Raw genomic sequence first — 72,089 nt, 5'->3', positions numbered from 1 at the left:
ATCTACTTGCACTTTGAGGTGCTTTCAAACTGCTAGGTTGACAGGAGCAGGGACCGAACAATGGGAGCTCACCCCGTTGCGGGGATTCGAACTGCTGACCTTCTGATTGGCAAGCCCAAGAGGCTCAGTGGTTTAACCCACAGCGCCACCCGTGTCCCTTATGGGCTGGCAAAATACCCTGGATTAGTCTTGGTTTGCTATTTGCCCAGTGGCTCAATGAATCCCTTGCTTGGTTTTTCCCCATTTGATTCACCTTACTGTTTTTTGCCTTTATGGTTCCCAAGTGGAAGACACATAGGCATGAAGAAGGTTATGAGAACTGGAGAGTGGCATGCAGCACTGTAGCTCCCTACAAAGTGCCCACCTGATCAGCTGCTCACAGTTGCCTACAGCCACTCTAGACTCTAGGCAATTTCCTATTACCCTGAGGGTATCTTTCTTCACTCTTTGACCTCAAGGCAGGATGGGAGAGCTGGTTCTCCAGAGTGCCCATTGAAGCACTCTGCTTCCAGAAGCTCTGAAGCACTTAACCCCCGCCCCACACTAAGGCTACTGTCATAAGCACACACTTTGGAACAAGTCCCAATGAAATAAGAGGAATTTCTTTATGCTAAGTGTTGTGGCCCACAGAGAAGTGCTTCATTAGTGCTTTGTAAATGTATTTCAACTGGCTTAGTGTTAGGTTAGCTGGGAAATTTGACATCCCTCAAACAGAAGAGCTGTGTTGGATCAGATTAATGGACCATGCAGCCCAGTGTCTTGTTTCCAGCAGTGGACAGGCCGTTGTGGAAGTCACAATCAGGTAACAATTGGCTTTCAGCCAGAGAATGGCTAGAAGTCATTGCAGGTTCTAGAGTCCAGGAGTCATTGACAGTTGCTGAGCTACATTATTAGGTAACTTCCACACAGTAAGAGAATTATTATAATTGGAATCTGTGGAGTTTCTGTTGAATTGATGAATAGCTGAATAGACCTAAGGACAGAATGATGTTCTTCCTGCCTTCCTGGTATCTAGAGATAATGGTTGGGGAGCATTGAGAAATCTCTGTGTTGCTTCCTCTCTGCTTTTCTATAGACCAGTCTCAAGTCTCCAAAACCACTCAGAAATTCATGTATTATAAACATTCTAACAATATTCTTTGAAAATGATTGCTTTAAGCTTCGAAGATCCATTGAGAAGCTCTTATCTTGCCACTTTTATGGCTCATATATACATCTTTTGCCAAATGATGATTTGTTTTGATTTTTGTGTGCTGTTCTTCCAAGAAGAAAGTTGAGTTCAAAGCAGGTCACAACAATAATAAAGCACAAGAGAGGTAAATGACAGGTTAGTCAATATATATCTATATGAACATATCAAATGAACAAGAACATAGTGAAACAGCGACAGGCAATTTAAATACAAAAAAGGATGATCTCCAACATTAGTCATATTCAGAGTAAACCCAAGTTATTCAAGCTCATTGATTTCGCTGGGTTTTACTCTGTGATTAACATCATCATCATCAATAATAGTAGTAATAATGAAAATTGGATGCATCATGAAATCAATATTATAATTTCTAATCAAAGAAGCTTAAAAAATAAATAATTAACAGAACTGTAGAAATAATATAAAGTGGGGAAGCTAATGTGGTACCATTCAGATGCTGCTGGAGACTAATAACTACAATTATCACCTACTAGCATGGCTATTGGGACACGGGTGGCCCTGTGGGTTAAACCACAGAGCCTAGGGCTTGCTGATTAGAAGGTTGGCGGTTCGAATCCCCGCGACAGGGTGAGCTCCCGTTGCTCGGTCCCTGCTCCTGCCAACCTAGCAGTTCGAGAGCACGTCAAAGTGCAAGTAGATAAATAGGTACCGATCCAGCGGGGAGGTAAATAACGTTTCTGTGCGCTGCTCTGGTTCGTCAGAAGCGGCTTAGTCATGCTGGCCACATGACCCGGAAGCTGTATGCTGGCTCCCTCGGCCAATAAAGCGAGATGAGCGCCACAACCCCAGAGTCAGTCACGACTGGACCTAATGGTCAGGGGTCCCTTTACCTTTACCTAGCATGGCTATTCTTTTGCACAAGCACCATTGAATGGAAATAGCGCAAGAACATAGTAGACGTGTTATCAATAGTGGGCTGTCATGGGCCAGCTCTCAGATCAAGAGTGGAAACCCATTCATTTCTACACTGAAGGAAGTCCCTCCGTGGGACTCACTTCCAAGTAGATATGCATAGGACTGCAGCCTTCCACTCTCCCTTATGGTGAAATAAAGTGGACAAAACTGAGAACTGATAGCCAGTAAAACTTGGCGAGCTCAGACAGTTCTTCCTTGGAGTTCCTGTTCATTTCAATTGTTTTGTGCAGAAGGGCCTATTTCTTGACTGTGACTATTATATACAGTAGTACCTCGGGTTAAGAACTTAATTCATTCTGGAGGTCTGTTCTTAACCTGAAACTGTTCTTAACCTGAGGTACCACTTTGGCTAATGGGGCCTCCTGCCGCCGCTGCCATGCGATTTCTGTTCTCATCCTGAAGCAAAGTTCTTAACCCGAGGTACTATTTCTGGGTTAGCGGAGTCTGTAACCTGAAGCGTCTGTAACCCGAGGTACCACTGTACCACCTTTACTGAGACTGTTGCACAGACTTCATTTTGTACAGTAAGGTTGCCATTATTCCCATTTTACATTTTGGAGAAAGAAGGGAAAGCTATAATACAGGAATTTGCCAAAGGCCACCCAGTAAGCAGAGAAGGAAGCCTCAAACTGAGAAAGAGCCTTCTGACATGCCGCTCTCTCCCCCTCGTGCCATATATTTCCCCGAATAAACAGATACACATGTTGACCTTGTAGTGGGGACAGCTCTATATCCATCAAAATGACACAGCCCAAATATTGAGACTTGCCTGTAAATTATGACTGAGCCGCGCAACTTTTCTTACAGCAGCCAGTGAAGGGATAAGGGATGAGAGAGGCTTTCGATGCCAGGCACTCCTTAAGGATAATTCCTTGCTGTGTGTTACAGGCAGTTTAATGAGGCCTTATTTCCTGATGAACAACCCAAAGTGTATAAGTGTTAGCTACTGCTCCTTTGCATTATTCTGTCAGTGATGGGGACCCAGAGGAATGAGATAATGCAACTCGTGTGCCAATTCCTGAATAATTAAATAAAAAATGTCTGTAATATATATGGGCATATACACATGAGACAAATAAATGATAGATAAGGGTCTAGCATTCAATTCATACAACATTAAGCCCAGCAGTTGGGTGCCGCATATGTTCAACTGATGCCAAACAATTGGAAGCAGGTTGTAGGTTATGCTGCAAGGAACGAAAGCCTGGCTCAGAATTCTCAATGGAACCGGAACTCACAGAAAAGGCTTCTGCCATCATCTCCGTGAGTTCTTAAGACCTCTTGATTCTCATGTTTATAAGTCTATAATGTCTAGTTGTTTGGTCTTACTTCCCCTCCCCAGAAGCTCTTTTTTAAAAAAGCTCTTTTATGTTACAGCTTTCTTATATCTTACCAGATCACTCTCCTATGTTATACAGAATCAAGGACACTCTAGATAAGAAAAGACTCAAAATGATAATTAGGGATGCCTGAAGATTATAGATAATTTAGTAAAGCAATCTGGCCAAGTGAGAAACGCAGGCCAGGAGCATAGAAACAATAAGCATGCTCCTGCAAAAGTACGTTCCATTTGTATCACTAGATCTTACCTCCAAACATAATGTGTTTTAATAGCAAACTTGAGTGACTGAGTGCCTGTTGGTATGGAAATGTAACAGGGCAAATAAGTAATGAGGTTGTGGTTTCTGAATACCAGGGCAACATTTTAGGTATGGAGAAGTGCATATATTTTCACATTAAAAGACAACAAAATATTTAGAACACCCCGAAACAACCCAAAGATCTGTGAGCTTCCAGGGTTTAGGAAATATCAGTAGCAATTGAGCTTATAAAGGTAAACGTAAACGGACCCCTGACCATTAGGTCCAGTCGTGACCGACTCTGGGGTTGCGGCGCTCATCTCGCTTTATTGGCCGAGGGAGCCGGCGTACAGCATGACTAAGCCACTTCTGATGGACCAGAGCAGCACACGGAAACACCATTTACCTTCCCACCGGAGCGGTACCTATTTATCTACTTGCACTTTGACGTGCTTTCAAACTGCTAGGTTGGCAGGAGCTGGGACGGAGCAACGGGAGCTCATCCTGTTGCGGGGATTCGAACCGTTGACCTTCTGATCGGCAAATCCTAGGCTCTATGGTTTAACCACAGCGCCACCCGCGTCTAATTGAGCTTATAGAGATAAAGAAATACCACTTCCCTCCTAGTTGTTTTACCAGAACAAGAGGATTGAATCGTAGTACTAAGTACCTGTTCTAACTGCAACACTTTTCCTATGATGGCAATATACTGTAAGTTTCCACTTGTATAAACACTGAAGCAGCCTTATATAAAACCACGTTTCACATTTGAACAATGTGAATGCAGAGAACTGCATTTCTTTTTAGTACAGAAGCAGAAGGTCCTTTCTACCACGACACCGGCTAGAGTGAGGACCATCCTCTGAGAGCTGTCGTAATTTGCTTCAGCAATAAACCTATGAGCAAAGACAGGGAGAGATAGAACAAGCAAATGGATGGAATGATGGGCAGCAGACAAAGAAAAAAGAAGGTTGAAATATACAGTGGTACCTCGGGTTACAGATGCTTCAGATTACAGATGCTTCAGGTTACAGACTCTGCTAACCCAGAAATAGTACCTCAGGTTAAGAACTTTGCTTCAGGATGAGAACAGAAATTGCGTGGCGGTGGCAGTGGGAGGCCCCATTAGCTAAAGTGGTAACTCAGGTTAAGAACGGACCTCCAGAACAAATTAAGTTCTTAACCTGAGGTACCACTGTACTGAGAGTTGAGTGTGAATTTCATGCTCTTTATTCACCTCATAGTAGCAATGAATGAAACTTTCCCCAAAACGTCTACACAATGGACCCCGCATGATTCGCTAATTCCGGGCTGCTCCTGTAGGCTAATCAGGTTGCTGATTCACTTCATCCAGGAGCCTGATTGGCTGCTCCTGCAGACCAGTTAGACTGCTGCATTCTGGATCCTATTGTTCTAGGATTCAGCTCAGTACATCACAAAGGTAGAAGAAAAGAAAGATGAAAGCAGAGAGATAAATGGGATGACTAGAACCTTGGGGTCTCTTATGATAGAGGTCTTGACCTACAAGTTGAGACTTGTTACTTAGTGCTACATTAGTGTACTCTATAATGTAACACTATTTAAGTAACAAGATGACAAAGGTATATTTGCATGTAAGTCATACGCAGAGTAGACTCACTGTAAACAATGGATTTAAGGTAGTCATGACTTTAATGGCTCTACACTGAGTATCTTAGTAAGATGCAATCAATTACCTCCTCCACTGCCCTAATCAGTTGTTCCCTTCCTTACCTTAGTTTCTGCCTTTGTGAAATAGTTGCGAATAAAGAACTCAGTGACGCAGTGTGTACCTAGTGAGTTGTAGTGTCTGGCAGCTCACCAACTAAAGAGATTCTTGCCTGGACGAGTCAAATCTGGATTCACAAGGACCAATCTCCAGCATGAGATTAACTGGAAATTATTTATTGGCCAAACAAATATAGTTTAAAGGTATACTGTGTACATAGTCATAGTCGTATGTTGAGGGTCACTAGGATAGCTGTTTCCAGACTGTTAATATTTTTGGGGTGGGATTCAATCTTATACTAGTAAATTCAGGTAACACAATTAAACCTGATTTGTAGCTTTTGTACAACAATTCCTATTCCCTCCAGAATCAGACTTTTTGAGATAAGGAAAATGATGGGGAAACCACTGTGAAGTGTGGGATGACACTTGCTTTGACACAACGTTGTCTAACCTCCCTGCAAGTGAAACAAAGCGAATGCTCATTAAAACAGCAACATTGTCTAACCTTCCTGCAAACAAATTGAAATGAATGCTCAATAAACAGGTCATCTGGAAGCACCCTAAAATAAATTTCTCTGCAGCAAACTAGACTTTCCAAGATTCTTTAAGCCATGATAGATTGGTGCAGATTTATTAATGAAAAGGGCAGCCTGCTCTAAAGTCCAGTTAAACTAAAGCACTTGAATTTGTCCCATCTGGACACTTAATTGTTACAAATTTGTCATTTTAGCTGGGAAAATTAAGTGAAACATTCAAGTTCCTCAGCTGATTGGCTCAAATAGTTTCCAGGGCAAGTAATATCTGAACATTGATTGTGACATCCATTGATTAAACCAGGAAACTGGATTAAGCACAGTGTGTGCACCTCAATTCAATGCACACTTATCCTCACTGAGTTCAACGGCGCTTACTAACAAGTAAGTGTGCCGCTATCAGGTGGTACCCCAAAATGGCTCAAAATATGTCAAGTTGCCTAGTGAAGAATGTTTCATCACTGCTACTTTCACATATTAACAATTTAACATCCCTGCTGCAAGAAGCGAAGTTACAGGAACCAGGCAGGGGGCCTTCTTGGTAGTGGCACCCACCCTGTGGAACGCCCTCCCATCAGATGTCAAGGAAATAAACAACTACAGTGGTACCTCGGGATGCGAACGGGATCTGTTCCTGAGCCCCGTTCGCATCCCGAACAGAATGTAAGATATGACAGTGTGTCTGTGCGTGCGCGGGTCGCGTTTTGCCGCTTCCGCGCACGCGCGTGACGTCATTTTGACCGTCTGTGCATGCGTGAGCGGTGAAACCCAGAAGTAACGCACTCCGTTACTTCCGGGTCGCCGCGGAGCGCAACCCGAAAGCGCTCAACCTGAAGTGTATTTATCTCGAGGTATGACTGTATCTGACTTTTAGAAGACATCTGAAGGCAGCCCTGTTTAGGGAAGTTTTAAATGTCTGATGTTTTATTGTGTTTTTAATATTTCTGTTGGCAGCTGCCCAGAGTGACTGGGGAAACCCAGCCAGATGGGCGGGGTATAAACAAACAAACACATTATTATTATTATTATTATTATTATTATTATTATTATTATTATTGAATAAGGGGTCTTTGACCAAACCCATAAAATATTTGAGGGCCCCACCCAAAAAGTTGATAGGCATTGCCATTCAAATAGTGTGTGTGTACTGTGTCATGTGATAGATTATGCAGAGTGGGGCTAATCCGCCCCCCCCCCCATATTTATTCAAGTTGTCACCCCTGTTTGTAAGTGAAACCCATCACATTTATTTCTCCGCAAGAACACTTAGCAACAATTCCCCAACTGCCTGAAGCATCTTTGAGCAGCGAACACACAGTGAAATAATAGGCAGCTGCTTCACATCATCCCTGTAAAAACACATGGTGACCCTATGGTGGTTTTACTCCTTCTGTAAAAGGGTGAGCTAGGTTTTATTGTGCAACTGCTTTTGAGACTGCAGCGACTGAAGATGTGCCAGATAAAAGGAAGGGGGCTTAAAGGCATGTTTGTTTTCATACACATTCAGATGATCCAGAATAATGACTATTTCTTGCACACATTCAGATATCCTTGGAGGAGGAGGAGGATAGACAAGCAATAAGCAGATTGCCAAACTATTAAATCATTTGTTGTTCCTTTGCATTGTTCCCATGTGGCAGTCAGACTTAAAAGACACATTTGACAGGCCAATGGTGGATAACTCAGTGGGGAGAAGTTCCATAGTGACAGCAAAGGGAATAAACACCCATAAGGCCAGCCAAATGGCCACACATCACAAACAAACAAACAAACAAACAAACAAACACAAACAAATTAATCTTATTCAGAGTGGCTTTTTCTAAAAATATGCATTGCAAACAACTTTGTATATTATTGTGATGTAGCTTCAGATACATGCTGAACAGACGGATGAAATTTCGGAGAACCGTAATAATCTAAGGGAGATTATGTGAAATCAGCCACCAGCAGCCCTGTAATGCTAAATCTACACATGCCATAGTCAGAATATGGATTGTTGCAACAATGTCTAAATTAACATATTATAGAAGAACAATTTATGATCAGCTAAATGGATTTTTAGAGCAATTGACTTTATTTGTGATGTATTGGAGCAATACATTTCAGGATAACACAGCACTTTTGCATTACTATAATTATATATGTGTAGGATGCTCTTTAATTATATTTATGTATAAATTATTTTTTAATGAAAATATTTTCTTCTTCTTCTAATCACAATCAAAATTCTTCTTCTTTAAAGGCACAACATGACTCCAGATTGCTTCCGTCTCCCAAACTCAAGCTATTATTAGTGAAAGTCAGTATAGCATAAAAGTTAGAGTGTCAGGCTGGGAAGATGGGTGGGTGGGTGTGGGTTAAAGCCCCACTTAGCCATGATGCACACTGGGTGACCCTGGGCTAATTTCCTTATCTCAGCCTAGCCTACCACACAGAACGTAAAAAGACTTGTTGGGCTCACCCTATCCTTTGGGCTATAATTTATTTCCACTGGTTTTAATATTGTGTTTTTAAATAACCACAACACATCCTGGGACCTCATGGCAAAGGGTGGGCAAGAAATCTAACAAGAACAAGAACACCTGGGTGGCTCAGTTGGTTAGAGCGTGGTGCTGATAACACCAAGGTTGCAGGTTTGATCCCCAAGTGGGGCAGCTGCATATTCCTGCATTGCAGGCGGTTGGACTATCAGCGGTTCTCAACCTGTGGGTCCCCAGATGTTGTTGGACTACAACTCCCATCATCCCTGAGCTCTGGCCTTGCTAACTAGGGGTGATGGGAGTTGTAGTTCAACAACATCGCGGGACCCACAGGTTGAGAAAGGCTGGACTAGATGATCCTCAGGGTTTCCTTCCAACTCTGTGATCCTATGCACATAATATGCCAGAGAAGGAGGAGATTCAGGTATTAGAGGATTGGCAGGATAAGTAAATAATAAATGAAGTATTGCCAGTAACATAGGAAATCTACTTACCACCAGCATTTTATTTACAGTATTTGGTTTATACTTCCTCTAAGGAGCTCAAAGTGGCACACAAAGTTCTTCCCTTCCCCATTTTGTCCTCACAACAACCCTGTGAGGTAGGTTGGACTAAGAGACAGCAACTGGCCCAAGGCCCCCACACTGAGCTTTATGACTGAGTCTCCCAGGTCTCGAACCACTGCATCACACTGGAACTTCAATTTAGTTACCCACTCCCATCTCTATTTGAGTGGCTCATCAGAACTTTTTCATGTAATGTAATCTTGGCACAGCCCAACCTATACAGTGGTACCTCGGGTTATATACGCTTCAGGTTACAGACTCCGCTAACCCAGAAATAGTGCTTCACGTTAAGAACTTTGCTTCAGGTCAGTGGCGTAGCTTGGGTTGTCAGCACCTGGGGCAAGGCGCCCCCTAACCCGTGGATTTGCGCCCCCTAACCTGTGGATTTGCCCTAACCCCAGATGTTGCGCCCGGTGCGGCCGGCCCCCCCTGCACCCCCCACGCTACGCCACTGCTTCAGGATGAGAACAGAAATCGTGCTCCGGCAGCGCGGCAGCAGGCCCCACTAGCTAAAGTGATGCTTCAGGTTAAGAACAGTTTCAGGTTAAGTACGGACCTCTGGAATGAATTAAGTACTTAACCCAAGGTACCACTGTACAGTTAAATGGCAGTGCGGGAATGGTTAGGAACCATGGTAGATTACTATGGATTTAACAGGTTAACTGTAATTATTGGCACAGCAGTGAATCCTGGAGCTCTGTAGTACTGGATTCAATGCATGTCATGATCAGATTCTGACTGCTGAATGTGCACTGCTTCACATGAAGTGGCATATTTCATTATTGCCAGAAATGCCTGAAAAAGAACTGAAATGAGGCAACGTGTCAGATTAATTTGATATTTCCAGTATAAACTATATCTACCATCTATGAGAAGTTATTGCAACTCCCCAGGGGCTCCCCTCACCATTGATCACAATCCAAGATTTAAATTAGAAGAGATGAGCAGTTGGCTGAAAAGGCAGATGCTGATGATGAAGATCTTGACACAAGATTCCTGTCACATGGACAATGCTGGGCCTTTTATTATGTCTTTTTTTTTTGTCAGTTGCAGTAGGAAACTGGACACAAGATATTATCAGCTGGGGGAAAAGTCCTTTTTATTCATGCCTGATCTGAAAGGGCGAACATTTAATTTATGTGATTGAATTCTGAGTGCCAGTCTTGTCAGCCACCCAGGCCTTGGGGCAAGCAGCAAACAGAGAGGCAGAAATCACACAGGCTGAAGTAAGCGCTGTCAATTGTTAGAAGTCAACAATTCTGTTATGGGTGGAAGGGTAAAGCCCAAAGAGGGTCTGGGAATACAGATAAAAACCAGTGCTTTTTGGTAAGTTGAGGAAAGGACAGAGCTCAGCGCAAAATATGTGGTGTGGTGTAGTGGCGAGAGGACCTCAGAGACCAGGGTTCAAATCCCCAAACAGTCATGAAGTTCACTCGGTGACCTTGAGCCAGTCACTGTATTTCAGCCTACAAGAAGCATGTATGTCATCTTGAGCTCATTGGAGGAAAGGTGAGATATTAATGTAACAATAATATTCATCTATGTTGTGTGCAGACTTAAAAAGAGGGCAGGGAGGAGGGATCAGCCTTGCACCTTGCTTTTCTAGCCCTGTATACCTGAAGGAGCGTCTCCACCCCCATCGTTCAGCCCAGACACCGAGGTCCAGCTCCGAGGGCCTTCTGGCAGTTACCTCATGGCGAGAAGTGAGGTTATGGGGAACCAGGCAGAGGTCCTTCTCGGTAGTGGCACCCGCCCTGTGGAATGTCCTCCCTCCAGATGTCAAAGAGAAAAACAACTATCTGACTTTCAGAAGACATCTGAAGGCAGCCCTGCATAGGGAAATTTTTAATGTTTGATATTTTACTGTGATTTTTTAAAATTGTTGGAAGTCATGTTTAAATTGTTGGAAGGCAATCCAGTCAGATGGGCGGCAACTTCTTCCCCTTCCCCTTCCCCTTCCCCTTCTCCTAAACTGTAGTCTGATGGTGCATAGGCAAGACTTGTTGGTTCCTCTTTTCCAACAGATTGCCCAAGAGATGACAGCAGAGCTGGAAACTTTGTCAGCCAATAGCACCATGTTGGTTCTCTGCTATTGGCTGACTTAGTCCTGGCAGACCATGGACCCTGTTGAGGGTGGCCCAGATTTTTTTTATTATTATTATTATTATTATTATTATTATTATTATTATTATTAATACAGTAGTACCTCATGTTAAGAACTTAATTCATTCTGGAGTTCCGTTCTTAACCTGAAACTGTTCTTAACCAGAGGTACCACTTTAGCTAAGGGGGCCTCCCGCCACCGCCCAATTTCTGTTCTCATCCTGAAGTAAAGTTCTTAACCCAAGGTACTACTTTCGGGTTAGCGGAGTCTGTAACCTGAAGCGTTCGTAACCCGAAGCGTTTGTAACCCGAGGTACCGCTGTAATTGATTTATACCCCACCCATCTGGCTAGGTTTCCCCAGCCACTCTGGGCGGCTCCCAACAGAATATTAAAAACACAAAAAACCACCAGTCATTAAAAACTTCCCTAAACAGGGCTGCCTTCAGATGCCTTCTAAAAGTCAGATAGTTGTTTATTTCCTTGACATCTGATGGGAGAGCATTTCACAGGGCAGGTGCCACTACCGAGAAGGCCCTCTGCCTAGTTCCCTGTAGCTTCACTTCTCGCAGTGAGGGAACTGCCAGAAGGCCCTTTGAGCTGGACCTCAGTGTCTGGGCTTAACCATGGGGGTGGAGACACTCCTTCAGGTATACTGGGTCAAGGCTGTTTAGGGTTTTAAAGGTTAACACCAACACTTTGAATTGTGCTTGGAAACGTACTGGGAACCAACGTAGGTCTTTCAGGACCGGTGTTATATGGTCACAGATAGAATTGCCTTCTGTGAAAAGCAGGCCTGTGGTACAGGGAGAAGCAAGATAATGCCTGCTCCACAGAACTCCATAATTACACATTCAATGCTAAGCAATGTTGCGGCCGCCGCTGCTGCTACTATTACTACCCACGTTTTATGTAATGCAATTAAGCAACAATAAATACTGTGTGCACAGAGCTTCCCTGAACATAGATGTGCATGGACCAGCCCCCGCTTTCACAGAAATGCAGAAGTGCCTTAGAGTTCCACTGTGCACCATGACATAAAAGCTTCAACAGAAATGGCATAATTTATACAGCCCACAGATTGCACTTTATTCCACCAAGTGACACCTTTTTAAAAACTCAGATATAAATACTGAGTGGAGAACAAACCTTTATTTAATATATAAATAGCTACTCTCCATAAGGTCACATACCACTCTTCGTGGTAGATACAACCTGAGGTGAAATCCCCATAAAAATCTCCCATTAAATTGCTTCCTCCCTCTCTCCTTCATTGAGAGCTGCAAGATTAGGCCGGAGATAATGACTAGCTCACTGTGAAAATATAGTGAGAAAGAGCCATGTTGAAATTAGATCTAGACAATGTAGTAATGAAAAGCACTGGCCAATATTGTAACGGATGGGGATATTTATCATAATTCTGTTCATTATGATGGATTGTTGCTTTGAGGATTAGCCACATAACTATCCAACAAATGGAGGCAAAGCATATGTTTGAAGGTGATGACATTTACAACATAAGTCATGACGGATGTAAAACCCGTTAGTAACATAAACAGTGTTGGCTTCTCGAATATTGCTGACAGTTTAATTCTGCTTCTGCTATTAAAATGAAATATGAAGTAAGAGGGATAGAAAGCCTGCGGACATTGGAATTATTGGGGTATACAGCGTCAGCCATGCCGTTAGTCAATGCTGGTCAAAGTCAGATGCATGAGAGGTACTCAGGAATCAAGGTGACTTGATGTATACAGCTAAATCATGCGGAATTGTAGGGCTCCAGTATTGTGGTTGTTCCGTAATGTGGAAGGAACCCATAAAATAATTATGTAGGAGCAGATTTTCATAAAGATACAGAACAACAAACAAATTCTTAAAATTCAGTCATGCATCAGTGGTCTCATCAGCGCAGGACTTTGGGTCAAAAGTCGCAGGGCCCCATCAGTTTTTTTAAGGAACTGAAAATAACATTACCATCTAAAGAACCTCACCCCCATAAGACCACTAGGTTTCTCAAGGCAAATCTAAAAAAAAGTAGTATAAACACCGACAACTGGGAAACACTGGCCTGTGAGCGCTTCAGCTGGAGAACAGCCTTTAGCAAAGGTGCCATGGACTTTGAAGACGCTTGAACTCAGAACGAAAGGGAGAAACGTGCTAAGAGGAAGGCATGCATGGCAAATCCTCACCGTGATCAACTCCCGCATGGAAACCTATGTGGAAGGATGTGTGGATCCAGAATTGGCCTCCACAGTGACTCACTGTTAAGACCATATTCATGGGAGACAATCTTACTCAGCTACGAGTGATCGCCAGAGAAGAAGAAAGAAGCCTAAAATTACTAAATTGTGTCATGAAATGAATATAATTTGAGTAAAAGCCTTTCCAGATAGTCACTTAACAGCACAAATTCAAGAAAGGATAGGTGTGTATGGCCTCTCACAGCTGAAGTCAATGGCTTTGGATGTCTCACAGTGCAAATGGGAACAGAAAAATGGCTCACATTTATCTCTGGCCCTCATTGGCAGTGATCAAGTTCTCAATGCAGCAATGATTCAGACATTATAAAGATACGTGGGGGAGCAGAAAATGTGAGCCACTTTTCTGTTCCCGTTTGCACTGATTTCAGCCACTGACTTTAGCTGTGAGAGGGCACACAGACCTATTCTTTTTTCTTCTAAGAAAGTTTTGATCTACGTCAGTGAGTGTGTAGGGCATGAGCAGGGTGGTTCTACTCAGTGGTAGCCCCATAGGGTTATTATTTTATTTATTTTACAAATTTACAAACTGTTTTACAGCCCAAGGCGACCAAGATAAAATTGAAAAAGAAACCTCAAAGAACAATTTAAATCATTTCTACAGACTCTAAAAAGAAGACCATTGCTACAGATGTACAATTGATATTTCATAAATGACATGATCACACCTCAGGAAAAGCCTTCTTAGGCAAAAGCATCTTCAGTAGGTGTCTAAACATCATGGCACTGGGTTTCTAATTTTTGTTCATTCCAGAGGGCTGGAGTGACAATACTAAAAACCCTGTTTCTGCTACAAACTAAATGCACCTATGGGGCATGGGATACTCCTGGGGAGTGAAGTTGCTGAGCTGGGATATATATTGGAACTTATTGGCTAAAACAGGGGTGGGCAATTTTTTTCACCCTGAGGGGCGCATTCCCTAGAGAACAGCTTTCCCAGTACAACATGTCCGTGGTGGGTGGGTCCAGACCCAAAAGCAGTGGGGCAATGTGATTCTTACCTTTGTACAGTAGGCTAAATTCTAGCCGCAAAAAAATCCAGAGGTTGCTAACTCCCCCGCTCCCCACCCATTTCTCCATCGAGGCAAGCAAGTGGAATTATTACAGTTCCAAGGACAAAATCATGCCAGGCAAAACGCATTTGAGAAGGGGATGTAGCGGTGCCAGTGAGGACTGCAATCTGGGGAAGGTGGCATGGACTGGGAAGAGTCCTGAGAGGTCTTGAGGTCTGCAGTTGGCCTGTGGACTGTAGGTTCCCCACTCCTGACCTTAAGCATCAGCTTTCATATTTTTAAGAAGTAATGTAAGGCCATCAAAGTTGTGATTCAATGTGGTGTTATTTCTTCAGTATCCCCTTTATTCTTGCTTTGCTTAATGGCAATTACATGCTTCAGATCAATGCTATTTTGTTATGAAGCTTTTATTTCTGGGTTACATTCTTATGGAGTGCTCTGCATGCTGCTTTGAGCAGCATATCCAGGACTAGAACTCAACTCCAGGCTTGCCTTTCCATGCTTAATTTCCAAAAAAGTTTGTATGTATGTGTGTGTGTGTGTGTGTGTGTGTGTGTGTGTGTGAGAGAGAGAGAGAGAGAGAGAGAGAGAGAGAGGGAGGAGAAACCAGGATGCAAAACTTGCTAATAATCACCGTCCTTTCCAGAGAGGTAGCTGAATTAGTCTATCAAAGCAAAAACCAGCATCTCGTGGCACCTTAGCAACTTAAAAAAAAGAGAAAAAGACGTAAGATTTCACGGTCTTCATAGAATCATAAAATTGTAGAGGGTCATCTAGTCCAACCCCCTTCAATGCAGGAATAAATTCAGATGTATGAAATGTTCTCAGCTGAGCAAATACTTGAATTCAAATTCATGAGCAAATACTTGGAACAGCTGAACAAATACTTGAGCGTACAGGGAAAACAGTGGGGATTTCTTCTTATTCCTGGGTTTCACTCTCAGCCCTGGGGTTCCAGAAATAAAAGCTAATCATCATCATCATCATCATTCCCGGTGTTTGAGGCAGGTTTTGCGGGCAGAGCGGGCTCAGGCGCGGTGGCACAGAGGGCGCATTGCGCTTTACTGCTGAAGCGCCTGAAGTCTCCCCAGGCAGCCGTGCGCACGCTTGTCTATCTCTCTCTCCTTCTCCCTCTCTCCAGGGCACCGACGCCGCCAGCCGGGCGAAGGGGTGGAGCAGGCCCCGGATGCACTTCCCTCGCAGGGTTGTCGGCGCAGCCGCAGTGCTCCGGTGGGTGCCCTTAACCTTGCGCGGTTTGCGGCGCGGCCCGAGGATCCGGCGCACGGCGTGTGCGCGCGCGAGAAAGAGAGGAGAAACAGAAGGAGACGCTCGCGGGGGAGCTGTGCTCGCCTACCCGCCCGCCTCCCGCGTGGAAGCATGTCTCTGGTGGCGGAAGCTTTCGTTACGCAGATAGCAGGTGAGGAGGGGAAGAAACGGCCGTAGCGGGGGCCGGAGTGGAGCTGCAGGGGCCGTGGAGCAGCGCCTGGGAAAAATTGATTTTGAGCACGGATAGAGGTGCGTTGCGCGCCCTTCCAAAAAGGCGCCTTGACCTGGTGGAGTGGCTGGGCTGTGAAAGGCAAAGTGGACCCCCTGTTTTTCTTGGGGTCTTGCTTGCTCCCACCTGGTCGGGCTACTTCGAGGGATATTGCTTGAAAACCTGCCTGCCTCTCTAAAAAAGTAAATAAAGGAACCGTAGGGACTCCATAGGAAATCTTATAGGCCTTAAGAACAGTTTTGAGTTCTCATGGTTTGGTTGCCATAGCGTCAGCAAGAGCCTCTGCTTTGGCTACTTTTGGGCGTTCCCTGGAGTAAAGTCATTTCTGGAGTCCCAATTTGCGGCTAGGGTCTCCTGTGACAATGCTGGATTTACATACAGTATAAGCTAAACAAGCTATAGCTTAGGGCCCCACTCTCTTGGGGGACCAAATTTTTTTTAAAGGAGAAAACAACAACAACAACTGGGTGTACATTTCCAAAATATAATTAAAAACAAAATAAAACCTACATACAGCAACAGTGTTTTGTGTTGTGTAGGCTCCTATGATGTAAGTCATGGGCCCCGCCTGCTAGCCTGCTCCCTAAAATATCACTGGTTTGCTCATTTCTATATATAGGGTGCCTACATTCTGCATGGCCTGGTTGCATTGGCAACATGTGCAAATGACTTTAGATACCTATTAGGTCCATAAATTACCATATAGCATATATTCAACACAAAAAAACAGTGACAATTTGTTGTTGACAAAGGACAGCTGGACATATAAAGGGCCCCATTACCTTCAGTAGCTTAGGGCCTCATTGAACCTAAATCCGGCCCTGCCTGTGGCTTTTGGGACTAGGAGTGCTAAAGCCCAGTTTAGGCTGATTTGCCAGGTGTGGGATAGCCTGGCCACAGTGACCTCACGTCTGGACTACATAGTCTGCTGTATGTGGGACTGCCCTTGAAGACAATCAGGAGGCTGCGGCTAGTGTGGAATGTGGCTGCTAGGCTGGTGAGCTCTGGTAGCCCGGTGGGGCCATCTGTTACCAGTCCTGAAAGCCCAGCACTTTTTGCCAGTGAGCTACTGGGCCCAATTCAGTACTGGAATACAAAGCCCTAAATGACTTAGGGCCCAGGTACCTAAAATAACACCTTTCCCATCTTGAACTACGATCGGCAGGTGAGATCTTGCTTGTGCTGTTGCCACTTTTATCAGCCTGTGACAGGGCCTTTTCAGGGGTAGCTTCCTGTTTGTGGAATGCCCCCCCTGGTAAGGTACATCTGCCTCCTTCATTTCTGGCTTTCAGGAGGAATCTAAAAAACGTTTCTTGTTTACCCATGTGTTTGATGGCTGAAAGGCACTGTTCTTGGCAACCTTGAAATCATTGGTTGATAAAGTGTTTTTAAAATGCTTTTAATAATGTTTTTGGTCTTGGTGTGTTTTCTGCCCTGGGCTTTTTTGGGAGGAAGGGTGGAATATATTGTAAGTTGAATGAATGAATGAATGAATGAATCCAAAAAGCTGGAACAAATGGCCTGCCGAAAACTTTTTTATTGCACCAGGCCTACACAGGCAGTTAAGAAAGCACATTACCACAATGGTTAACTGATGTCTGTTTTTAACTTTTTTATATGCTTTTCATTGTATGTTTTAATTATTTGTTCCTGAAAATCCAACAAAGGGAAATTTTGCCAGGCCAAACCTGTCCTCCAAGCTAACTAGCAAATACTGCTCCAGCAGCTGATGATTTAGGGTTTATGTCCTGATCTTCTGTAATATGTACCCAGAGCAACTATAAAAAAAGAATATTCAAGAATAAAAAATTTTGTATGTGAATTTATGTACATAGCCAGATATTATTGTTTTGATAATGTTACGCTTAAATCCAGTTTCGTTATTTTTTGTAAAAAAGGAACCTAGACAGAAAATACACCAATGATATGTTATCCAAATCTCAGTTAATCATCAAGTATGTCGTGTTCTTGAATCTGGATATAATTCACATTTTTTCCCCATTTGAACTGTCTAAATCCTTCACCAAGTGTTTGTCAGTAGAGGCATCATAGTTGACTACAGCATGTTGCTTGTTCACACTATGTGACTGCTGCATCAGCTCACAGCCACCTTTGCCAACAAAAATAATCTCTTGCGGCAGCCTATGACAGGTGTCTCTACCTCTCACCCAAAACCAGGATATTAATCTCATTTTCTGCTTAGTTGATAAATCCTCATAAGGCTCAGTCTTTCATATTCTGCACAGTGAGGATGTGAAGAGCAGCAAGTCCCATTGAGTTCAGTGGAACTTTACTCCCAAGTGTAAGATTGCAGTTTGCTGTTTGGAAAATAAGGCTTCTTTACTCCCCTGAATTTGTGAAGAACATTATTTTGGGGTGTGTTGATATACTTCCATAGGATTACAGTTTTTAAAGTGGTATCCACACATGACTAGTTCACATATAACATGTGTGCATGATTTGTTACCATCTGAATATCTGGCATACTATATGAGACATCTCCTTTGAAAAGTGCTGAAGGAGCATCTCCACCCCCATTGTTCAGCCTGGATACTGAGATCCAGCTCCCGAGGGCCTTCTGGCGGTTCCCTCACTGCAAGACATGAAGCTACAAGGAACTAGGCAGAGGGCCTTCTCGGTAGTGGCAACCGCCCTGTGGAATGCCCTCCCACCAGATGTCAAGGAAATAAACACCTGACTTTTAGAAGACATCTGAAGGCAGCCCTGTTTAAGGAAGTTTTTAATGTTTGATGTTTTATCGTGTTTTTAATATTCTGTTGGGGAAACCTAGCCAAATGGGTGGGGTATAAATAATAATAATAATAATAATAATAATAATAATAATAATAATAATGGGTTATCACAATTTTCTTTTTAACCTAGGATTGCTAATTCAGTTTGTAAGTGTGAGCCAGTTTACTAGCTGTTAACAGGGCTGGCCAACTCATGAGGCAAGGTGAGGGGACTGCCTCAGGCAGCAGGAACCATAAGAGCAGCAGTTCCCAATGTATATTTTTATTCCGCCCTTATTCCTGATCTAGATTGTCACTCACCCCTTCTTCCCTGGTGGGGCTGGTTGTGCCATTTTGTGGTTTGCCTCAGGTGCAAAAATGTCTTGGGCTGGCTCTGGTTGTTAATACATTCATAATCGGCCAATAGTTCCCTGGATTAATAAGACTCATTAAATACTAGCAACCATGTACCTGGCTTTGCTCAATAATTTTAAGAATCCAAAAGTTCAGGGCAGTTTTGAAGGTTCAGTCCACCATCTCAGTTCAAAATGGCGTCCAACTGTATCCAAACATAGAAAATCTCCTGCTCCTTGAGGTTGGGTCTCCCAACTGCATACCATATAGTCGATTCCCTGTGAAATACATGGATAAATATTTAAATAGTTTGGTTAGTTTTGTAGTTTGCAATGTAGTGCAGTGATGTGAAGGGAACGTAATTGGGCCACTCAGGCCTCAGTGGTTGGCCAACCTGGTTGCTTTGGGTGGTGTTATATATGACATCAGTCCACTGGGAAATTATTGCCACAATGCTCAGGAAACTTCCTTGCCTTAGAATATATGAATGTTTCTGTTGAAATGTTTGTAAATTCTTTTCTAGTAAGGTACTCAACACAATGCAAGGCAGTTGCTTTGCTTAGAAGCTGATAAACATTTTGGTTACTTTGGAAATATCAGCAAAATAATAATCCTTAACTTTTGCTGCTGATACCTACTGTTAGGAGATTAAAATGGATCCCATCAAATCTACCGGAAGATCATCTCCTGGATTGTTACATAAATCTGCAAAATCCCGTTGCACTGCAAGGACATGTTCACCATACGGCTCGTCGTAATCTAGCGTTTCAGAAGTGAGTGGAATGAAAAATATAAGAGCCAATCTGTAATATTGGTTATAGATACACTGCTTCAAACTTTTGCTGAGCCATAAGGCTCTCTGGATGGACTTAGATAAGTCCCTTTTTCTTTGCTTGACCTTCCTCCAAAGGTTTTTTAAGATCATAGATTTGGAAGTGACCACGGGGGTTGTTTAGTCTAGTCCCCTGCAATGCAGGAACATTTCCCCCAACGTGGGGCTCAAACCCACAACCCTTAAATTGAGTGTCTCATGCTCTACTGACTGAGCTATCCTGGCGTAAGGTCTATTGTTGTGAGAATATAATGGGGATGGATGAGAAGAAACTTGTATACACTATGCTGTGCTCCTTTGAAGGAAAGGCAGGATACAAATGTAATAAAAGAATTGGATATCCAGAACTCCTTCACATATACTGATTGAACATCTGAAGGCAGCCTTGTTTAGGGAAGTTTTTAATATTTGATGAATTATTGTATTTTAATCTTTTGTTGGAAGCCACCCAAGGTGGCTGGGAAAACCCAGCCAGATGGGCAGGGTATGTATGTATGTATGTATGTATGTTTGTATGTATAAATAAATAAATAAATAAATACAATAGTTGATGTTAATGCATTCATCACTCTAACCCAATGGGGCTTTAGTGTTCATACAGATGTCACTCAGGAATAGAAATAAATGAGAATCTGAATAAGTACCTCTTAAAAGGATAATGAATTTATTTTCTGTTTCTCTGTTTTCTGTAATACCAGGTCCCTTATTTTGTATGCATGGTGGTGCAGTCATAATTGAGAAAGTTTTTATATTGGTAATAAAAATGAAATTTGATTGGCTAGTAATAGAAGGTCCTGTTCGTGAAAACAATCACTTTGTCATGCAGTTCCAATTAACTGAAACTGCTGTGGTGATATAGCAGCTATAAAACATTGATCTTCACTGCATGTGCATTAAAACTGCTCTAGGGTGATTATACTATATTTTAATTTTTTGAAATGTATTTAGGAGATTTTTCTTGGCCCAACACTGGGTCATGACTTCTGTCTGGATGTTGACTCCCCCCCCCCCCCTTCTTCTTTAATGGCCTTCATCCTCTCTGGAGAAAGTGTATACAGTCTCTCCCGGTCTTAATAGCTTTGCTTTTCATTCTTGTTCATCTGGACTCCTTTAAAAGCACAGAGAATGTTAGTTTTCTAAAACATTGCCCCCTCCACTTGGGAAGTTGCGTTTGTTTGAACATGCTGAGCAGAGTCTGTTGCTCTAATGCACTAATGATTAAATATAAAATGATGACCAAATCATTTATGAAGCGATAAGAGGCATTTCGCGATTATGTTGACTGGGTAATGAAGAAATCATTTGCTTGCGTTTCTTTCTGCAAAATCTTACGGGTTTTAGCTGCGGATCAGCACAACACTGCTTTCTCACACCAGGGAAGCAACGTATTTTCCTCTGCAATGTTATAAATGGTAATCGTATGCCTTTATTTCAGACTGGTTGTCACACAAGGCAGTGCCGAGTTCTGTTTTGTGGAGACGTCTAGTGTAACCTGTTCTCCCATAGACACGTGACGATTTATAGAGATTAATCGTATATGTATCACTCTCAGGATAAGAAAATGAATTTCCCATGCCACTTGGAAAGTGAACATCTTGGTTTTCAGATGGTATCAGACCTTAATCTTTCTTAAAGCAGCAAGTTTGCTGAAATATCAGCTCGATAGTGTTAGGCCAGAAAAAAACGGTTGCAGATGTGATAGATTGGTGGATGCAAAGAAGAGAGAATTTTCCTAAGCTCTCATTCGCTCTTTGTAAATTAAAAAGAAAATGAGGGGATTTTCTTTTCTGTGGTTGCTGCAGTGGGTGGGGAAGAGGGACATATTTATTTACCAAAGTTGAGAGATTTCCTTTCTAATCTTATACTGTGAGAAACGACTTAAAATGAAAACAAAAGCCAGACATTCACTGCATGCTGGCTGATCCCTTATATTTGCCAGACGTTCACCTTCCGAGCATCACAGAGTTGTTTAAAAATAAATCTCTTCCATGTAATTTTGATGTATGAGGTTGAACCCTGATTGCACTCATAATAAATATGTAGAATGCCACACAAAGTGCTTTTGTAGACAAAAAGCTACCTCTCTCCAATAAGGCTTCAAGTAACAAAGCAGACAGGATAACAAATGTGCCTACATTAAACTAAAAAAACACAGTATTAAATTGACATGTTGTACAATGTCTGCGACCAAAGTGTTGAGAAAATTTGGATATAAAAGGCAATCCCTCATATACACAGATACGTTGGGAACCTTTTCATTTAACCAGTTATGTAAGCTGCATTTCCAATGTTTATAATTTATATAACTTCTCCAGGGCTGAAATGGGTTTTCATTGATAAACCAATTCTTCAGATTCAGTAAAGACAGCCTACCTTGAACAAATCTTTGGCAAGTGTCTGTCACAAACCATACTCAAAATTTGAGAGTACCTCTGTGATGCACGCTTCAGTACATACCCATCATTTGGTGGAGGTTTGCTATTAACTGTCTATTAACAGTCTATTAACTGTACAATCCTATACATGCCTACACAGAACTAAATCCCATGGAGTTTAGTGGGGCTTCCTCTCTTGAAGTTTTGTAGGATTGTAACCCAAATAGGGCTGAGCAATATCTGGTTTTCCACATCATGATATATCACCAGCTAAACATTGTGATATACCAATATATCACACTGTCTGAAATAAGTATGGAACTATGTAGAGCTGAACAGTAGGGCTGGGCGATATATGTTTTTCAACATTGCGATATATCACCAGCTAAGCTTTGTGATATACTGATATACCATGATGTCTGAAATAAGGATAGAGCTATGTAGAGGCACTGGCTGGCTTCACAGTTTTTCCTGCATTGTGATTTTTGCATAGCGCGCGCACAAACACAAACACATATATGTTGCCAGGTCAAAAAATGAGAAACTGGTATCACAATAGAGACTTCAAACTGGTTTTGAATGATATATAGGCCAACCCTAACATGTGTCATGATTCATGATGTGTTAACAGGTTAAAAATTATGAAACCAATATCACAATATGGGCTTCAAACTGGTTTTGTGTGGTATATCGATATACCGCCCAGCCCAAAGCTTGAGTTGCAGAATGAGCAACAGCACAGCATAGGAAGGCAAGTAGAATTGCAAGCCGGATTATAGCCTATAGAGCCAGGGATCCGCCCTATATCTGTCCAAGAGGGCAACTGGCAGTATGCAGAGCACATCTTGAGCTGGGCCATAATATCAGATACCTGACAGCAGCATATAAGCAAGTACAGTCGTAGCTTGGATCCTGAACGCCTTGGTACTTGAACGTTTTGGCTCCTGAACGTTTTGGCTCCAAACCTGGAAGTGAAGTGTTCTGGTTTGTGAATGTTCTTTGCAACCCAAATGTCTGACAGGGCTTCCATGGCTTCCGATTGGCTGCAGGAGCTTCCTGCAGCCAATCAGAAGCCGTGCTTTGGTTTCTGACCATTTTGGAAGTCGAATGGACTTCCGAGGTACGACTGCACTCTGCTTTTGGAATTATGTTATCAGATGTATATTAACAAACTGGCACTTGGGTTTATGAGGAGAGAGAAAGAGCAAAGAAAACAAACTCATGCGAGCCAGTGGAATACTCTTAAGAATAATGGAACACTCATATTGTCGAGTAGGCGACCAGGTTGTAACCCGTTATTTTTTTTAAAGGCCATGTGTTGGACCTAGAATTCACTCCTGTCAGTGAGAGTGCCCCCAAGGGCAGTTGCATTCAGAGGATGCCCCTGCTAGTGGGATGGGAGGTTACTTTTTGCTAGTTTTTCCCTACCCCTGCAGCCCCCAGTGCCAGAGAGGGTTGAGTGACTTTCAGGCCTTTGGTGGCACTGGGGCTTGCAGTGGAGGGGGAACCTGCAAAAGTTGAATTGCCTCTGTCTGCTAGCTTGATTCCTTACCTGTTTCTAAAGCCTTCCCATTCTATCTGCAGAAGGTGAACTCTGGATCCTGTGCCATGTTTTTTCTTGTACAGTGGTACCTCGGGTTACAGATGCTTCAGGTTATAGGCACTTCAGGTTACAGACTCCGCTAATCCAGAAATAGTACCTCGGGTTAAGAACTTTGCTTCAGGATGAGAACAGAAATCGTGTGACAGCGGCAGCAGGAGGCCCCATTAGCTAAAGTGGTACCTCAGGTTAAGAACAGTTTCAGGTTAAGAACGGACCTCCAGGACGAATTAAATTCTTAACCCGAGGTACCACTGTACCATGATCCCAGTTGAGTTTTGGGCATGGGGTTTCATCCAGAGAACTGAGCAGGAGGGAAATTTCTGCTGCATCCGTTTGCAAATGCTTGCACGAGATCAACACTCTAATAGATAGGTTCTGTATTATGCTCTGCAAGCAGAAAAGCATTTTTGGATTTTGTTGAGTGAAAAATGTAAAAAAAAATCGTTTGTGAAAGATGTACTTCCATGAGCTTAAGTTCTCCTTTCTTATGTGGGAAGCTACCTTTGGATCCAAACTATAGATTTTAACTAGAATTTGTCATTGGGCTAGCAACTGATTTACTGTGCTATTCTCGGTAATTACTCAGAAGTAAAGTTCAGTGGCACTTACTCTCTCTAAGTGTGTATAGGATTGCAGCCTCAGTTGGGGCGAGGAAAGATGATAGATGTGTTCACCTACTTCTGAACCCAGGAATATTTTTCATTTTCAAAATAAAGTGTGTGTGGGGGGGGAGGGGATTGCTACATTTTTAAGAGCCTTTGAATCTCCATCTCAATGAACTTGTTTTCTTGACCCTTTCTGGCGAAAGGTCTGAGTACATCTTGAAATTGATCGTGCCTTCATATAGGTATTTACATTGGATGACGATGATGAGGCAGCTAATTCATAAAGGGATGTATTTGTGCATTCTTTATTGATCACTCCTAATGGATGAGAGTTCTTTTTAACTGTTGTTCCAAACTGACTGCAGGCTTATTGAAGTAATAAAGGCTAGTTTAAAATTATCAGCATTTTCATGTGCCTGTGAGGCAGTAGAAGTATGGTTTAAAATTAACTTTTCTATTTTTAAAGGATAGCAAACAGGTGGTAGATTTGCCTATACATCTTTCTAGGAAACAGGTCATTTTAAAAAAAAATCTCCTGCGGAATCCATAGCCTTCCAGACATTGTTGGACTCCAACCTCCAGCATTGCTAAATAAAAATAATTATTATCATTTATTTATTTCATAAAATTTACACACTGATTGATTGAAAAACCCTCACAGTTGTTGCAGATATGGCCATCTCTAATGGCCACAGGTGACAGCAGTTGTGGTCTAGGAAAATCTGAAGATGTTCCACAGGTTCCACATCTCTGCCAATGTAAGTCCTGCTGGTACAAGTTCCGCCTGCTGACCCAGCATGAACCCTGCTCAGTTGGGTTGTGAAAGTTATGCTGGGCAATCCCTGGCTGAGCCAGGATGAAGAAGTATTGTTGGTGTGGTCCAGGCTCACTGAGGACAGCCCAATATCCATCCATTCCAAACTTGCTCATCTTGACTGATTTTGGGTATGGGTTGTGCTGTAAGTCTTCCTAGCTGATGCTGAGCTACACAAGCATATTGGCAAGGGAGCTACAGCAATGACTTGCCTTGTCGAAAGGGTATGGGCGAACGTGATGCCAACGATCAATGCCAAGACGAAGGTTTACCAGGCTTGTGCGTTGAGCATGTTGCCCTAAGTGAGTTGTGGGCAACTTACAACCGCCAGGAGCGACACCTCAATGCCTTCCACGTGCACTGTGTCTGGATGATTTGGGGCATCATTGTTGTTGTTGTTTAGTCGTTTAGTCGTGTCCGACTCTTCGTGACCCCATGGACCAGAGCACGCCAGGCACCTCTGTCCTCCACTACCTCCCGCAGTTTGGTCAAACTCATGCTGGTAACCTCGAAAACACTATCCAACCATCTCGTCCTCTGTCGCCCCCTTCTCCTTGTGCCCTCCATCTTTCCCAGCATCAGTGTCTTCTCCAGGGAGTCTTCTCCTCTCATGAGGTGGCCAAAGTACTGGAGCCTCAGCTTCACGATCTGTCCTTCCAGTGAGCACTCAGGGCTGATTTCCTTACGAATGGATGCGTTTGATCTTCTTGCAGTCCATGGGACTCTCAAGAGTCTTCTCCAGCACCATAATTCAAAAGCATCAATTCTTCGGCGATCAGCCTTCTTTATGGACAAAGATGTGCTCTCCCAAGCTCACATTCCCACGATGTCCATGCTGGCTCGGTCATGTCCGCAGAATGGAAGATGGCAGGTTCCCCAAGGATGTGCTCTATGGGGAGTTGCCTTCAGGCACCAGGCCTGTTGGCAGACCAACCCGGCACTATGTCTACAGATGAGACATGGAGGCTGGCAACATCAGCCCTGCCATGTGGGAATTCCTTGCAGACAACTGCAATGCCTTGAGACAGACAATCTAAGTTGCGTTCCCATAGCAATGATCAGAGGAGGAACGACTGGTGGGAGGAGTGCAGAGAGTAGAAATGGCATGGTGCATCTGCAGCAGCACAACCAGATGCCTTCATCTGCCCCAGCTGCAACAAAACATGTCTCCCCTATATTGGTCTCTACAGCCACAGCAGGTGCTGTAACTCTCCAACGGTTTGATTTCACCCCCCAAACGTGCACTCCTCCATCATCTCCCGAGACAGATGGATGCCAACTCAGACTTCCTAGCTGTGGAGAAAGATCACACAGATCAGCCCATAAAGTTCTCCTCTCTCCTGTGAATAAGGCATTGATATATTTTACTAGCAAACGACTTCTTTTCTCTTAAGTCTTAACTTCTACTAGCTAGGATGGCCAGAGGTCAAACTTTTATGTGTTGTCCACCTTTGTGCCGCAAAGCAGGCAATCTGTACGGGCAAAATAACAAGAATATTGTGCTTGCATCAGGTATACACGTTTGGGAAAAATAGACATGTTTTGTGGTGGAAACAGGAAAAGGAAGGACCTTGGTGAAATGCTGCAAAGCTTACAGAGGTGCTGAGGTGTCTCTTTGGAGATCTACGTTCAATCTTTACATTTGTGAATAAAACCAAAATGCTCTAAGTCTCCAGTCTTCCAGATGAATCCATATCCAAGCCAGCACTACTCCTGAAGCTTCTCATTGCTTGGAGCAATGAGCATCATTGCAAGTCATTCTTGACGCTTCCCCCTTCAAACTAAAACCAGTTTTCTTTTCTTGAGTCATCAGCCATGTGCTTGGCTTTCACCCTTCCCCTCCCTTCCCCTGGCATTAGTGTGATTTAGGCGAGATGGGCAAATAACAGCTAAAGACCGAAAGAATCTAGTTGCTGAAGGATAAACTTGGTTTGACTTCATTATTAGACAAATGATAAGTTTGTGTGGACTTATTATAACATTAATCAACCTGATGGATTGGAAATATGACAGAACTGAAGCAGCGTGTAATATTAGTGCCTATTATTCTACAAATTATGCCTTCACCTATTGTTCGCAAGGCAAGAGTCATGCTGTATATTAAAAAATGTTGTGTGCACATTCTCCCCTCTCTTCTTAAGATACCTCCCACCTCTTCGCAGTTCTCATTGTTTTTCTTGCTCTCGCTAATTTGGAGGCTATTGCCTTAAATCCAAAGATCAGAAAAAGCATAAGTAATACTGGTGAGCTGCCCTTCGTTTAAAATGAATTGATTGCTTTTATTTGGGTTTATAGCCAACCCCCCATTCCAAAAGCTCTCAATGGGCAACAAAAGCTACCCCCTCCCAGAAGAAAAATAATAATGGAATTCGCTGAAGTTTCTCTATGCTTCTTCTGTTTAATCCTGACCCTCAGAGGCTATTCTAAAAACTGGTCATGAAAATCTTCTGAATGCATTAATACTTCCATCAGCTTTATGGACTGGCAACTCAATTATGCTATCTATTTGTATGGGTGGAATCTCGAGTGGTCCTTCCATAGACAAGAGACATAGTCCTTCAGTTCATGGTGAAAACAGGGATCCTGTAGAGGCTTCCCAAGGAAGGGGGAAGGAAAAGATTTCAGTTGATTTTCCCTTCCATGACTCCCACGCTGTTCAGAAGGATCCCCCAACCTCTCCTCTTTCAAGGGGCACAGGAATTGTTTATATTATTATTAACTGTACTTATTAAAAACAAGCTTCTAAAACTAATTTTTCCTGTTCAGTACTCCGTAGAAATCTTTATACAATACATTTGTGTTGCCTCTCTCATCTCCAGAATTTATTTCTCCAGGGTGCAAGCTTTGGTGTTAAAGTAATAAATGTTGTAACGAAAGAAAGTTTCGCTATAACACTTGGATATGATTAGGTTTTTTTCCAGGCGCATAGAGTTACAGATGTGTGTGAATGTATTTAATATTAAAGGTCAGGTTGCATTTGCGATACTAGATGCTTTACGGTCCCGTCCAACTTTTCTGAAAAGACAGGTTAGTATATTGCAAAAAGTGGAAGGGGCAAATAATTATACACTAGAGGGGTTTTGTTAGTATTCTGGTTTCTGGATCATGTAGAGAGTAATGTTTCTGACTGCAGCAAAAGCATTAGTTGTGGTGATTAAGTTGAGCCAATCATTTAAAGTTTATTTTATATATGAGATGATTTGTACCCTGTGTATCCAGCCAAGTGGTATCTAAAGCAGCTAAATTGAACAGTATCTTAATTTTTACTCATAGACAACGCATATGAATGCGGATTAGTTCAGTGTGCAATTCGGGCACTCAGGCCACCATGCCTTTTAACCACACACTGCAAAGTGTACGGCGGCTGGCAATGCTAGCATATCAGTACTGCTGATCAGTTGTTCAGTGATATGCATTCGTATGGTGCATGATGAATTGGTGAGACGCAAATTCTCAAGAGTAAAGACAATTTATACTCCCTTGTTTCCCCTTTTAATATAGCATAGCGAAGAAATGTTGTACGTAACTGCTTTTCACGGTGGGTTCTAAAAAGGCATCTTTCCCCACTCCCACAGTTTTCATTGGTTAAGTCATTTCAACATAATTTTATCTTTAAGTCGCCTTTCTGCACACACACACACACACACACACACACACAAACAATAAACAAATGAACGTGCTAAAAGTGGCTTACCAGAAAGAGAACAGCAACACATCTCAAAATCAACAATCGGAGGAGCAATTTCATCATAACAGGAATAATGAGACAGCAGCTTAATAGCAAATATATCAACAGTGTACATTACACATCCCGGCAACAGCAGAAACAACAAGGGAGCTTGACAGTTTTAGTTTGGTCCTGTAAACGCACCTCCCGTGATGTTCCTCCCACATATAAGGTATTTCATGTGAATCTTATCTTTATGAATGGCTCCATATGTGTTTAGCTTTCTGGACAACTTTTTAAAGTAAAGCTGGTTTAAAAAAACAACAACAAAGCAAAGCAAAACAAAGCACACACTAAACTTTTCTTCCACTCCCAAATTCTCAGTTGTTCTTCAAACATTATTCTCCTGCTGCTTCACTTGAAAGACGAGAGCTTGTTAAGAATATTTTGGCACCTTCTTCAGAAGGTGTACTCCCTTGCGCATGAATGCATCCTCCTTCAGCATATTCTTCTGTTTCTTTAACGCTTGATGGTGTTTCATTCAAAACTTAAGTGTGTATTTTGACGCTTCTTCTCCCCTTCATCCTTTTCTCAACCATGTCAATATCAATTTGATTAACTCTTCTAAAACATGTCATCTTCGGCAGTAACCTGTTTGCCATTTTATCTAGGCTTCGTCTTTATATTATCTGGGTTTTAATTTTGCAGCGCTAGTTTGCCAGGCCTTTTCCACTTCATTGAGGTCGAAACTGAATTTGGCTTAAATGCGCCTAACTTTTTGCAGGGTTGTTGTTGTTTTAAAATGCAAATGGCATCAGCTGGGTGGGGAGCTGGTAACTGACAGGGTCAGAGAAGGGTGGGATCTTAACCATTTTGTCCTGCTGGCATATTGGAAGTCAATCCCTCTTCTGAAGCTGTTTGTAGAAAGGAGAATAAAGGGGTTAGGGCAATTGGATGTAGATGGGCTTACCTCTAGTGGGAGGGTAGAGAAGCTCATGACCACATGTTGTCGTGATTGGTAGGTATTTTGTGGTTTTGCTATTTTATATTGTTTTGATTGATTTATTGTGTTTAACATACTTGTAATAGTCAGTATCCAGCTAAACAAGTGCAAGGATTTCTGCTTGCGAAAGGCAACTTTCCCTCTCCTCTTCCCTGCCCCACACCTTTCCAAATCTGCTCTGGATGATTGGGGGAATCCCCAAAAGTGGTTGAGGATAGGGAGGAGAAGTTCTGTGGTGCAGATGGAAACCCTTGTACTAACAAATCTATTTAGCTGGATACCACCCATTGTATTTTTCTTCTTCTGTTCACCGCTTTGGGGTACTTGGGCCCCCAAAGTGGTATATAAATATATTATAACAGTAATGTACTCTAATGGTTTGGCAGATGTGTGTCATATAATAGGCATGTTATGGTGGTTATACTGGAAAATGTTTGTTAAGGTGCAGATCTTGACTCCTCACCTGTCTAGGACAGGGTTTCCCAGACTTGGGTCTCCTGCTGTTTTTGGACTACAACTCCCATCATCCCTAGCTAGCAGGACCAGTGGTCAGGGGTGATGGGAATTGTAGTCCAAAAGCAGCTGGAGGCCCAAGTTTCGGAAACACTGGTCTAAGAGGCTTTTGGGGTATGAGGCAAGTGGCGGCTGATTTGTGTAGCAGTTTATAAAGTAAAGGGTGGCAGGGAACACTTTATAGATCTAAACCAGGCTTCCTCAACCTCGGCCCTCCAGATATTTTGGCCTACAACTCCCATGATCCCTAGCTAGCAGGACCAGTGGTCAGGGATGATGGGAATTGTAGTCTGAAAAAAACGTCTGGAGGGCCGAGGTTGAGGAAACCTGATCTAAACAGAGAGGGTTCTGGTATTTTTTTGTTTTTAATAATAAAAACCCCTAATGACTAATGCTCATTTTGGCTTTTTAAAATTCTGAATGAATCCAATTGTTTTCTTTCTCCTTCTGCAGCTGCAGAACCTTGGCCTCAGAATGCAGCATTGTATCAGCCGCTGAAAGGTGAGTACTTTATTTTTTGCACTTAACGGGGCGGGGTTTCATTAAATATGCAGCGATGTAATTAACTGGAGCCTGGCGGGTGCGAAGGGGTGGGTGGGTAAGTGGGGAGAAAGAACCTTGTTAAAACGAGCATCCTTTGTGGTGGTCGTCCGGCCATAGGTTTTTGCTAAACTTGTACCTGCCAATATAAGCCAGCTATTCATGGCCTTATAAGGTCCTTGGTTTATTATTGACTCATTATATTGGCTGCTGTAGGCAGTGTAAAATGATGTGGTTTGCAGGCCCAGTTGGCAGATTTACTGCGCCAATAGCTGAGGCAGCAGATTTTTGAAGTCTTGTGGTAAAGTGGGCTCCCGGTAAAAAGGAACTGTTAAAATGTATAGGCTAGGATGGTTCAGGCTCCCTTTAGCAGCTCTTCATATATCATCAGATCACATTATGGCCCCCATTTGGGGCTCAGCAGCCTGCTACAGTTGTCAGAAGACTGCAAAGTAATGAAGACTAATAGGTAGCAGCCCTAGTCTTCTAAGCATGGGATTTTTATTGCTGTGTACTTGTCATCTTTCTTTTGTGTGACAGACCTAGACACAGTGCGCAATATTAACTGCAAGCTGGTTTTTATATATATATATATATAGATTTCTGTATGCTTTTACTTTTTAGCAAGAGGAATTATGAAGTTGTTTGTTTTTATTTCTATTAGGAAATGAATAATTGCCCGTTTATTTTATTTTTTAAAAAGGAAAAGCCCAAGGCATGCGCACACACAAGAACTTTCTCTCTCTCTCTCTCTCTCTCTCTCTCTCTCTCTCACACACACACACACACACACACACACACACACTCAGACACACATGCATATCGGTTAGGGATTTAACTGTTGGGACCATACGATAAATTGCAGGGCAGAGCTAAAGGAAATATTTCTGAGACCACAGGCTTCCTAAAGCTACATTAATGTAATGGGGCATGTGATTCGTGTTAAATCAGTTTGTCTCCTTATGTTTGTACACCATTTATTTTTGCACCCCCAAATGATCTGCAATTATCCATTGGGGAAGGAGTCATTATTTCCAATAATTGTCCTGCACTTTATTTATTTATTTTACAGACGAACAAGTTTTGCTTTCTGATAATGCTGCTTGTCTTGCTGTTCAGGTAAAAGCATCGTTCTACTTTCCTACTTGGCACGTGTTAATGTATCCGAGAACAACTGGCCCCATCCACTGAACATTTCATTAATGCATGCCCTACTGAAATGAAAAGGACTTTTGCACCGTTGTGTTGTACAGTGTTACATATGCTTCAGGTTGCATATGCTTCAGGTTACAGACTCCGCTAACCCAGAAATAGTGCTTCAGGTTAAGAACTTTGCTTCAGGATGAGAATAGAAATTGTGCTCCGGTGGCGCGGCAGCAGCAGGAGGCCCCATTAGCTAAAGTGGTGCTTCAGGTTAAGAACGGACCTCCAGAAGTACTTAACCTGAGGTAGCACTGTATTGTGTTCCCGTTGGATGTACACAGGCAATGCTCTTTTCTCTCCGGAGGCGTAGCAAAAATGTGAAGCAAAATATTTTATCGCACTTCAGCTGCGTCTAGACAACGTGGTAAGCCACAAACCAGGGCTTACTGTGAAAGAGTAGCATGCCAATACATGCTTCCGAATTGTTCCCACCGTGATTGTGTAGCATGAGTAGAAATAACAAACCACAAGCCTTGGCGTTCCGTGAGGTCCGAACCAGCCCTTGTGGTTTGTTTCTCTCCAAGTGTGCTATGACCCGGAAGCCAAGAACAAACCTTGGATTCAGATTGTGGTTTCTTTGAAAAGAAATGTCACAATCACTGTGCATCGCATTAAGTCCTGGCTCATGGTTTGCTGCTTCCTCTTGCATTAGGGGAGGAACACGCTGATGGATGATTGGGTAGCATGAACTCAGATGCCATTCTGTCACGGCAAGCCATGGTTTAGGGCTCACCACGGCATCCAAACGGGACCGCTGTTCCCACCTTAGGCGTTGTCAGTGACATTTGGGCCAATGATCCATGACAAGACGTACTTTTTGAGAGAGGAGCAGCAGGACACAAGGTAGCAAGCGGCAATATTGTCCCTAACACAGGATGAGCTTATGTATTTTATCCAGAACTGTACGAGTACAGCATTAGATGTCTTGCAATCTGCACTGACTCAATGCAGGTCCATTGCTTTGGGGTGTGTGTGCAAGGAGATAAGTAGACAATAATATATCCATATACAGTGGTACCTCGGGTTAAGTACTTAATTCATTCCGGAGGTCCGTTCTTAACCTGAAACTCTTCTTAACTTGAAGCACCACTTTAGCTAATGAGGCCTCCTGCTGCTGCTGTGCCACCGGAGCACGATTTCTGTTCTCATCCTGAAGCAAAGTTCTTAACCCAAGGTACTATTTCTGGGTTAGCTGAGTCTGTAATCTGAAGTGTATGTAACCTGAAGCGTATGTAACCTGAAGCGTATGTAACCCGAGCTACCACTGTACACACACCCCTTCCATATCTGTAGGCTTCCCACTGATGTCATTTGTATATTTATCCTCTGCTATATTTTATAGCAAGTTCATGCTTTTGCAGTCAGAGGAGTATTTGTATACAAAATTAAACCTTTATACTCTGTAAAAGTTTATATGCAAGAACTAGCAGCCTCTGGTGCCTTATTCAGAATTAAAATTGGGTAGGATGCCCAGTTTTCCCATAAGCATTTGCTGAAGAAGTGGTTTGGATTAGCATTACATGCAAACTGAGCCAAAGTCGGAGTGAAAAATGATATTTTATGTACCATAGAGGGCAGATACAAACTTAATGCTACTTGGACTTGTACTACAGTCGTACCTTGGTTGCTGAACGTCTTGCGACTCGAACGTTTTGGCTCCCGAACGCCACAAACGCGGAAATGAGTGTTTGCGAATGTTCTTTGGAACTCGAATGTCCAATGCGGCTTTTGCAGCTTTCACGGCTTCCGATTGGCTGCAGGAGCTTCAATCAATTGGCTGCAGCCAATCGGAAGCCTCGCCTTGGCTTCCGAACATTTTGGAAGTTGAACGGACTTCCGGAACGGATTCCATTTGACTTCCGAGGTACCACTGTACTTGGAATTTGAAACAAACAGATGTGAACCACCCTGAAACCTCTGTGTATAGGGTGGTAAATTCAATAAATAATAATAATAATAGTAATGTCTTCGGAGCTGAACAGCGCTGTTAAAAAGGTGTTTCGTTTTCTCTTTTCTCATTTATAAATGGGGGGGGGGAGGGAACAGTGACGTAACTGTTTGCAGTGTTGAAAAAACAAAGTTCATAATCGTTTTGAAATGTTTCAATGTTCTGTATCAAAATGACACTCTTAAAACGTAAGCAAACTACGTGAAATGTAAAAAAGACAAAAACCGAGGGTGATAGCCAGCCTTAGTCATACTCAAGTGTAGACTTCATGAAGTCAATGGACTTGAAAGTCTATTTATTGATTTTAATAGGTCCACTCACTGGACATTGATCTAGGACAATTAAATAAGAACTAAGTGAGATTTACAGCACAATCCTATACATGACTACTCAGAAGTAAGTCCCACAGAGGCAGGAATCCTCGGCACATGTACTTGGGAATATGACCTACTGTGTCTGAACGGGAGTTACTTCTGAGTAAACATGTACAGGATTGTGCTTATCAGAAAGCATACAAAGATGTAAAGGTTTATTAAAAGTAATACATAACAATAAAGCCCAAAATGTAAAAAGTCACATTCAGAGAAATGTTTGGAAAAAAGCAAGAAATTTACATGTTAGTAAAACTATGCTGCAATCTTTTTAAAAAGTGTTTTTCAACTTTTAATTCAAAAAGGGGTGTTAGATGGGGGAAGTGAATAAAGTACATAAATAATACTAATTTTGATGGGTGACACTGATCACAAGCATCCCCAATTATGGGGCGCAATTGTCGTTAATAATATTGATTTCCACTAATGTGGAAAGTGCTGTTATTTTGATAAGCAAATATTAGTGTAATATATAATCATTTTAGCTAATCCTTGGATAAAGAAGTAGATTACACCATTAAAAGTTTTAAACCCTATATTATAGTTTTTGGAATACATATGTGTATATAGAGCAAGTGTTAATAATTACCTTCATCAGCATAATAATCTTTTTAAAAACAAGGTCCCCCCTCCCGAAGGAGTATATTGTTTTATTATTTCCATTTTGTTGTTCTACACATGTCACTTAGATGATAAATTAACCATAATATATTAAAAGAACTTCTTTATCTTCAATATTCTTTGGTCTGACAGCTGATAGTAGCCATGACTATAAATATGATTTCAACAGATATCTGATTTTAAACTTTATGGAACAATTTTCTTTGATGTAAGGGGATGGTATCTGTTTTAAGAATCTGTATTAAGAATACACTGCTGATTCCTTTTTTTAAAAAAAAACCATACTTATTTTTTCTAAATAATAATATTGCTCCAATCTGTTAAAGTTAGTTTACTAGCTATTTTTAAGCAATGACTAATGAAAATATCAGTCTGGTTATCTCTTTCTGATGTTCAGACTTGCATGTTGTGGTGGAGACAATGGTAATTATTGTTTACTGAATTTATATACCACCCTATATATCAGGGCGGTTAACAGAACAAAACATTCTTCTTACATCTTGGTTAGATTGATGTGAAACTTAGTTGCGGTAAAAAGGTAAAGGTAAAGGTTCAGTTGTGGCCAACTCTGGGGTTGCGACGCTCATCTCGCTTTATTGGCTGAGGGAGCCGGCATACAGCTTCCGGGTCATGTGGCCAGCATGACTAAGCCGCTTCTGGCGAACCAGAGCAGCACACGGAAACGCCGCTTACCTTCCCGCTGGAAGGTATTTATCTACTTGCACTTTGACGTGCTTTCAAACTGCTAGGTGGGCAGGAGCAGGGACTGAGCAACGGGAGCTCACCCGTTGCAGGGATTTGAACCGCTGGCCTTCTGATCGGCAAGTCCTAGGCTCTGTGGTTTAACCCACAGCGCCAACTGCGTACCATCCATAATGTGGAATGTGTTTCTTGTGGAGCTGCTTGATATATGGCCAGGCCATACAAAAATTGCCAGGTGCCAAGGCGCATTTCGCACCTGGCTATCAGCCACTTGTGATCAAGTTAAGATGCTTGGACACCGGAATGGCTCCTGATGTCTCCTGGGTATCCATGGATTCCCAGCAAGGAGGATCAGTTGTCAGGGATTCTGGGAGCTGCGGTCCAATAACATCTGGAGGCCACTGGTTGGGAAGGTCATCATTTACAACAAGAGCCCCCTTCGGACATTTGGAAGGAGGGAGTTTCTGAAAGTATTTAGGAAGAGGGTGGCAGGCTTTGTCTCCCCACCCCTGGACACGTTTTGTCATACATCTGCAAGGCACCTATACAGTGGTACCTCGGGTTACATACGCTTCAGGTTACATACGCTTCAGGTTACAGACTCTGCTAATCCAGAAATAGTACCTCGGGTTAAGAACTTTGCTTCAGGATGAGAACAGAAATCGTGCTCTGGCAGCACAGCAGCAGCGGTAGCAGGAGGCCCCATTAGCTAAAGTGGTGCTTCAGGTTAAGAACAGTTTCAGGTGAAGAACGGACCTCTGGAACGAATTAAGTACTTAACCCGAGGTACCACTGTACACCTGAGCATCTGAAAGGGTCTCAGGATGTTGATTAATCTGTGGTGTTTTAACCCTTGTCTCTTTCTCTGAGTGCGTGTGTCTGTTAATTTGTGAGTTTCACTACAAAGGTAAATAAGTTCTGTTGCACTTTAGAGTGAATGGCGGCAGGGGCGGGGGCGGAAATGCTGTACGTTCAAATACTGGGACGCAGGTGACGCTGTGGTCTAAACCATTGAGCTTCTTGGGCTTGCCAATCAGAAGGTCGGTGGTTCGAATCTCCGCGACGGGGTGATCTCCCGTTGTTTGGTCCCTGCTCCTGCCAACCTAGCAGTTCGAAAGCATGCAAGTGCAAGTAGATAAATAGGTACCACTGTGGCAGGAAAGTAAATGGCATTTCCGTGCACTCTGGTTTCCATCACGGTGTTCCGTTGCGACAGAAGCGGTTTAGTCATGCTGGTCACATGACCCAGAAAGCTGTCTGTGGACAAATGCCAGCTTCCTTGGCCTGAAAGTGAGATGAGTGCCACAACGCCGTAGTCACCTTTGACAGGACTTAACCGTCCAGGAGTCCTTTACCTTTTACCTTTACCTTACATCCAAATACTGGAGTTTAAATGATCCAGGATTGCAAAAGCTCATATTCTACCCATAACTCTATTGCAGGCATATTAGTCCTTGTGGTCCAAACTTTGAGCTAGCTCAATAGCAAAAGCCACAGCCATTTCATACTGAGTCCAAAGTTACCCAAAGTTAACCATTCCGCTCTGTTTTTTTTATTCCTACCCCCCAGAAGATTTAAGTTGAAAGCCAGCTTCAGTAGAATTCACAATAGTGGTTTGATATAGGCCCCAGATACCATTCATTTACTACCAAAGTTCAGTTTTATCACTATTGAATATGAGGAATTGCAAAAAAGGGGGGAGACACCAATTAAACGTGTTGAACTTTGAATAGCTTCCATTTAGAAACTTTCTTTGTATGTGAGGGCGAATATATTTAGTACCAATTCAGTATGATCCACTTCTACCTTACTGTGCGAATAGCTAACAGTTAAGGAAGGCTGCATGAGTCTACTTTAGGTGTTTATTTCCTCATTCTGATTTCTTGCTGTTTAAAAAATGGGATATGCTTGATAGTGTGAAAGTTTTAGGCTGCAATCCTATTCAGCTGGGCTGGCTTCTGAGTAGACATTGCACTATTAGTATTGTTTCAGCTGTTCTTTTTCCATATGTTTTTCCTGCTTGAAATCAAGGGTAGAGGAGCATCTTGAAAAATAATTCCCAGCCTCTATTTTTCTTGCCAAAGTGCAGGGGTTTTTAAACACTGGAGAAGTCAGGCTCTTGTCACTTCGCTTTCTGTGGGTTGTATCCAATGTTAGTCATACTCAGAGTAAAAGCACTGAAATTAATGGGCGTGGCTAACTTACACGATTAAAATTATTGGACCTGTTTCTGAGTGGAATTTAATTGGATACAACCTTTTGTCTTTTTTTGCACCATGAACTAGGAACACTCTGTAATAACATTGTTGGCATCTACAGTGGTACCTCGGGTTAAATACGCTTCAGGTTACATACACTTGAGGTTACAGACTCCGCTAACCCAGAAATATTACCTCAGGTTAAGACCTTTGCTTCAGGATGAGAACAGAAATCATGCAGCGGCGACGCAGCAGCAGCAGGAGGCCCCATTAGCTAAAGTTGTGCTTCAGGTTAAGAATAGTTTCAGGTTAAGAACAGACCTCCAGAACGAATTAAGTTCTTAACCTGAGGTACCACTGTATCTGCCAAACCTCCATTGAGAGACAATGGAGTGTGCCCCTGCGGGTGAAGTCAAACTGCTGTGTTAGCAGCGCCGAAGTGACTTCCCTGGGGTGCAAGCCTGGGCAGTGTGTATGGATTTGAAGGGAGCGATCTCTTGTCAGGGGCTTCCTTATAGTGAGTCTCACCTAGCACAGGCAGTCACATCCCACCGGCCTGGACAGAAGTCCCTTGTAGCCCCTTCTACCTGAGATAATTTGCAACTGGCCGTGCAGCAAATAGAGATGTTTCCGAGTACCTCCGGTTATTAACTTAATTTGTTCTGGAGGTCCGTTCTTAAGCCGAAACCGCTCGTAACATGAGGCATGCTTTTGCTAATGGTGCCTCCCGCTTCTGCGCTGTCGGTTCGCGACTTCCGCTCGCATCCCGGGGCAAAGTTCGCAACAAGGGGCATCTACTTCCGGGTCAGCAAAGCTTGTAACCTGCAGCGTTTGCAAGGAGGATGGTGCGTAACATGAGGTTCCACTGTCTGTCATCCTGCCACTACCCAGCTGAGAGGCCCTTCTAATCAGCTTGTGTAAGTCACCTGCCACCCCAGTCCTCTCAAATATGGGCCATAACATTACTAAGTCATTGCAGCAGGATGGCATGGGCACTAGCCAATAGGAGACCATGATATTGGCACAACCGTATTCTATGCAGTGTTCCAAACAGCATTGTTTCCCAGAGTTCAGGGAGTAGGAATGGATGCCCCTGTTCCCCTGAAACAGAAACATGATTGAGGAAAATGTTGCCGTGTAAGAGGAAGTCTCAGGACGCATTTGAAGGTCAGCAGCTTGCTTTCTGTTAACAATGAAAAAGAAGACTGTTTTATATATTACTATGCAGAAAAAAAGACAACTCTGCAGGCAACCTGGTCTTGATTTTACTGATTTTTTGACTTGTAATGTGAATTTATAATTTCAACTTTGTGACCTGAAACTGTGCTTGTTGCTCTTCACTATGGAGAGAAAGAGAGAGAGAGGAGAGAGGGTCTGAGCAGTATAATGAAAGCCTGACAATCTATTCTTTAACCAGAATAATAGCTGGAATTCTTCATGATTAGAAATACAGTATCAACATAATCGATTTAACAACATTACATTGTAGCTGAAAATAGACTGAAATCCCTAGCCAGGCATCCACTGTGTCTGAGCGAAACATCTTTCATATGGTTCTAAGATGAAATTACCCCTGAATGAATAGCATCTTCATTTATCTTCAAACCCTCCTCTGTGTTACCAGTGAGTCTACCCTTCTCACATTCTGCAGCAGGAATTACATTATACCATTATAGCAGCATTCCAGTGCAGTGTAAAATAGATTGTTTTGGAAAATGAACCTGGCTTTGCAATAAATTACATTTACAGGTACAAAGGAATTTGTTACTTTGTTTAAAGTAGTCACAAATACAATTAAACTCTTAATTTATGTTAAACTACAAATGTGGCTATTACCATAACTGGATTAGGAATATAATCTGTCACTCCAAGTACGATACTGAACAGTTTTCATTTATAATTGCAGACAGACTTTTCACTTTACAGGGTCTGCTACTGCTTGATAGGAAAGCTGGAATATTTCGTACATTTGTCCAGGGTTTTTTTTTTAAAAAAAAATTTCAGACACGCTTTTCCACCCCAGATAAATTGGAGAATAATCCCTCAAATGTCATTACCCAGCTCCCCCTTTGTTGTGCTTTTCATGGAGGAGAATAAGAGGAAAAAGCAAATCCCCTTTTTTCCTCCCCTGTCACGCTGGCATATTCTGGAGCCGCGTTTAAAATATTACTCATTGTAATTTAACTTGAATCTGTTTCAATATATTTGTAAGATCAATAATGTGCAGCTTAAAAAAAACCCAAAACAGTTTGGTACATGGGCGTCCCATGTACCCTTGTTCCTTTAGGGCAGTGATGGCCAAACTCTGCCCTCCAGCTGTTTTGGGACTACAATTCCCATCATCCCTGACCACTGGTCCTGTTAGCTAGGGATGATGGGAGTTGTAGTCCAAAAACAGCTGGAGGGCAGAGTTTGACCATCACTGCTTTAGGAGCACATTCTCTCCTATCATTGCCCAACGCATGTTTGAATGTTTGTGGAGATCCTTATGCTTTGCTACTGTGCATGAATCTGTGGACCAGGGCACAAAGGGTGGTTTAGCCAAAGTGCTTCACTGCCACCTTTCTCTCCATTTGTGTCTCCCTAACGCAGGTGGCGCTGTCGGTTAAGCCACAGAGCCTAGAACTTGCCGATCAGAAGGTCGGCGGTTCGAATCCCTGTGATGGGGTGAGCTCCCATTGCTCAGTCCCTGCTCCTGCCAACCTAGCAATTTGAAAGCACGTCAAAGTGCAAGTAGATAAATAGGTACCGCTCCGGCGGGAAAGTAAACGGTGTTTCCGTGCGCTGCTCTGGTTCGCCAGAAGCGGCTTAGTCATGCTGGCCACATGACCCAGAAGCTGTATACCGGCTCCCTCGCCAATAAAGTGAGATGAGCACTGCAACCCCAGAGTCGGCCACGACTGGACCTAATGGTCAGGGGTCCCTTTACCTTTACCTTTAATTTTCTATTGTGGCAAAAGAGCCCTCTCTGGGATTTGATCCACATGGCGTAACCTAGACAGGACTTTGCTTCAGATGTGGCTAGAAGAGGCCAAACAGATGTCTCACAGTCCAGGGTTCCCCAATCCACAGTTTCAGATCTTAATGATTCTAATCCATTTGTGGAGCCAGGATCTAGCCTTTAGGCAGCTCAGCTGAGTAATGTTAGGGGACACAGGTGCATGTCACCTTCCTATTCTATAGGCTGAGCATTCTTCATGCTTGACCACTGGTGTTGGTGGTGGGAAAAGAGCACATTTCTCCGTGCTTCATACGTTTAAATGCATAGTGGGCTGCCATTTAGTTTGTGGGTAGAGTTGGATGGAAAATAAAATCACAATTGTTTGCAAATAGATTTAAGCCTGGAAGGATAGCTAAAAGTAGCAGTGTTTGCACTGGTTGTGTTCTCATTCATTCATTTTCTCATTCATGCATCAATAGGTGTATAGCATCTAGATCAAGGGAAGTAATAGTGCCACTGTATTCTGCTCTGGTCAGACCTCACCTGGAGTACTGTGTCCAGTTCTGGGCACCACAGTTGAAGAAGGACACTGACAAACTGGAACGTGTCCAAAGGAGGGCAACCAAAATGGTCAAAGGCCTGGAAACGATGCCTTATGAGGAACGGCTAAGGGATCTGGGCATGTTTAGCCTGGAGAAGAGGAGGTTAAGGGGTGATATGATAGCCATGTTCAAATATATAAAAGGATGTCACATAGAGGAGGGAGAAAGGTTGTTTTTTGCTGCTCCAGAGAAGCGGACACGGAGCAATGGATCCAAACTACAAGAAAGAAGATTCCACCTAAACATTAGGAAGAACTTCCTGACAGTAAGAGCTGTTCGACAGTGGAATTTGCTGCCAAGGAGTGTGGTGGAGTCTCCTTCTTTGGAGGTCTTTAAGCAGAGGCTTGACAACCATATGTCAGGAGTGCTCTGATGGTGTTTCCTGCTTGGCAGGGGGTTGGACTCAATGGCCCTTGTGGTCTATTCCAACTCTATGATTCTATGATTCTATTATTTTAAAGCTACAGGAATCATTACTTCTGAACCAGGAAATAAAACAAAGTATGAAACAATAAATGAAAGACAGTAAGCGAAAACACACTTCATGTAAAAATATTCTCATTTTCAGTATGGTATAGAGAAAGGGAATATAATTGTCTCCAACAATTTATTTGCATGCCGCTCCTCCAGATTATGCTCAAAGCAGATGACCAAAACAGTATATACAAGTGTTAAAAAAGAGCTCAAGTATGTAAACAAGTATGTAAAATATATTTCATTATATCGAAATCCCTACTTGCAAGCTAGCAGAAGCGTAATAATTACAAAATTTCTTAAACATATGAAAAGTACTCCTGTCGAAAATGAGAACAGTCACCGATATCTGCATTTAGCTACCAAATTTATTCACAAATTCATCCAAATCACTAAGGTATTAGCAATAAAAAAATGCATTAATTTTGAAGCGTTACAATTTAAACCAGTTAAACTTACTCAAAGGCCATTAAAACAGCAGGCTGTCTTGGTTATGCAAAAGTAATTGAATAAAGAATACAGACCATCTTCGATACTAACGTATTTGCTGTAACAGCAACTAGAGTAGTAAAAATGGGGATTTTGGTGTGCAAAATGTTGGAACCTTATACTGACAAGTCCCATATTTACCTGCTTTAGCAACCAGCGTTTAGAAAAACCTATATTGTAGGTTAAAACTCCTGACAATTTTAATTTTTAAAAAATATTGCCTTCAGCTAACCAGTGCAATCTTTTCATTTGCTCTGCTTTTATTTCCAGGCCTTTTTGCAAATGTGCAACCTGCCAGTCCAGGTGGTTTGTAGGGCAAATGCTGAATATATGTCCCCATCTGGTAAGTGCAACACTCATTTGCATCACACCTGTGGTTGGAAACTATGGCAACAGTATCTCATCACGCAGACCATGAATGCATGTGAGCTTGCATCCTGTTCTGCTAGAAAGGAATGAAAATAATGTGTTTCTACCTTTTTATTTGCTTTTATAACAGTAGGCATAGGGCCAAGGCAGACAGTTCCATGTGTTTAAGTACTGAATGATTCAAATCATAGTGAATGGGGTTGTGAGAGTCTGATTCTTAACTTCAAAAGGACCCCATGGAGAGCTAGATATTAGAAGGGGCCTCTCTGACAAACCAGTACAAGAAGTTATGGCAGCTAGAAATTGATGAAAAACAGGCCAGCCTCTGAGGCTGCCTTGAGAATTGACATGCATGGACCCTTTTGTGGTGGTTTGGTGCAGTTTTATTACATCCACGGCTCCAAATTACTGCAAAGGACTTCACTCTTCCTACCAGCTTTTCTGACTTGTCTGAATATCATTTGCTTCATCCTTCATAGACAGCCAGAGCTTTGACAACTGATTGGAAATTGACCCTGATTCCAGACGCAGACTGCATCTCTTGTAGAGGGCGATATAATGATAAAAATTTATTTATGGATGGAGGACCCATGCGTGATATTGTTTATTATCGGAGAGGAGTTTCCCATATTGCTGGAGTTTTATTACAGAGCTAGCAGCATGGAAGTGCCCAGCCCGAGGCAAACATAGTTGCACACTTGTGTGCATCGATTGTAGTAAACCAGCTATGCCAACAGCAACGTCTGAGTTGGGTCTTTATCAGTTGAGTTGATTAGAAGTATTGTAAGAGTGGACTCGATGAAACAGTGTGCCCAGCCCCCTAAATTTATCACCTGGGGGTTTCCTTTCCTTAGGACCTGAAACCAAGAGGGGAGTCTCTGTTGCTAAACAGACTTAACTCAGTAATGTTCATTCCTTTCAGTGGGTCTACACTGAGTAAAAATTACTTGAATTATCACCTTTTGGCTGTGAAAGCCTCTTTCCTTTTATGGGATTCTGTTCCTGAGGGTTTCATGGTTGGCTCTGCTTTCGTTCTGTCCATCTGTTAAGAGCCTTCTGAGAGCACTGAAACGCTGACTCCTGCCGCAGAAACACCAAAAGACCATTCTTTATATAGTAGCTTTGTGGAAGTAAAGTCTGGATCGATAAAACCATTGAGAGGTCTGTAAGCTCAAAAAGACCCAGCATTCTTTTTGCAATGCATGCCATAGTGCAGATGCATTGATTCTTGTGACTGCTACTTTGAACCTGAGTAAAGCTCTATAGACAGCTAGACAGTATTAACTATTCAGGGGCTGTGTTTGCATGTCATGCAAAACCATATTTTCAAGTTGGTTTTTTTTCAAACAAGCCATAGTTTAATGTTAGCTACAGTGTTTCTGCTGGGACTGAAAGACAAACTGTGGCTAAGCAAAACCAGAAACCAAAAGCTTACTAACTCCTCCGCCTGGGAGGAGCAGGGGGAGCAGACAAGTCCAAGAATTGCCTTTGTTCATTCATGTTGCACCAAACGAGGAGTGGGGAACATGAATAGCACTGGACTCCAATTCCCGTGAGCCCCAGCCAACAAGGCCAGTGGTTAGGGATGATGGGAGCTGTGGTCTAGCATTGTTTGGAGGGCACGACTACCCTTGGTTTAGTATGATGTGCAAGTGTGACAATTATGCCTTTAAAACATTAAATCTTCTTTTCTCGGCAGCAATAAAAAAATAGAACAAGGAATGAATCCTTCACCAAATAGACTGATTAGAGTGTCAGGATTACATACTATCTCAACCTCAGATATCTATGAAGTTCCTTTCTGTGCTCAGTTTTCTCCAGCTGAGCAGCACCAAAGGTTGTACATGAAACTAAAGCCAAGTCCTTGTTGGAAATGGAGGGCCATTTCTGTTTTACAGCTCTCACAATCAGACCAGGGTTTGAATCCTCCCTCAGCCATGAAGCTCAGTGAGTGACCTTGGGCCAGTCACCATCTCTTCGCCAGTCTACCTCACAGGGCTGTTGTGAGGCTGAAATGTGGAGGAGAAGCATGCACACCACCTTGAGATCCTTGGAAGATAAAGGGGGCCTATAAATGCATTAAACAAAATTAAAAAGTATATAATACACAAACCTAATGGGTGTAGTTCACCTGATTAAGTGGTGATGCCTCGACAAAACTGACACACAACAATATTCAAGGCAGGAATATTCAATTTAACCTGCAAGTAGGAGTTAACATATGAGCAGCAGGTAATATAAATAAAGGAAGATTAGAGACAAAAATGGGTGGAATATCTGGATACGTAGCAGATCAAGGTTGGCATTGAATGCCATGGAGAGATGGATTTGGAAGTCTTAAGGAAAGAGATAAGTGATGGACAATGTATGAAGTATGTATAAAAATTGTAAAAAATGCATAAATAATAATAATTTTAAAAAACTGACACACATTGTGAAAGCTGACCTAGTGTAGAATCTACTTCAGTGGACGTTTTACTTCCACGCTTGCAGCAGATATGACATAGGTGTCCTAGCAGTCTTTGATCAATTGTTACTCTACTGAGTCTAATCGGTTTTGAAATGCCTTGAAGAATACACTGACAACTAGTTGGCGGAGTCGAAGGGTGGCAGTCAGTTGTCACTGCAGGCTTACAGCACAAAAATGAGGCAGATATATTGGAAGATGGGCAGCTCTCGGGTTTAGTTGTGTGCTATATCTGAAGACTCTTTTAAGGTGCGCTGTAGCAACCCGCCCCCCCCCAACATTTCTCTGCTGTGATTTTGGCACTTAACCAGAAGTAAGCATGGGAATCTTTTGCAGGGAGATGCCCATCTACTTCTTGGGTATGTGGCTGAGGGTGTTCAGTCCAGAGTTCCTTGATTCTGCTTGTCGGATATGCAGAGGGTCAGGGTGGGCTGTGCAGATCACAGAACGATTGCGATGGAGAGCATCTCATTGCAAAAGGACACAAAGGGATTCAGATATCCAACACTGATCCACATGTTTTAATTGCTTCCAGGCGTTTGCATTTCACGGGGCTTTGTATTTAGGATGGTATCAACAATCACTACATGGAACAAATGCCAGAAGTATAATTTCCATACTAGCTATGAAAGCGCAGAAGTTTTGGCACATCCCCCCCCCCTTAACATGGCATTTGTTGAACTCTTGCTGATTTCATCTAGCAACCTCTCAGATTTAATTAGATCAATGAGTTAAAAGTGTGCTGTTTTTTCTTCTTTCACTCGCAGGGAAAGTGCCCTTTATTCACGTAGGAAATCAAGTTGTTTCTGAACTTGGCCCCATTGTCCAGTTTGTAAAAGCCAAGGTAAGGTGCATATACGAAACCTATTTTTCCTCAGCAAATTCTTGTTTTAGCAGTCGGGCTAATTAAGTTTGCGTTGATAAAATTATCCTGAGAACCAGAGCTCTAGAACAGTGTTTCCCAACCTTGGGCCTCCAGCTGTTTTTGAACTACAATTCCCATCATCCCTGACCACTGGTCTTGCTAGCTAGGGATGATGGGAGTTGTAGTCCAAAAACAGCTGGAGGCTCAAGGTTGGGAAACACTGCTCTAGAAGACTGGATAGCATCATTTATTTTGCATAGTAAGGCTTCTTCTAATGGCTCATAACAAAAATAATTTATTAACGAGCTTTAGGAAAGGTTCCAGTTTAGCAGAGAGAGGAGGGGAAAGGAGGGAGAGCTTTCCAGGCTCACATCTGCAGAAGGATATTTTTGTAGCTGTTCATTTAAACCTTTTAACTCTTGAGGGCAAGATTTTTCTCCTCTGTCATGTCCCTTATTCTTTTCTCGTCCGCTGAGTAAACCTGGTGCCCTTCAAATCCAGGACAGAATCTTTTCTTGGTGTGAAATATTGCCTGTGCGAGAGACAGGCAGAGATTGTATGTGCCTGTGTGTGTATGAATACAAAATAAGTAGCATGAAATGCTTTTGTTTTTGTCCCTTCTGTAGACCAGAGGGGCATGGATATATCATTCACATGTGCACCTGTATTTTTCTCAGCGCTTCCTTCTCAGAAAGAGGTGCCCACAAGTGGTACAGCTTCAGGCATGCTTTGTTGTTGTTTAGTTGTTTAGTCGTGTCCGACTCTTCGTGACCCCATGGACCAGAGCGTGCCAGGCACTCCTGTCTTCCACTGCCTCCCGCAGTTTGGTCAAACTCATGCTGGTAGCTTCGAGAACACTGTCCAACCATCTCGTCCTCTGCCGTCCCCTTCTCCTTGTGCCCTCCATCTTTCCCAACATCAGGGTCTTTTCCAGGGAGTCTTCTCTTCTCATGAGGTGGCCAAAGTATTGGAGCCTCAGCTTCAGGATCTGTCCTTCCAGTGAGCACTCAGGGCTGATTTCCTTCAGAATGGATAGGTTTGATCTTCTTGCAGTCCATGGGACTCTCAAGAGTCTCCTCAGGCCTGCTTAGAGGAAGCTGATCACTTGGACTCGTCCCAGTCTTTCTCCAGACCTGGTCACGGCACTGAAACCATCTTGGTTAACCCTGGTTAATAACATTAGTTAGGACAGGTATGTGGGGAGTGTCACCCTGTTCGTTCTCCTTGAGCTCTTGGAGCCTGTTGATCCTGTAGAGAGAGGAAGAAGGGGTTGGGGGTATCGTGTTTCAGTGACTCTTCTTCTACTTCCATTTCCAGAAAGTCATTATGAGGGACTGCTGTTTGGCACCATGGGAGTTGTCCTGGGGTGTCCTACAAAGTTCCACCTTGTCCCGAATGCTATTTAACATCTGTATCCTGGTTTCTTACCTATGGTCCATTGATTCACGGATGGGCATCAGGGGTCCGTGAGCCAGATGCAAGAAACAATAAAATAAAATGTTTGATTTCCTTCCTGTTACTTTGAAGTGCTTTTATTTCAACTAATCACAGAGTCATTTAAGCGTCTAGTAGACGAACATATGTCTTTGACGTCTCCTGTCCTTTTTCTGGAGCCTTTTGGCTAATTTTGTCCCTGTGGTCAAATTTCATCATGCTTTATTCCAGGAGTTACTTGTTTGTTTTTTTAGTTGAGATACTATAGGTTGACAATTCTATATATAAAAAATCTTGAACGCTGCTGTTTTTATCAAAGGAATGTGTTGGAATGTTGTCTGAATGGGAAAATTCCTTGAACAATGCCTGTCTTCCTGTATGTGTCTGCACATATACCAGGCCTTCCACAGTCTCCACCTAAAAATATTAATTGGTTTAGGTGGGGTTTTATCTCTTCCACATATTTATTAATTATTCTTCCAACTATAGCTGCATTCTGAAGTCCCCCCCCCCCCCAATTTTTTTTTTGCAAGGTATTCATCAGACAGCCTGGGTCCCTTCCAGTCCTGCAGTTATTTGAAGATGGGGGCCTTTGAAGTTCCAGTAGCCCTTCTGATCCTGCGCTCTTGTCTAGAAGATTGCTGCATGTGGGTTCCTGCCATTTGGGCAGGCCTGGAAGTTGCACTTATTCCTTGGCTTCCACACGCTAGTTCTTACGGAACAGAGATTCACTTTGTTTGAATCTTAAAATTCCACGTAATCAATGTTCACGTTGATTCCTGCTTTCTTTCTTTAGCCCTGTGGATCAATGCCGGTGCGTTTTTATAAGGCATCTGCATCATCATAATTTACTTAGGTTTATTTACAAGGAGGCTGTGGTATTTAGAAAGGCTACTTGGCTTGAAAGCAGAAGCAAAACAGGCGGATAGTTGGAAATCTTGCATACTGGTCTACCTTGCGCTTTTCAGCTTTAAAATATTTCAAAATATAGGGAACCGACATTGCACTAGCAGATGTGACAGGATTTCATTTTGCTTCTCTCTTGTCTTCAACCTCAACTCCCCAACTCCCTGGATCAGATTTTTGGGGTGCATGGGGTTTTCAAGGTGGGTGGAGGGAGATGGGAAGACCCCTTTGAGCAAGCAGAAGTCCATTGCACAAGCAGGACACAATAATTGGGTATTGCCCAGTACTTTTTGTAAATATATAAGATTTATTATAGAGCTATATATATATATACAATCGTACCTTGGATCCCGAACGCCTTGCAAGTCAAACGTTTTGGCTCCCGAACGCTGCAAACCCGGAAGTGAGTGTTCCGGTTTGCAAACGTTCTTTGGAATCCGAACGTCCGACGTGGCTTGTGATTGGCTGCAGGAGCTTCCTGCAGCCAATTGGAAGCCGCGCCTTGGTGTCCGAATGTTTTGGAAGTCGAACTTCCAAGGTACCACTGTAATAGGAACATTGCAGTATTCGTTTCATTTTTCTCTGTGAAACTTCAGTTGCCTTTATGATCTACAAAGCAGCATTCTAACGTGTAACGTTGCAATGCAGGGAGCTTTTGGAGTGAGCCAGAGCCTTCGACTTGAGTGGGCTTTGGAAGGGACCCAAACGGATCGTTTTCCCTGCCCTTCCTTTTCTCACCCCCCTCTTTTCTCTCTCTCTCTCCTTGCCTAAGGGCCATTCACTTAGTGATGGGTTGGATGAAGTCCAAAAAGCTGAGATGAAAGCCTACATGGAATTAGTCAATAATATGCTTTTGACAGCAGAGGTATGGCAAAACACTAGTAATTTGTCAGTCTTGTGAAATGAATGATATTGGGGATTGGAGGGTGGGGTGGGGGGGGGAAATAGAATGCTGTTTTCTTTGTGATGCTGCAAGCGAGTTCCTACCTACTTAATTTTTTTAATAAAACACAAGGGTGGGCTTACGGTTCCAGCTAGGTTCAAAAAGCAGCACGCCGCTAATTTACATATTGCAATCTCAATTCCGTTTTCTCTGTCAAATGGGATTTTGTGCCTGCTCCATGACAGAACTGGCAACCACCTTTCTGTGTTCTAAATATGATTATTAATGGCTTGCTTGGTAGGGAGGGAAGACAAAGCTGCAAGGAATAAGCTGTCTGTGTAACCTTACATGTTATGAAATTTTAGTATTCCTTGGTTTCCTAGCTGTATCTTCAGTGGTGTCATGATGCTACAGTCCAGGAGGTGAGTGATTCTGCAACATTTATCTTAATTAAATTTTAATGAGAAAACACTTTTGCTCACAATTGCAAGTCCCTACTCATAAATGAAACATAGAGGTTTATACCACTAATGATACCATATTTTTTTCACTTTAATTTTGCTTGCATACACATTTTGGGGGGAGCTCTGTGTCATTACTGGATACACTGGTTTCAAAGTGAAAATGTTTTTAATATAATTTTAAAAGCTTTTTTTTTTTTTAGCTGCAAGTTATAAATAATTGCATAAAATGGTGTATGAAAGCAGTGCCGTGGCAATAAAAGCCACAGCATCTTTGTTTCTTTGTAAAAGTGATTTTTTTTTTCCACTTTAAAGATTACCCATCCAAGATATGGATCTCCTTATCCTTGGCCCTTGAATCGTATTCTGGCCTATCAGAAACAATGGGAGGTCCGACGTAAAATGAAAGCTATTGGCTGGGGCAGCAAGTCGCTTGATCAGGTCAGTCAGTCACGCGCCAAACCTGAATGGTTCATATAGTAATGAAATATTAAAAAGCAAGGCTTCAAGGACACGTTGGTTTCTTACTACATGTGCACACATGTGCACACACATATGTAATTCATAATCTTAGAGCAGTTGCCACATGATTAAAGAAATTTTGTCAATAAATCGTATGAGTTTCAGGTTGCAACCCTAAACAGAATTCTTGCGAAATAATCCGCATTTGAGCACAGTGGGTCTTAACCTCTGAGAGACCTGCATTGGCTCCCAGTACATTTCCTAGCACAATTCAGTGTGTTGGTGCTGACCTTTAAAGCCCTAAATGGCCTCGGCCCAGTATACCTGAAGGAGTGTCTCCACCCCCATCGTTCAGCTCAGACACTGAGGTCCAGCTCCGAGGGCCTTCTGGTGGTTCCCTCGCTGCGAGAAGTGAGGTTACAGGGAACCAGGCAGAGGGCCTTCTCGGTAGAAGTGCCTGCCCTGTGGAATGCCCTCCTATCAGATGTCAAGGAAATAAACAATTATCTGACTTTTAGAAGACATCTGAAGGCAACCCTGTTTAGGGAAGTTTTTAATGTTTGATATTTTATTGTGTTTTTTATATTCTGTTGGGAGCTGCTCAGAGTGGCTGGGGAAACCCAGCCAGATGGACAGGGTATAAATTAATAATAATAATAATAATAATAATAATAATAATAATAATAATAATAATTACTATTATTAATAATAATTTATTAAGCATGCGTAGGATTGCGCTGCTTAGTCAGCTGATTTAAATCTGCATGTATATGAAATGGTTGGGTTGAATCCAGAGGCGCTTCCTCTTCCAGATCTGTCCTAATTATTCTCAAGAAGGAAGCTTCTTCTGTGCTAGCAAAAAGAAAAAGAAAAGAAAAGAAAGGAAAGGCCACTCATTGGAAATAGAGGTCCCATCCACACCATATGTTAAAAGCAAATTTGAAGCACATTGCTTCTCCCAAAGAATCCTGCAAAGGAAATGGCATTGTCCATGGGGATTCCCATGGTGATGTCCTCAGTATCCTCTCCACGGCGTGTTTCAGCTGAATTAGGAATTTTGCCTGTTTCCCCTATTTTACTAATTAAAAGCCGTCTAAAGAGCTAGCATAAAAATGTGGTTGGAGAGAGACCTGCTCATGAAGTTCTTTAGTGTTCGCAACTGGGATCTTTTCTTTCTGGTGGCAGAAGTTGATCAACTGCTGCTCCCCTCCGGACTGAAGAGCTTTGGAGATGGGAGGTTATCAAAGGTGGAACTGGAAAGTCCCAATGTACACAGAGATGTGACCCTGCGTATCCTGGATAAAGACTAGCTACAGCTATAGAAACGTGCCAATTGTATTAGTCGTTCCTGTTCGTTCCATTGTTTCTTTGGTTTTGGTTTTGGTTTTATACAAAAACAATGCATGCTGAGAAATACCCAAGAGCTGCTTCATGCAGTGTTTGTACCAGAACAAAGAGCGATTCCCTTCCCCAAACAACATTGGGCACAAAAACGAATCTCTGCATACCTGAAGCTGTTTTGCGTTTCACTTCAGCTTCCACCTGCAACGCTTGTCTATTTGAAGTCCAAATTACTCCGGTATCTACAATCTTTTCAAAACACGCAGCTAGTTTTGTATGGTCCTGTAGCCACCTGGCAAAAAAATAAAAAATAAAATAAATGCATTCTGCTTTCTGTTTCTGTTTGCCATTTTAGGTGCTAGAAGACGTAGATCAGTGTTGCCAAGCCCTTTCTCAAAGGCTTGGAACGCAGCAGTATTTCTTCAATAAGAAGTAAGTTGCTTTCATATTTATATTAAGGAGTTTTTAGTGGTTGGCGGTTGTGGAGTGCTTATTGAGCCTAGGAAGGCAATCCCTCTCCCCTCAAAAAAAACTGCACTTCCTTTCCCAAATGAATGGGTGTATGGAGTCTGTTTTGCCACGTCCCTCCCATTTCCCCCACCCCACCCTCTCTTATCTGAGCCACATCCAAGGGCAAACCAGGTGTTGTTTGCACTGCTGGAACTAGGACCGTGCCAAGGCTGGGGAAAGACTTTCTTACCCTATAGCTTGGTAGCAGCCAATATGGTGACCCTTCATATGTACAGCTCTTATCATCTCTGTTTGCTCTTCTGACTGGGACTGAGGGGAGCTGGTAGTCCAACAACATCTAAAGCATGCTTCCTCAACCTCGGCCCTCCAGATGTTTTGAGACTACAATTGCCATCACCCCTGACCACTGGTCCTGCTAGCTAGGGATCATGGGAGTTGTAGGCCAAAAACATTTGGAGGGCTGAGGTTGAGGAAGACTGATCTAAAGGGTGCCATAGTTTATCAGCGAAACACTGGCAGTGTTTACTGCGGATAACCCCTGCGAGCCACAAAAGGAAGCTCTGCTGTATAGCTCTGCGGTATGTACGGATAGTTTAATTTGAGCCCTGCTACTCCCTGGCTTTAGGGACGCGGGTGGCGCTGTGGGTTAAACCACAGAGCCTAGGACTTGCCGATCAGAGGGTCGGCGGTTCGAATCCCTGCGACGGGGTGAGATCCCGTTGCTCAGTCCCTGCTCCTGCCAACCTAGCAGTTCGAAAGCATGTCAAAGTGCAAGTAGATAAATAGGTACCGCTCCGGCGGGAAGGTAAACGGTGTTTCTGTGCGCTGCTCTGGTTCGCCAGAAGCGGCTTAGTCATGACCCGGAAGCTGTACGCCGGCTCCCTCGGCCAATAAAGCGAGATGAGCACCGCAACCCCAGAGTCGGCCACAACTGGACCTAATGGTCAGGGGTCCCTTTACCTTTACTCCCTGGCTGGGCTTAGGATTGCTCTGCCCATACGTTGGTAGGTTTGAAGTTCAAATATTGCTTTCGAGAATGGTACAGCCGCCTATGAAAATGCAAAAATGATTCCAGTACTAGGAAGCCCAATTTACATTGATGATAAAATGTGACGTGTGTGGAGTATTCCCGGAGTGGATATGCTGTTGCCACTGCTTCCGTTATTTTTTACTCTGTGGAATTGCTTTGACAACCAAATCTGAAGCAAAGAGTAGAAATGGGTTCATATTTTTATTTTGTGGATGCCAGAGGAACCAGGAGAGGTAGTAGACAACATAGGAAGATGTCTTACCAAGTCAGATCACTGGTCCATAGAGCTCAGGACTGATGGCACTGATTGCTAGTGGTTCTCCATGGTTTGGGGCAGGAGAAATTTCCACCCTTACCTTGAAACACTAAGCGCTGGACTTGGGATCTTTGAATGCAAAGTATATACACTACTACTGAGCAATCACCCTTCCCTGAGGGTTGTTGTTGTTGTTGTTGTTGTTGTTGTTGTTGTTATGAATCCCTTCCCTGGTGGTGTCTGGTAGAATTTTGTCCTTTAAAATGACAGTTCAGCACGCTCTGTGGTCTATATGTGGAGCTTCTACTGATGTTTAGTATGAAATGCAATGGTTTATTTGTCTCTTTTCAACATTTTGTTTTCCCCTTTACTCCTAGGCCAACTGAATTAGATGCTTTGGTGTTTGGGCACCTGTTTACAATCCTTACTACCCAGCTGATCAGTGACGAACTATCGGAGAAAGTGAAAGGCTATAGCAACCTCATTGCATTTTGCAGAAGAATAGAGCAGCACTACTTTGAGGGGCGTGAGAAAGACAGCTTGGCAACTGTTCCATCTCCGACGTTGAGGCGGTCATTGATGACCTGAATGTTCTTTGGTTGCAGAAATTTGGCAAACGGATCTTTGATTTGTGCATTGTTTAAAAGAGACTAGTAACGACTTTGGAAAATTGGATGCACTGCACACTTTCTGTTTGAAAACTGCCAAAACTGTTGTAGCCCAAGAGTATGTCCTTGTGACTAATTCTACAAACACACATTACGATGAAATAATTAAGAGTGGGCTTTGTTGTAATATTAGCCTGCATGCTGTTTTAACATAACTCTAAAGTGTCCTTGAAAAACAACGTTGTATCAGAATTCAGCAACAATAAAATTTATGACAACTCTGCAGAAACTTTTCTGTAATCTTTCCTTTTGCATTCTCTTGGGGTCTTCAGAGTCTTACAGCAATTTTCATTTTATTCTGTAGAGTTAAAATTTGAATACATGATTCAAACTCGCCCAGAATAAAATATTTGGGCTTCTATATCTAATCAGTCATCATTAAGAAGGATTAAGAAGAAATTTCTTACAGGCCAGATTTAATAAACACCCTAGCCTAATCTCCTCTCCTCCATGACTTGAAGCACCATGAAAGTTTCTGCTTTGCCTTAATTTTTGTATATTTCTGTAAATAAGCACAGTATGCAAATAAGAGTTTGCTAACCTTTCCTCTAAATCTTGTTTATTACATGCTGAGTTTAGCTGATCATTTATGCTTTGCCCTGCTTAAGGATTATTAGATTAAAAACAAACAAACTCTCAAAAACTTAATCAAAATAGAACCATCAAATCCCATTCAGAGCACTCCCTTCCTTGCCTCATTTTTGCCCTTCTCAGATTGATAAACCCAGCTAGCTCAGCTTTGTCACTCAAAATCAAAGGTGTTTTCTGTGTGTGTGTTTTTTAAAGTGCTCAGATTTGAGTTCTTCATAGAAAAATAATCATTCAAATATGGAACAACCACCATAGGTTCTTGCCTATGCTTCCCATGTCCAGTTGATTTTATTCTTTGTAACGTGGTGGCTCTCTTTGTTGTTATTTTTCTTGTGTTGGTGTTGTTCAGATATGTTTCTTGTTTGAATCACCAGTAATCTCTTGGATGCCAATTTGCAGCAGAAAATGACTGCATGTCTTGTTCAGCAGCATCCCATCAACCTTTTAACTTCTCCTTAAAGTCTGACACTATGCATTAACTCAGTTTGGAAGTGTCTTTCAGATTAGAAATCCCAGCTATCTAGAAACGATTTAGCAAGAGAATACTGATCTATTATAAGCAAATAAAGCATGCACAAATCTATTTGAGCCACTCAGACTGCACTTAAGGATATGGAGATGAGTGAATTATGTTGCAAACTCAATAACTAAAGGAAGATGAGCTGCAAGGCTGTAAGACTATTGCAGATAAATATTTTTTTGTAAACTAAGCTGTCTTCTTCTCAGTCCCCAGTATCACCCCATTTTCCGTTGCTCTAATTGAGTTATCAGTACACTCCATTTGAATTAGGTTAAGAATCAGGAACGCTTGTTCAAAGGATATAGGACTAAGTACTTCCTACGCTCTTTTAATTCGGAGGAAGTGGCATTCCAATAACTAATGCAATCATGTTGCCTTGAGTGTATGCCTTGTTTAAAAAGCTTAGCGTTTCAAAGTTTGGAAAATTAATTTTGAAAGCTAATCAAACTGCCGTATAACGAAGTTTGGAAGTGCCATTGAATTGCAATGTATTCTTACAGCAGCAAGGAATGGAAGCTGTGCACACTTCATACCACTGATAGTTAGAATTGTAATATTTAATCAGTGTAATTAATCCATTAAAGGTTTAGGCTGCAGTTTAGACCGACAATTGATTAATCAGGTTGTTACTTGCACTGCAGGAAAGGCTTCCCGTACTCTGCTGCCCAACCCCCCGGAACTTGCGAATACCCCTTCCCCATCCCCGGCTTGTCCATGTTCCTGTGAACATTGGGGAAGAGGCCTGCATGGACATCATTTCTTTCCTTGAAGACTTGCCTGATTGCCTTGAAGACTTGCCTGACTGCTCCCCTCACTTGAGGACAATACTTGTGCTCCTTCCTGGTTCCCTTGGCAGCTTAAATTGTGCTGAGGAAGGGGTGGAAGTAGGCTACTGGACGGTGTCATGGGCTGGTTGGATGTAGATGAATGATGAGAGGAACTAGCAGGGGAACCAGTAAGGGAAGAAGGCTCAGGGAGCCCAGGGAACAGTGGTAGGGCGACAAGTGGTCAGAGGGAGAAGATGGGGAAGAGGAGCTATTGGAAGCTGAAGTTGGGACAGAGTGTGGAGGAGAGTCGTCCAGAATCAGAAACTGAAGCAGTTGAACAGGAGGAAGGAGGCCAGTAGGTAGAGATGAGTTAGGCTGGTGAAGAGTCACAGGCGTCTCCCCCTCCTGTTGCGACAAGCTTCCCTCCCTACATCTCCCAGAATCAGAAGAAGGCTGAATAGGGTGGAGCAGTGTCAGGCTACACACAGGTACAGTCTGATTGCTTGGGAAAAAGCCCTGGAGTGGACTTAGAGGAGGAGGCAGGGCAATTGCAAACCAGAGCGATGGTCAGTGATCTACCCTGCTGAAAGTCAATGTTCTGCACCAGTTGCATACTTCTTGAAAATACCTCCAGAAGTAACCCTATACAGAACCAATTCACTTATCTGGTGTGAGCATATACAGTGTCCATGAGTGATATTCAACTAAGATTTACTTGGAGTAAAATTGAAGAAATTAGTGTGCATGAGTAAGTTAGGTCCATTAATTTCATCAATACTATCTATTATCTCATTGCATAAAATTTCTACAACACTTGATTGTTGTTGTTGTTTTTTTAAAAAAACCACACTTTACAGAAATAATAAAACAATAGAATTATTGGTAAAAATAGTTACAAACAACAGTTTTAAACACCCCAAAAATTAAAATCAGCAATAAACTAAAAATAGATTGAAAGATACACCAACATTCTAGATATCTGGATAGACCTGTGTAAACAAAAATAATTTTAGCAGGCACCGAATAGAATAATAATAATAATAATAATAATAATAATAATAATAATAATAATTAATAATAAATTAATTTATACCACGCCCATCTGGCTGGGTTTCCCCAGCCACTCTGGGCAGCTTCCAACAAAATATTAAAATACAGTGTACAGAGTACAGTGAAGGAAGCCGTCTGATGTCAACCGACAGGGACTTCTAAGAGGTAATATCAAAAACTCATGTCTACATTACAATATATGCGTTGAATTTATATTTTGTGGTACAGCAGAACAGCTTAATTTAAAGGCTTTCTTAGGCTCCCTTTGGGTCTATTCCTCCGATTTAGCTGAAACATTCTTCTTTGAACTAGCATTTGGCAACCAGCCTGGAGATAATGGGGATCTCATTTCAGATACTCTGAAAAGGTTTCTGTACTGGTAGAAGGCACTGGAATCATTCTTGCCTCTTGCCTCCTTCAGTTTGACCCTTTTGTGTCCTTCTGCATGGACATTGCTGGAGCATGTCAAGTGAAGCTCTTTGATCCATGCTGACTTCATAGTTCGTAAACTGCTTAGAGGTTCATTTACAATCAAGCGGTGTGTGCGTTTGATTTTGATAAGTTTTTAGCATTTTAATTTTTGTATGTTTTAAAGCAGGCATAGGCAAACTCGGCCCCCCAGATGTTTTGGGACCACAACTCCCATCATCCCTAGCTAACAGGACCAGTGGTCAGGGGAATTGTAGTCTCAAAACATCTGGAGGGCCGAGTTTGCCTATGCCTATTTTAAAGTATGGTTGTGAATTTTTCTTACTGAAAAATTCAATAAGAAAGCTTTGAGGTTTTCTACAACCCAACAACATTTTTTGGGGGGGAAATAAACATGCATAGATAGAGTAAAATAAATGTTACAGTCATCACATGGAGAAAAAATCCTGTTGTTTAGAGGTTGTTCTGAAGCAGGCTTCCTCAACCTCAGTCCTCCAGATGTTTTTGGCCTACAACTCCCATGATCCCTAGCTATGCCTGACCTAGATCCTTTTTCTCCTAATGCAGCTTTGAGGTCTTAGGCAAAACCTTTAAGCTGGAAAAAAGCATTTTTGGCTGGGGGGAGGTGGGGTGGGGGGAGGGAGGGAGGAAGAGAGAACAGGCATTGTTATCCTCCTTTCTGTCCATCCTCTGCTTTATAGGAATTGGGCATGGTCCTCATTCAAGCCCATGGGCTGTGTCTCCATCATGGCTACTTTGCTGCATAGACATCACCTAAAGGAAACACTTGCATGGGTACCAGTTCCCTTGGTAGCAAATTGCATCATGATTAATAGTTAATTAGGGGGCATCTGAGCAACTTGCCTTGAATAGATGGATGTTGTCTTGAAAGCAATGAATGGGCCTCTAAGCATGTTAATGATAATTAAGCATTTGCATATTACTTATTCCAAAGGGCTTCATAACCATTCTGCAGTTGTCAAGAAAGTACTATGTTTAGGGCCCAAGACATAACCTATGTCAGCATCAGAGTCAACTTCTGCTGCAGTTTGGGCTTTATTCGCCTTTATTGCTCTGGTGCTGTTCTATTTACATATGTATCTATCCATCTTTACAGGATGCATGCGCAAAGAAAAATCCTGATAGATGTGTGCCAGTATTCCTGTTCACAGGCAAATATACTTGGGAGCAGTGCACTGCTAAAGCAACACTCTTGCACCTTCCTGAATGTTAGGTATTCCGTGGTCTGTGTTTGCTTGAGTCTGGACTAAGGATTCTGAGCCCCTGTGCTCTGATTTGATACATGATATCCAATCACAGAACATTTCAGGATTTGGGCCTCTGCCATTGGCCCTTAAACTCGTGAGTTATGATTCGCAGCTTGGAAGTTTAGACAGCCAATCACGTTGGGAGTGGGAGTGGCCCAGGCCTTCAGAAATGTATATAAGCAGTTGCTTTGTCCCTGTTGTCCAGTTCTGTTAGTTCAATAAAGGTTCTTGTTGTTATCACTGTGTCTTGCCTCGTGGGAACACACCTACACTTCACTGAGTACATCTCCGCTGCCACTATGGCTTAAATGGCAGACCCACCTACTTACTAGAGGAAGGGGAGAAATGTGTCACTTGCATTCCAAAGGCAGGCTTGGGTGGGAAATTCTCCGATAAATAATGGGGTTTTGTTTTTTTGAACAGATGCCTTGAGACACATGGCCTCTGTATATGTGTGGAGAGACAAAATGTCCTCACAGGTTTTAGGCTACTTAAGCTAAATACAAGGTTGTGGGCCTGCGATAGAACAGATTGTTTTATTCTGACACACAAAAGAGCAGTTTCTATAAGAGCTGAAATATTTTAGGATTTCTATGTGGTTATAAAAAATACCCTGCCTGTCTGTCCCAGCGACGTGACCCCTCAAGTGGATGGTGCAAAACTTAAGATAAAATGCTATAAAATCAAAATACATAATATTAAAAGGAGTTTAGTAGAAGCTGCTACAAGTGGCAAGAGTGCATACAAAACTCAGGTATCGAAGCCCAAATTCATGATGCAACTCTACTGCTTGTGGGCATCTGGTGTTAGCCACTGTGAGAACAGAATGGTGGACAAGATGGGCTTTCACCAGTTGGTAGGGAAACTACTGCAGCACTGCAGCTGGATTTGTTTGGTGGGTTACATCTGTGCAATACAGCTGGGCTTTTGAACCTGATTCCAAAGATTCAAAGAACATTATTTTATTCATTCCTCCTTACTTCCCAATGTGACTTGCTTCAAATTTCAATATCCCAGTTCCTGAAATCAATTACGAATGGAAAATTCTCAGATTCTTAAATTTAATATTTGGAAACTTAACGCAAAATTTTCATTTCACTATCACTGAAGAGTTGCTTAAAAAGTTGACCTGCCAACCCATACCAACACGCTACTGGAATGTCTTAAGTCAGCAATGAATAAAGGTAAAGGTAAAGGGACCCCTGACCATTAGGTCCAGTCATGGCCAACTCTGAGGTTGCGGTGCTCATCTCGCTTTATTGGCGAGGGAGCCGGTGTACAGGTTCCGGGTCATGTGGCTAGCATGACTAAGCCGCTTCTGGCGAACCAGAGCAGTGCACGGAAATGCCGTTTACCTTTCCGCCGGAGCGGTACCTATGAATGAATTGCGTTTATTAAACTAACCCACAGTTGCCAGGCAGTCTTCGCTTACTGTTGAGTTTTGGCCAACGTTCAAGCTACAGTAAGGAAACCTACAAAAAGGAAGTTTATGCAGGTTTGTGTCAGAACACAACATCTAATAAGACATTAAAAAAAAAACAAAAAACGTTTTTGTGTTTGGAAAGCCAGTAGGTAAATCACTTGATCGGAACCAGATTGATTTCCCCCCCATCTCCCCTTGGTTGTCCTTCCACTTTAAAAAGTTGTGCATCACACTGGATTAATCTTCCTTTTCTCCTTATAGCGTTAAGGGTGTTTTAAGAGGCGCCAGACAACCCCTGGTGCCCTTTGCTACCCTTCCCTTCAAATTCATTCATCCTGGGTTTCAAATTGCTGTTTTGCTGCACTAAATCTCATCTCGCTGCCAATCCACCCACATACACACGCGGGCCGCATGCACACACATGCGCAGCCGCACACTAATTCCAGCGGGTCAAAATCTGACCTTGATTGGAAGAAAATCTATCGAGTCAAAAATTCACAGCAGAACGCTTCTGCCTGGCTACATGTCAGAAGCCATCTTGCTACAAATGCTTCACACACCTTGGAGTGCAGCTTGTGGAACTGATGAGGTGAAGAGTACTGCACAGCATTCCTGCGCTGGTAATCACAGGCCTGAAGAAACACATACATCATCTGCCACATGGGCTGGCGTTTCAAGTTGGGGGGGGAATTGTAAAAAAAACCTTCACATTGTGTAAAGCGTTGGACAAATGATGGCCATATGCATGTTTGTCTCTCCACAGATGGCTCTGCAGCCTTGGCCTGGTGGGAGGGGAAGGAAGGAAGGCAAAAAAAAGAAGAAGGCTGAGCTAGGCTTTCAAGGGAGAGGCAGCTTCGTAGTGGTGACACAGTGTATGTCCTTTGCAAAATAATAATAATAATAATGGAGGAGAAGGTGACATAAATTATTTTGCAAATCGGTTGACGTACGTGGGCCATTGTCCTTGCAATAATCCACACCACTCTGTCAACTTAAGGTATGAACTTTGCCACGACCATTTTGTATCAAGCTTTCACCTGGGCTGGTTTTAAGTATTTGTTCTTCTGAGAACCAGTGAAACACCTATCTGAGTGTATTATGTTTAGTCAAAATACCACTTGCTGTGCATTGCTGAAACTTGGAGGTGATTCATGTGTGCGCGCATACACACGTACCATAACTACACCTTAAGCACACACTACTTCAGAGGAATCTGCTGCATTTAAAGGCGTGCCTATACAGCCAATCTCAAGCTGGTTTGAAAACTGCTTAATTGTCATGGCTTACAACAATGGGATATTAGCTCTGCCCAAGGCATGATGGAAAACAGCAACAACCAGGAAAAGATAGACGTAGCATTTTACAAGGACAGGAAGAAACATCACAGACAGAATAATTGCCACACACAGGAAGAATAAGAATATAGTTTGAGTGCCTCATCTGTAGTTTTATAAATAATTTAATGTGTCAATACGAATGGAAGTTGCTAATATTGCAGTTGTTGCATAAGGGATTGTAATCTTGACTGGAGTGTAACTGAAATTAATAAGATTTTGGAATGCAGAAATAAAGAAAATAATCAAACCATCAATTCTAGCATGCAGGGGGCCACCTTAATTATATAATTTGGTATCTGAATGGTGTCTAATTGTATTATAATTTGGCATTGTTATAATGAGGCTATTATTGAACTGTGATTGAAAACTAATAAAATTATTAATTGTCACGGCTCTCTTTCAGAAAGGACTTTGGGGGTTGTAATTGCATGAAAGCACCAGGGCTTCCTAACCAGGTTCCCAACCACCTTCACATAGCCTTCTTGAAAAGAAACCAGTTTCAACGTGTTTTTATAGCGTAGGTGCTAGCAGAAGAACAGAATTCAAGTGTTCTGGATCAGACTAATGTTTCATCTAGTACAGCATCCTATTCTCACAGTGACTGACCAGAGATGCGTGGGAGAAGCCTGCAAGCTGGACAGGAGTGCAACACCACTCTGCCCACCTATTATTCCCAGTAACAGTTATTTAGAGGCATAATGTGTTATGTATAGTTGTTTAATTGCACATTGAAATGGAAAATGGCTCTGTGTGTTTATTGCTAAAGGGAACATGGAGAATTCCATTGAAGCTAAGTAAGAGCTCTCTGAGTACCTAATGGGTTGATAATTAACTGTTGATATATCTCTGCTGCTCTCTCATATGGTGTTTAACTTTAGATCACATGAGAGGGGTATTCAGTTGCAAATCTCCATTTTGAGATAGTAGTCTTTGTTCTAAAGCAGCTGGAGATCTGCTAATGAGCCTCTTCAGGAGAAAGCAGCCTTAGGCTAATGGAGGCTGGAATGGGGGAGAGACCGAGTTTTGATTTTAGTTCTGGATAGTTATTTTATATTTTTAAGATGCTGAACATGTGCTTGGACATGACATTATGCAACTATTCGGATGTAACATTATTTGTTTTTGTGACTGAAGAAAGTTCTGTTAGTAAAGTGTTAGAGCCATATTTATGGACTGGACAATTTTTATACCGAGAGGAGCCAGTTTTTATTCATCCTATTCCTTCAAGCTGGACAGTATTAATATCTGCAATCCGATGCCTCTGACAGTGAAGGTAAAGCATGTGCCCACAGCATGCTTTCTTTTTTTGAGACTGATGCATATTATTCAACATGCCTACTTATTTCTTAAGGCCAGAGAAAAATGAAGATGTTTTTAGTGTTCTTTAGCTATCCTCAGTGATGATGTTTAGCATTAGAAGGTGCTGTGTTATGGTACGGTGTCTGGAGGTAGTTTGGGGATGGATGAAGGTAAACATCCCAAGTTAGACCCCAAGTCATATGGAAAACCACAAGGGTTGGGAAAGCTGGATGGAGGTGGACAATTTGTTCTGGATGTGGCTACACTCTCTCAGAAGAATCAGGTACACAGCCTTTAGGTTCCACTGAACTCAGCACTGTTAATGGAGGCTCACACGTTGTTGGTGGCAGTGAAAAGATGCAGAACTTTTTCCACAGTGAAAAATTGTCTGTTTCATAAGTTCATAAATAATGATAACTCCAAATGCAATATTAGGGAAGCCTGACAGTTTGAAAGTTGTAATTATTCCCCCATCCCCAGGTGATTATGGCTAGCAAGTAAAAGAGAAAATGCATTTATGTAATGGAGTTGGATTTGTAAGTTGGAGATCCAGAGGAATAAAAAAATGACATCTCAGCAATTTTCAGTACGTTTAAACAAATTTGAACACTAGTAGGAGAAGTACAGATATTGCCTTGAAAGGCTTCCAATAAAAATTTCTGCATAATGTCACACGACATTAAGGGCACTTTAATCCCTGCCCCAAAAATATTTCTGGTCACATAATTTCTGGCGTACTAGGACAGAATGCTAACACTGCATACTTTTTTTTTAAGCTTTCAAAATACAAGTAAAATAAACATTCTACATTTTGTCACTCTCTAGGGGGCAAAAATTCTGGTGCAAGCTGAACATTTACCGATGCAAATCAGCACATGCAGATTAGCCTAATTTGCATAAGATACTTTACCGCACTCTTCCCAGTACCCTTCAATTGGATCTTTGCTGACAAGGGCCCTACAATCCCCTACATGTCTAAGTCGGAAGAAAGCTCCTTAAGTTCAGCAAGAATTACTCCCATGTAATGAAGCCTCAACCAATGTCATTATGTCAGACAGCTGCTTTTTACTTTCCTAAAAATAATCTTCCTTATTTTTTGTCATGCCATTCAACAGAAGCGAGGTGGTTTTTATTCATTTTTACCGCTTGTTTCTCATGCAATGATGGTGCTCCCGATTTCTGGCACGAAACCCTCATTTGTATACAAAATACCAGTGTAAATTTATTGCTATCTCTCTCTCTCTATATATATATATATAACCTTGCCCCCCATCTCACTCCACCCCTGTAAATGGCAGAGGCTATTGTCATGACCCCACCCCTCTGGTCAGGCCACACCTGGGTTTAAAGAGGTTGTAGTCTTCATTTTTAATCTTCTGGCTGGTTGTGACACAGAAATATGAAAAGTTCTTACTGCTATCGTTATGCCTGTGATTATGCAGTTTATATTTTATATTTTAGATGTTGTAATCTGCTGTGGCAAAATGTGTGCGCGCACACACACACACACACACACACACACAAACACACACTGGAAGAAAAGGCATCTTCAAGAGAGTAGCTATCATGAAATGATGGTCTAGGAAAGAACAGTTCTTACACTGTAGTCAAGGAACAGGCAAACACGCATTCCATTTTGTGTGTGTGGAAATTATCTCCAGTTTCTGGTCAGCAGAGAAGAATCTCATCTTTTCTGGCAGACCTTAAACTGGAAGGGTTTTTATAGTGTTTGTTTCTTTGAAAGAACATCGTCTTTTGTTTCGGGCAGTCATTATTACCATTGCCACTTTATATCCTCCTGATAAGTGCAGGCACTAAACCAGATAAATGCCTTGCATGCAAATTAAGTGCGCAAGCCACTGAACCTTGCACACAACCAGAAATGCTTCAATAATATTCATACTAATAATGAAGCTCTGTCCAGGGGAGGGGAGACTTTAGTAGTAATAGCTATTTTAAACCTCAGAGATTTCTAAAAATGCAAAAGGGGGGGGGGGATTAATGAGTACTAAGCGAAGAACCAGCTGCTTAGCTTTGTCCCTACAGATCATGAATTACTAGAAAATTGCATGGTGTAGAACACGGTTTATAGACAAAAGATACCTCTTTTTGTTCAAATGGTAAACCTAACCAAAGAAGGGAAATTAAAAACGCACTCATTTTAGAGCTGGAGTGAGGTAAGTCCAGCACGCAGGCCTGGCATGAGTTCCAGTTTGGCCCTCAAAGTTATTCCCCACAAAGCATGCTCACCTGCCCCACATTTGACATCATGTGCGAAATCAGGTGTGGGGAACGTAAGGACATAGAATCATAGGATTGTCCAGTTGGAAGGGATTCCAAGAGTCCATCCATATGAAGGAACAATCAGGAGCTTAAAGAGAGTTCCTAATTGTATTTTGTCAAATCATTATCCAGATGTCCTGTATTGCAAATATTTCCCCAATATTCCTTCAGCATTTTATACCTGCCTATGGCATACAGAAAAGCCAATGGAGTTACGGCCAGTTCTTTTGAAGCAAGCAGTACCAGAACTTGCCAATACTGTCAAATCCACTGGTTGTGTCCATAGTTGTTATCACATTTTCTCACCTAGAAGGAAAACTGGGCACATATGCAGGGCTGGATTAAGGTTTGATGAGGCTCTAAACTACTGAAGGTAATGGGACCCTTTATATGTCCAGCTGTCCTTTGTCAACAACAAATTGTCGCTGTTATTTGTATTGAATATATGCTATATCAGGCACCCCCAAACTCGGCCCTCCAGATGTTTTGGGATTACAATTCCCATCATCCCTGACCCCTGGTCCTGTTAGCTAGGGATGATGGGAGTTGTAGTCCCAAAACATCTGGAAGGGCGAATTTGGGGATGCCTGTACTATATGGTAATTTATGGACCTAATAGGTATCTAAAGCCATTTGCACATAACAAAATATGTATTTTATCAAAGTAATTGTTGAACTGGAATAGAATTGAGAAGTATATTAATAGTGAATTTTGGGGGGGAGGGCCAAGAGAGTGGGGCCCTAAGCTATAGCTTGTTTAGCTTATACATAAATCTGGCACTGCACATATGCCAAAGAGCTCTAAATCGCAACCGCTGAATCCCATTCAAGTTGCAGTGGATTCTGGGGCTTGTTCTACACTTAGGCCTCATGGGGCAGTGCCATTTCACACCAGCACTCTTTGTGTGAAATGAAAGTGTGGAACACATCCAAAGCTCCTGTTATACATTGCAGAAGAGCAATGGGACTGGTAGCAAGCAGTCTCATTGAGGAATCCTGATAAACTTCCACATACGCGGTTCACAAGAAGATAGTCTTTAATGTGTGGCAATTTTTAATAGTGCTAGTTAATATTTGATATTTCTCATGAAATGCGGCTTCATTTCCTGGTGAATTTGAATGAAAGAACACGTTAGGCGTATGTAACGGGCTCCAACCTGTATCTATGTATAAAATTCTGCTTTCTTTGTGAGTTGTTCTCTCCACTTTGATCTGCAATTTGGATTCTGAGTCGCTCCGTAGAAAACAAAGCTCTGCATCCTCCTTACAATACAATGGGCAATCAAAAATGGCTAGAACATTTCCCTCTTGGCAAAAGTGAATGAAATTTATAGGCATAGGAACCCCTCCAGCGAGAATTATGCCCGCCAAATTGCAGACAAACGGGTCCAGGAGATTTTTGTTGGGAAAGTTAAAAGGGATTAACTATTTTTCATAAAACTTTATGATGGCGTGGGTGGTCTCATGCTCTTTCTTCCCTTAAAATAATTAGAGGTGGCCAAGTGGAGCATCATACTGCTTCTACATCTTTTAAAACTTTGCAGCTTCACAGCACCCTTCCCTTTCTAGTGCTTCCTTGTGTCCTCTGCTGGGCCTTCCAGGTCTCCAATAGGTCTTACAATGCGAGGCTGTCTAGAATGCTGCCTGCAGAATTCTGAAGAGTTTTGTGCTTTTATTTTGTTTAAAGGAAAGCAACATATAATTCAAAAGCTTAAATAAAGCTTTGAACTTTTAAAAAGTAACTTTGACTCAGCAAGGGTGAGGGGATGATACAGCTTTGCCTCATTATTTCGTTCCCACACAGACCCCGTACACACCTCTAGAACATGTGCAATTTCAGTTCAGTGGCAGACTTTAGTATTTCAAATTTCCGTGGCTTCCTGTGAGACACCAAAATCCTGTGCCCCCCCCAGTCTCTTCCACTGGAGGTCAAAGTTGCTGTGCCAGTTCTGCGTCTGGTGTGACTTCATCAGTCGGGCTCCCCGAGACCCCCCCCCCATTGTTCAATTATTGTTTGATGGGTGACACATTTGCCAAAATCAAAGCAGTCTGTCAAAACTGGACCAATCACAAGATACTAAGAAGTGTCAAGAATATGGAACTTTGCATCTAGAAATTCCTTAATTCAAAAAGTAAATATGAAAGGAAGCTGGCAAGTTGATCTAATCTGAAATATTTGTGAACACACCCAAGGCTTTATCAAGTTGTGCTTGTGGGATTCTTACCCGCCAAGTTATTCTTCTATAACGTCAGTTTCATCTCCAGTTAAGATTCCTGCCATGAGCGTTACTATAACTTTTGGGCTAAATGCTTCAGTAAAGATCCTGTATATAGCCCCGTTTTCTTTTCTCCACAAGGATATATATCCTTATATGAAACGTTTGGCAACCTGGCTGGAAGAATTTCTCCCTGGACTGGGTGATTTATAAAGAATACGCACTGATCTGACAACGCTGGATGGATTATTAAATGTAATTCACTGTAGCTTTAGTGTCCTTTTTGCAGTGCTTCATCCCTAGATGCTGAAAAATACCTTCGCTCGAGTTGGATGGCCTCTTCTTTTTAATATCCTTGAGCAGATGGGACATACACCAAAGTCCCCTCCTTGAATAAGAATGCATGCGCCAGTTTCAGCAGCCAGGATTCTTATTAATAGCTTTGAATTCAAGGGCTGTCGCCTGGAACAATGGTAGGATTGCAAGGGACTTCTCTCTGGTCATCAAACCCAAACCTTGGCACTGCGGTGGGACTTGGTAGACTTACACAGCCTTTGACAAATGCTTATCCAAGTTCTGCCTAAGAACACCCTTGGAGTAGTTCCCACAAGCGTTCTAGGCAATTTATCCAAATGCAGGCAAGAAGGTTTCCTTACAGGTTAACTGACAGAGACCAGCCTTTCTCTTTCAGATCACCACTCCCTCTAATTATTGGTTTACAGTGCAGTTTTACACCTCTGCTAAGAAGTAAGCCCCACTGGGTTTATTGGGGCTCACACCAGGGTAAATAGGTATAGTTTAATTCCTCAATTAATTTATATTCTGCCCTTCCTCACAAAGGGCAACAAACAACAAAAAATAAGGAGCCCCATATTATTTGCCATATAATGTCTGATTTTAAATGTTTACACACACACACACACTATTATTTTTTCACAACATGGCAGTATATAAATATTTGAACAAATTAATAACTGAACAACATTTGCCATCAAAGACTGTGAAGTACAGGGCAGTTTTAGTCTGGCATGTAAATGGCAATGCCGTTGGTGCCAGGCAAATGTATCTTGGGCATGGGTTCTGCAGTGTCACCATTGTAGTGTTCTTGAAACTACCAATGATGTTTCCTTAAACTCCCCTTTCCCACCCCAAAATCTCACTTGACCTGTGAGAGGGGACATTGCTGTTGGTGAGAAGCTCCCAAAGAGGAAGGGAACCCATTACAAGAGCTTTCCCATCTTTGGATTTCATCGGCTGTCTATAGAGGAGTTGCACTGGCTGGCTAGAGCAGCCCCAGGGCATCGAGGCCTGGAGACCATGCTGTCAATATCATTCTGCATGCATTGGCAGGCCCTGGGTGACTTTCAGTTTGCAGAGTTTGCTCAAGGCATAGTGGAAACAGTCCAAAATGGCAACTGACAGCATGGTTTTAATGCTACTTTATATCCCAAAGCAGCCTGCGTTGTTGCTGTTTTTAAAACTGGCGACTTCTGTTAGGTGTTTCATCCCCCCGCCAAATGCATTTCTCATTCATCTTCAGCCTATTCGTTCTTTTTTGACTGCGCCACTGTGTCAAATAACAGCATTAATTTAAATGTCCTGGTTCGGTGTCAAAACCACAAGATCGTCAAGAACTACCACAGTTGCTAGACGTCTCTAGCTACGCTGGTGTCAATTGCGTGAAACCGGATCGCATATTCTGTGGATTGATGTTCAGTGACGGGCCTGTTTAATGACAGCACAATCTCATGCACATCTACTTGTAGGTAAGACCTATTGAGTTCAATGGGACATAGTCTTAGATCAGCATGTATAGAATTATAGCCTTAGTTAAAGTCTTACTATGGTTTCTACCTACTAACATTGGTCTGTATTTATATTTAAATGATTGTGTGTGTGTGTCATTGCCAACATTTCTTGACTTTAGTAGAATTGGTAGAATCCGTTCACTGTCCGAAGAAGACACTTTATGATTCACTTTTGCCCTTTGTCTTTGCAAGGTTCACAACTTAAATTCATCAGTCTGTCATAAAATCCCTTCATAAAAGGCCAGAGTTACACAAAGAGACCAGAGGCCATCACAACTGGAGCTGAAATGAATTCATAGCTGAAAAACATGGCTCTGTTTTGTCTGAACACAGAAACCTTTCCAATATTGACATTTGGATTTCAGTTACGTTTGGATTACATTGGAAACATTTCAAATTCTGTAATGTCAGAAAATATGAACCAACCAGACAAAACGTCACAAAGCAACAAGCAAGTTTCTGAGTTCTGCAGAACTCTTCATTGGGTTTCAGATGGAGCAAAATGGAAGAGAAAACTGGTTTGATGTTGGCGCCACAAACACTGACAGTTGTTTCTTCCCTGTCCTCATTTTTGAAAAGACCCATCCCCATTAAAGAGTTGTGAAGGGCCCCAATGTTTACAAAATGTGACGTTTTGTTTGGAATCAGTAAAGATATTGGCCAATTTGTGGAGTTTGATTTCCCCTCTTTGTCTTTCTGTTTTATTGCAAATAGGGGGCTCTAAAGTTATAAAATCTGATGGCTGAGCCTTAACAATCAAGCCACCCCCTTGGTTTTTGACACAGGGTCAGAACTAAATTAGGAAGCAGGAATAGCACGGGCGTTTGGCTCGGCTGCAGTGGGCAGCGGCCACTGCACAGCAATTTCCATTTATGCACAATATGCCCTCCTGTGTCCCCACTGGTGCTCCCATTCCAGCTGTCTCTGGATCAAAGATTGATGCCAGGGAGTTTAGGCAATATGATAGATGGCCATTGGCAAGCCGAGCTTGACCACAGGTTATCACAGGCTCTAATTAAAGAAAGACATGGGCTGCTGAGTCAAGGGTCCCTTGCACTGGTGACAATAGGGCAGCAGTCTCCAAAATAGCTGCAAAGGAAAATGGATTCCTTTGACTGATTGCGTGATGTCTGGATTAATGATCAGGAAATGAGCTATTATTGTATCCTTACTAGTAGGCAGCTTCATAATGCTTCCACTGTGCTGTACGTTTTCTTACTTTGCCATGGGTGGGTTGCTGTTTTTCTTAAAGGCTATGTGGTGTTCAGATTAATGCAATGCACAAGAAACAGGTTTCCCTGTCAGGGGCAATGTCGTCTCTTCATTGTGCCCTCCCCTCCACTCTCATTGATCCAGTTAACGAGATTCACATACATAAGCAAGCTTCCCCATTCATTCTGGACTGGGAAGTGTGAGCACCAATCAGACACACCTTTAGATGCACACCCAAATTGCACCCACGGCTGCATCTATGCAACATTTTATTCTAGAGTCAATGGAGACCGAGTCCTTGTCTCTTCTACCGAGTCTACACACAATCCAGATCTATTATATCTTTTTGACCCTGAAAAGCGCTTCTTGAAAAAGAACACGTTTCTTTCTGAAAATAAAATCCCATTGCAGATTGACCCTGCGCTTCAGTGTGTTCATTTGAAGACAGAGGACAAGAGGTGTAGGTGGTCTTGGCAAAGGTGTGTGTTGTGTATCCATACCTGCCCAATGATGTTGTGGATGGGCCTGTACTAAGAGCACAACCACCACTTCCTTCTTCATTTACCTGAGGTATGTGCAGGGAAGAAAATATGTAGATAACCTGATCAAGGGGAGGGTTTTTGTAAATGCATGTCAAGTAACCATGCCCACCTCTATGGATGGCAGGATCTAGAATTAATCTAGATTGAAAGCAGCATGCTGAGGACAAGCATGGATTATTCCAGATGGAGGGATATTACATTTTGTGTGTACTCAGCCCAAGTGAGAATGTAATACATCGCAACAAAAGAAGAGTGGCAGATGAAGTTAATGGACTATGCCGAGTTGGCGAAACTAACTGGGAAAATTTGGAACCAGCAGGACCAGACCTTTTTGAAAGACTGGAATAAATTTACATTGTATTTGAGAGACAATTGTAAACAATTGACATCGTTAGTAGGGCTACAAGAAGTTTTGTAAGGTTAGAGATATTAATTATTATCAATATGATGTTTAAATGGTGTATTTAAGACTTGGATTTAAGGGTGGTAATAATAATAACAAAATGCAGTATCAGAGTATAATTAGGAAAACCATTAGTTGAGAAGGAGGGAAGTCTCAGGCCAAGTTGGGCAAGTGGTTTTTATATATTATATGTAAGATGGATGTTTTGTCAAAAAATATTTATAAAATTTAATAAAAAAATTATAAAGAAAAAGAGAACGTAATACATCAACTCTTCGTGTCTCTGAATGTGTGTGTTCCAACATGCATCTTCATCTCAGTTCTTGCTCAACTGGTCAGACATCAACAGCATGTTTTTATGTATATTGGTGTGCATGTGTGTGTCATTTAATATGATTTTATATCATCCTTAGAGAAAAGTGTGACCATGCTGATTTCATTGTAGGTCAGGCTTCCTCAACCTCAGCCCTCCAGATGTTTTTTGCCTACAACTCCCATCATCCCTAGCTAGCAGGACCAGTGGTCAGGGATGATGGGAATTGTAGTCTCAAAACATCTTGAGGGCCAAGGTTGAGGAAGCCTGTTGTAGGTCAAGCTGTTTTTAAAGGGATAAGAGCAGGATGGGCCATTTCCTCTCTGTTTAGCTGGCAAATCTTCGAAGAGTCCTCCATATCATTCCCTTCCCTGAGTTGAAGCACTCCAGGGACTTTTCCTCATCTCTCTCATCAGCTGATGGGCACTATTGTCCAAGCACTTGGAGGGCACCAGCTTGGGGAAAGCTGCCTCACACAAAAGCAGCATGCATATTTAATTACTGTCGGCCATTTTTAATTGCTT

The 72,089-nt window shown here is 42.3% G+C and overlaps 1 protein-coding gene across 3 annotated transcripts; it reads left to right on the top strand.

Moving 5' to 3' along the window:
* Positions 1-15,607: 15,607 nt before the first annotated feature.
* On the top strand, positions 15,608-54,333 carry MTX2 (metaxin 2). 3 transcript variants are annotated; one of them, XM_028748787.2, is made up of 10 exons: positions 15,608-15,826; positions 30,856-30,903; positions 32,015-32,061; positions 42,762-42,834; positions 46,095-46,171; positions 49,305-49,397; positions 49,799-49,837; positions 50,192-50,317; positions 52,035-52,111; positions 53,814-54,333. In XM_028748787.2, the coding sequence occupies exons 1-10, from the start codon at positions 15,787-15,789 to the stop codon at positions 54,022-54,024; spliced, it is 831 nt and encodes a 276-aa protein (XP_028604620.2). In that variant the 5' UTR covers positions 15,608-15,786; the 3' UTR covers positions 54,025-54,333. The 3 variants fall into 3 exon arrangements, with proteins under 3 accessions (XP_028604620.2, XP_028604630.2, XP_077772834.1); XM_028748797.2 differs by lacking the exon at positions 15,608-15,826 and adding an exon at positions 15,904-15,924; XM_077916708.1 differs by lacking the exons at positions 15,608-15,826; positions 32,015-32,061 and having other exon boundaries at positions 30,859-30,903.
* Positions 54,334-72,089: the final 17,756 nt, after the last annotated feature.

The sequence above is a fragment of the Podarcis muralis genome, chromosome 1, assembly GCF_964188315.1.
Source record: "Podarcis muralis chromosome 1, rPodMur119.hap1.1, whole genome shotgun sequence".
In the NCBI taxonomy this organism is placed as follows: Eukaryota; Metazoa; Chordata; class Lepidosauria; order Squamata; family Lacertidae; genus Podarcis; species Podarcis muralis.
The sequence above is the reverse complement of the archived record's forward strand: the minus strand, read 5'-3'. Positions and strand labels throughout refer to the sequence as shown.

Coding starts and splice junctions, on each gene's coding strand:
- MTX2 (XM_028748787.2), top strand. CDS start 15,787: ATGTCTCTGGTGGCGGAAGCTTTCGTTACGCAGATAGCAG. Junction 30,904..32,014: donor ATTGTATCAGCCGCTGAAAG/GTGAGTACTTTA, acceptor TTTATTTTACAG/ACGAACAAGTTTTGCTTTCT. Junction 42,835..46,094: donor TGAATATATGTCCCCATCTG/GTAAGTGCAACA, acceptor TTTCACTCGCAG/GGAAAGTGCCCTTTATTCAC.